At 34.3% G+C, this 52,387-nt stretch overlaps 1 protein-coding gene across 4 annotated transcripts; it reads left to right on the forward strand.

The window, feature by feature from the left end:
- Positions 1-15,388: 15,388 nt before the first annotated feature.
- On the forward strand, positions 15,389-52,027 carry LOC110105549 (E3 SUMO-protein ligase SIZ1). Of its 4 annotated transcripts, none has more exons than XM_028700966.1 (14): positions 15,389-15,431; positions 16,317-16,392; positions 16,618-16,777; positions 22,127-22,260; positions 24,083-24,151; positions 30,786-30,873; positions 32,372-32,447; positions 33,650-33,723; positions 33,853-33,960; positions 47,580-47,741; positions 49,126-49,230; positions 49,326-49,406; positions 49,494-50,659; positions 51,610-52,027. In XM_028700966.1, exons 1-14 carry the CDS (start codon positions 15,395-15,397, stop codon positions 51,629-51,631), a joined length of 2,358 nt encoding a protein of 785 aa, XP_028556799.1. In that variant the 5' UTR covers positions 15,389-15,394; the 3' UTR covers positions 51,632-52,027. The 4 variants fall into 4 exon arrangements, with proteins under 4 accessions (XP_028556799.1, XP_028556797.1, XP_028556798.1 ...); XM_028700964.1 differs by having other exon boundaries at positions 49,494-50,655; positions 51,352-52,027; XM_028700965.1 differs by having other exon boundaries at positions 49,494-50,655.
- The last annotated feature ends 360 nt before the right edge of the window (positions 52,028-52,387 follow it).

Genomic DNA, 52,387 nt, shown 5'->3' on the forward strand with positions numbered 1-52,387 from the left:
TTTCAGTGCAGAATTTTTTTCCCAACTATTTTACTTATTAAAATTTTAAATACAAATTTATAATAATTTAAAAATCATTAATTTGTTCCCCCACTAATAAAAATTTATGGCTCCCCCCCTTAGATCATATCTAAATCACATAAAATATCATTAATATTATTCATTTATCTAATATCAAATCTAACTTTTTATATATAAATTTTTGATATGATGTAGATATATAATATTATAAAATTAAATATAAATAATTAAATGAAATATATAGAAAAAATAAATAAATAATACGTAAGTACAGCTCCTTAAAAAACTCTTTATCAAACTTAGGGCCGTTTGGATGCACGACTTAGGCTATATTTATCGAAGATTTGAGCTAAATCCAGCAAAATGCCAAAAAATGCAAAATGAAATTGCACGATAAATCTTAGCTGTACTTCATATCGTTTTACCCAATTTTGCTATAAATCCTAAATTTATCAAAATTGAAAATTCTATGGGTGTCAATTTTTGACACGACCCGAAAACTCGACTCGAATCTGACATGAAAATTTCGGGTTCGGGCTAACCCGAACCTGATCGGTAGGGTTCGGAGTAAAGATTTTGACCCGTTTGAAAAAATGGATTTGGTCCGAGTAGACCTGGAAACTCGAAATCGACCTGTTATGACCCAGACCGGCTGTTTCCTGCTCCTTGTCCATCCTGTTGCGTCAGTCGCATGACCCATTTGAAGAGAGGCTGTGTCCGTCAGTCTCGTCCACCAGCCCAGCCATCCACATCACGACGTCAGTCGCTGCCTCGCCGTCACGGTGTCACTCGTCAGTGGCGTAATCGCGTCCGGCGTTCGGGAGCTCCGCAATCGGAAGTAATGACGGGAGCTCATAAGTAGTGGCGGGAGCTTCGTAGTCGGAAGTACGGAAGTAGTGCGGGAGCTCGGCTCGTTAGTGGCTCGCTATTGGAAGTAGCGACTGGAGTTTGACAACTTGCAAATTTGAAAAATCCCTAAATCCGTTTGAAAAAACAGTTCAGGTTCGGGTTGAAAAACCGACCCGTTTGCAAAAACTAATCGGGTTAGGGTTGATCCGAATAGTGTCAGATTAGTTCCAAATTCAACCCGAACCTGACCCGCAATCCGAAATTAACAGCCCTGAAAAATTCCACGTATCTAGCAAATCCGAAAGGATATTGGAGAAGAAGCATGCCAAAGGCTGAAAGATCGTTACCTTCGTGATAAGCTCCCATCAAGACTTCTTATTCGACGACATTCAAGTAGTAGAAGAAACTTTGGGGCTCTTTCAAAATGCTACTTCAGACATAACATGCAAAGATGAAGCAACAACGAAGAAATGGCGAGGAAAAGCAAACATTACAGACAAATACCAAAAAGGAGAAATCATGGAAATTGAAGGACAATGATGGAAAAGAATATAGTTCATGTTTTTTGATTTGATCAACACTTTTTTTTATTATTCTGACTTAATTTTTATTTAGAAGTTAGATGTTAAATATATTTTTTATGTTTCATTAATTTAATTTTTTAATTAATAATGAATTATAATATTAATATATAATCAATATGATTTAAGTAATTTAATTAAAGCTTATAATTTTTTTTTTAAAACTAGAATTGATAATATTCAATCATGTAAATTAGACGCAAATAAATTAATCTTAATATTAACCGTTCAATTTTTTTTAACTCTGCTTATATTTAATTATTATACTTAGGATTAAAAAAACAAATTAAAATTCATATTTTACTAATTTACTAGTCAATAATTAGTTAAGATATTAATTTGATTTGATTAATTTCATTGTAATTCTATAATATGTATTAATTTTATTATTAATAATTATTTTTCAAATATTATTTTTGCTAAAAGATTTTAAATATCAAATATCAAAATAAGTAGTGGAACAAAATATCAAAATTTAATAGGTTTTTTTTGGGGGGACTTTTGAGCCAATTATAAAAAACTTACACACATATCTGATATTCAAACTTCGAATCTAAGGCCTATTGGTTAGGAGCCAAAGTTCTCAACCAACATATTAAGGTGAGCTACGTATTTAATAGGACTTAATATTTATAATGTCAAATAATTTTTAAGATTTAGCGCCCCAGGATATAATAAATTAAAATTTATGGAATTTATGAGAACCTACTTGAATTAAATCCTACATCCTAAGAGGCCCTTAGGGTTTCGGTGCATTCTAGGAGTTTCCAAGAATTTCACACTTTATGCTGCTTATTTGATTTGTTGGTTGAGAATTATAGCTATCAATCAAGAGGTTTTGAGTTTGAAGCATGCATATGTAATATGTGTGTGAGTTTTTGACTTAGGAGCTGTTGAGTTGACTGAAAAATGACTGCAATGTAAAAAAGAATACTTTGACTTTGTTTGAATGATTGTAAAATGAATGTTTGATATTATTATTATTTTTGTTTGATTTGAAGTAAAGAGAATGCAATGTAAATTGTATAAAAGTTGTGTCCGGGTTGGTTGGCGGTGGCAGTGGTTGACGGCGGTGACGGTCGGCAATGTGCGGTGGCGATTACGACGGCCGGCGGTCGAAGGTGGACGGTGGTGGGTGATGGTCGACAACGAGGTGGAGGTGGAGACCATAACAGTCGGTGGTGGTCAAGCAAGTTTTGGAGAGACGTAAATGGTTCTCGCTCAAAATTAAGTGAGAAAAATTTATCTCAAAAAAGAATTAGAATGGAATACATTATATTAATTTTACTTTATTTTGATTTTTTTTTTCAAACAACCAAACACCAAACTTTTCAAAACATTACTTTCGCTTAACTTTACACCTATTTTTAGGGGCTATTTGGTTGCCTAAAAAAAGAATATAGTGTAAGAAGAATGCGTTGTAAAAGAAAAACTGTTGTGCTGTTTGATGATCGTTATGCGTAGTTAATGAAGCAATTGAGCGATATAAAACGTTCTCTTATAAATTGGACAAGAACGGTTTATTTAAAAAAAATGAACTAAAATAAAATGCACTATATTTATTTTATCTTAAATATTTTTTTCATCAAATCAAACATAAAAAAATAAAAAAAAATATTTTATTTTAATTCACTTTTCTTTCAATAAAATATTTCTTTAATTTTCCTAAAAATAAAAAATATATATTTTTCGCACTTGCTCTGCATTCGTAACTCGAATTTGACTTTTGGACCCATCTCCATTGAGGACCTTAAAGGTTATCATTGTGCTTGCCCTTAAAAAATTGAGTAAAAATAAAATAGGACCGGACGCAACAGCGGCAGCAAACCATATTTGAATATTGCATTATAAGTCCGTGGCAACTGCGGTTCTGAGCTCATGTAGCCGTTCCTGTTCCTAATCACGGATTGGTCCATCCTGCTGGGGGCCACCGCAAGATATAATGACCCCACTTCTAGACGAATATATTGTCGGCTATAGGAAAGGCCACAGAGAAATACAACTCACCTTCCAGCGAGAGAGTGAGGAGGGAAAGCCAGAATGATTCAGACCTCGCGGCCACGACGATCTCTGGGTCAAGAACTACAAAAAATCGCAATCTTCTCGCCGGTTAAAGAGAAAACAGAGGCTAAAAAAGAAGAGCGGAAGGACGCCGAGCAATCCGTGGGAGCGCTAGAGGCAGAATGGCCAAGAGCTTCCACTAGAATTCGTTTTTCCTGTAGGGTTTTTGCTAGCCGATCTGATTCTTAAGCTTTTGAGTTTTATGATTACAATTCGCCGAATTCTTCTGAGTTTCGATCTATACCGCGCTCGACACTTCTGATGCCCGTTAGAGAACGGTCCTATTCTGTGCTGGATTGGTTATTTGGTCAATCAAGACGGCTAGAGCTGATAATTTAATCATTGGAACGATGGATTTGGCCATCAGTTGTAAGGTATTTTAGTTTTGTGTTTCTATTGAAAGATTGAATGAATTGGTTGAATCTTTGGTGTTTTACCCTTTTTTATGTTTCATTTGGTTGGCCGAAGAAGAAAATTCGATTACGTATCTCGTCAGTTCTATGAGAGATGTGAGGCAAGTTTTTTTTTTTTTTATTAATTTTTTTTTATTTATGGACTTTCGCTATGTGGCATGCTGCTTACTCGAACCTCATTTTTGGAAGCACTATGCGGAACGCATTTTACAAGTGACAATCCTTGTTGGTAATCAATTTTATCCTTGTTTGTAAGCACTTTTTCGGGTGCCATTACATCATGCCTCACCCATGAAGAGGGTTTTTGGAATCATCACTTCCCCATTGCAACAATCCATTTCAGTCATGAACTTTTATATGTAACAATTCGTTGCCAGAAGTAGTTTTGATGGATGATGGGCCGTTCTTTATTTTTATTTTTGAAGGGGTTGAAACCCTTGACTTTTCTATTTGAGAGCAAGGGCTAACGCCTTCCAGACTTCCAGTACTTGTCTAGTGATACTCTAGGTTGCTATTAGTTTATATGGAGTCATAACAGTCTAAGTCTTCGGTTGGGACAGCTTTTTGAATGCTTTTGTGGCAGGAAAAGCAGTCAACAAAAAACAGTGTTTATTTTGATGATAGCTTTTTCACATTTAAAAAACTGTTTTTGGGATAGCATATTTGAAACCATTGTTGGGAAATGAGGTTCTTAAAGTTAAATCAGCAAAGTATAGGCCCCATGAAACAAAGCCTAAATTGGTGCATATAGTTTAAGCAGTTGCTCAAGTTAAACAAACAATAAATCTGTTTGTTGCTTTTGCTTATCAAAAGAGAGAAATTTATTGTTTCATCTGGTCTTAAAGAATTTTAGTTTGCGTTGAAGTGAAAGAAAAAGTTGTTTCACCATGATAAGCAGAAAGCTTGAAGAGGTGACACAATGAAATGCTGTGTTTAGGCTTCCAAACTGGGATATAACACCATTCACTTCCCAATTACAAAGAAATTAAAGTTTTGGAAGTAAGCAGCTTAACATTCTTCTTTCTGTCAAGATCGTTGCTTCTTTGGTGATAGCAGCTTATTCAACTTTTCATGTTTGTATATGTATAATAATAATTTACGGAGGACTAAACTTTGATTTCCACCAAAAGAGCAGATGGCAAATGACAAACTTGAGCTAGAAATTTCTTTGGATTCTTGAGTCTGTATCTTAGCAGTTTAGGAATACTTTATTGGAAAAATTTAGAGAGTAGGATTGTTGCAGCATTCTCATCCTTGGCCAAACTAATTGATTTTTTTTTAATTAATTTGGGGAAGAGGTTCTAGGTTAGATGATTTGTTTCCATTGTATGTAATGGTCTTTCATATTTGAAATTCTTGCTCATTTTTCTTGGGTTGATGGACTCAAATCTTGCTATTTGGAAATTAATATTTGTGGTTATCTTCCTAATTTGGCACATGACTTACTTTTTTTTACTCTCTGCCTGTTATAACCAGGCTCGAGTACTTGTAATTCCAAGTCGGGAACAAGTAGTCATACAATATTTAAATTTCTTTTAAGCCAGAGTTAAAATCAAATAAATTATCTTCCATATTTATGAAAGAGTCACTAATTATCCATCACAACCATATACCATTTAAGTCTACTCCAAATTTTTTGAAGTTATTGAACTGGAATTAGATGTATAGAGTCATTAAATACCTATTCATCTTTATTCTTCTTCTTCTGCATACAAAGAATTCCTTGTAGGCCATTTAATCTATATGATCCTTTCCTGAAATATCACATTTAATGGATTGAGTTTCAGACATCAAACACAATGGCTAATTTTAGTTCTATAATATATCAACTTAAAATAATTCAAAAATAATTATTATGTGAGTCATTAGGGGTGTCAATATTTGACACAACCCGAAAATCCGACTCAAACTTGTCCTAAAAATTTCGGGTTAGGGTCAACTTGGACCCGAAATGGGTCGGGTTCAGGTTCAACAAATCGGCTCGTTTCAAAATCGGGTATGGTTCAGTTTGACCTGGAAACCTGAAATTGACCTATTTTTTACCCGGAAACCTGAGATTGACCCATTTTGACCCGAAAATCAGAGATTGACCCGTTTTTTGACTCGAAAACTAACAAATTTTGGTCGGCCTCGGGTCATTCGGGTCGTGTCGGGTTGACCCAGACCTGAAGCGAGTCGGGTTCGTGTCTCTAAAAAACTGACCCATTTGCAAAAACGGGCCAGTTTCGGGTTGACTTGAATAGTGCTGAGTTAGTTTTGGGTTCGACCCGAACCCGACCCGTTACCCGAAGTTGATACCCATATGAGTTATCTTATGTAATCATTAAACCTTTTTTTTTTAATGTAAATTTTAAACATGCATGCTTAGTTAGATAAGAGCAACATCATTTTATAGAAGATAGCATTTTTTAATATATTTGTCAAATTATATATATTAATATAATACCTGTCTTAGAGCATTGTATACATTTTGCACCAATAAAGGCACAATCATTTTTGTTTTCATTTTTTTTTCTAACTTTTTTTATTTTATGTACACTGGTATATTGCATCCATAAGAGGGTGAACTTCTTTATTTAAAATGCACATAGATTTGCGTTCATCATGTTTCTTTCATGCATCTTTTTATATATTTGTTTTAGTTATACATGTATAATTTCCAAATAAATGTTTTCATCTTAATAATTATCTATAAGAGCATAATTATGCAAATGAAAGAAATAATTCTCTCGATTATTCTTAAGAATTACTATCATTATCAAATTTTTACACTAATGCCATATCAATCAATGCTTTAAATTATACAAGTTGTTTTTCTTCTTTAATCCTTAAACTCCACCTCTTGAACACCTATAATCATACATATATATAAAATATGTTCTTTTCAATTCGATTTGCTGAAAAATTAAACTTCAAATTTACTTTTGCTATTCCTCTCCTATTTTCACAAACACCATACTTTGATTTTCTCATTTCCTACGCTTCAAAGTTATGACACAATTGCTTCTTAATTAAAACATCAATTTGGAGCTTATACATATTGAAATATTTTTAAACTTAAAAATTTTATGTCATATGTAAATAAAATAAGCTGAATATATTGCCAACGCGTTACTCAACTTTTTTATGAAATTGTTGTATAATTCTTCACCTAAAATTGGTGTCAGTTCAATCATAATCAAAACTTTCACTTAATTTATCCACTTTAATTTCATGACATAAGTTTTTTCAATATTTTCAAAGTTAGGTTTTATAAAAGTATAATTGAAAACCTAAATAAGTCTTACATCTATGTTATAGAAAAAGTTTCTAATCTCCCTCTTAAAGTCCCTTTCAAAGTTGGCCTTGAAGATGCCCAATGTAGCATCGAAGATGTTGAACGACGTCGAATGCAATGTTTAAGGTGTCAAACATCATTAAAAATATCGGAAGTGAATGAATTCGCCTCTTCTACCATTTTTTTCTCTCTCTTCATCTTCGTCTCTCTTGCCTTCTCATCCAACTTTTTTTTTCTTTCACTTCGTTGGATAAAATCAAACATACCCCTTGTTCTTCTTCTTCCTCTTTGTTGAACGAATGCAACACTATTCTTTCTTTTTCTTCCTCTACGTCGAACAAGATCACATAGATCGACTCCCTTTTCTTCTTTTTCCTCTCTATTGAACTAAATCGCATGAATCTCCTTCTTCCCAAGCCCGCACTATCATGTTCATTCTCATGCTCGTTTTATCACATTCAACTTGGTAGGTATGAACCAACATTCTTTTAATTGAATGATCGACAAAATTTGAATCGGCATGATCTGTTTAGATTGACCATTACATTGCCTAGGATTTTATGATGCATGTAAGATTATGCAATTTTGTATGTAGAAAGGGACTTGATAACTGCTCAGGATCTTCTGAGCTTGAGTGACATAAATCCAAATAATCATTTGATAAATTATGTGCAAATGTGACATTCCTACTCAACCACATACAATAACAACAAAAACATCAAGCCTTTGTTCCACTACGTGGGGTTGAATCTTTTTTCTCCATTGTGTCATGTTAAAAGTCAAATTCTCATTTAAATCTAATAAAGAAAGATCATTTCTAATATTTTCTAACCAAGTCTTTTTAGGTCTATCTCTACCTTTGTTAACATAAGTCAAATCTAATACCTCTACTTTCCTAACCGGGTCATCGGAAGGCCGCCGTTTTATGTGACCAAACCATCTAAGGCAACTCTCTCTAATCTTATCTTCCACTGGCGCTACTCCAACCTTTTCACATATATGCTCATTTCGTAACCTATCTCTAAGGGTAAAGCCACTCATCCACCTGAGCATCCTCATCTCTGCAATGCTTAACTTAGTATTATGCTTTTCTTTTAATGGCCAATATTCGACACTATAAAGCATTGCAGGTCTCACCATCTTCTTATAGAATTTTCCCTTAAGGGAAAATACTTGGTCAAATCACCTTGTGTTTGAACACAAGTAATAGCTCATGCAAACATATCTTTGATGATTTGAATATAAGCGTTATTAACTCCTTTCTTTTCAAGAACTCTCCATAGCACTTCTCTTGAAACTTTATCATAAGCTTTATCTAAATCAATAAATATCATATGTAGATCCTCCTTATTCTCTCTATATTTCTCCATCAAACCTCTCAATAAATGTATGGCTTCCATACTAGACCTACCAGGCATGAATCCAAATTGATTTTGAGAAACATTAGTATCACGCTGCAACCTACGCTCCATAACTCGCTCCCATAGTTTTAAAGCATGACACATTAACTTAATTCCTCTATAATTTGCATAATCTTGTGCATCACTTTTATTCTTAAAAATAGGAATTAAGACACTCATTCTCCTACTCAACCACATAGCCCAACATTAATATGTTGTGATTTTGGTCGTCCACCTGTTTTCTCTTTTCTTTGTTAGTGTTATGCCGCAAGTGCCTATGTTTTTTGTAGGGCTTTATTTGGCATTTCCATGCTCTAGAAAATTCATTTGTACAACATCAACAACAACAACATCAAGCCTTTATCCCACTACGTGGGGTCCGCAAAATTCATTTGTACTATTATAAAAATTCAAATATAGCTAAGAAAGGCAATTTTTATGGTTATAAAATTATGAGAGGGTGCAAATGTGGGTTATCAATTTCCATTGTCTGTCGCACACCTTGAAATTGTGGAATGACATATTTTTGGAAATTAAAGCAAAATAAAATCTTTATCAAATGAGGCCTTAGATAGCTCAGTATTTTGATTGCCATCTTGCTCATTGTTTTAATACTTTTTCTTGATATTTCATGACTTTGGTAAGAAGGCCAAAACTTATTAAGCCCAAATTTGAGCTAACCCAAGTTGGATGCTCTTTGACATGCTCTAGCCTTTCATGTACTTGCTTGGGTGAACTTTGATTGAGCTAATCAACCTAATTCTTATGCTCTATTGCCTTTTTGAAACCAATTAAAGAATGTTTTTTTGCATGCCTCAAGAAGACTCTATGTTATATGATTTTGTAATCAGTCTAGTCTCAACCCCTTTGAACCACTTAATGATCAACCGTAGGGCCATGTTTAATGTATTTTAGTAACAATAGTCGTGTCATTATATTTATTTGTTATTGAGTGAAGTGGTCACTTATAATAATTAACTTTACTAAAACTATTGGATGTTTATGAATCATCATTCACTTAAAGAGGATTCATAAAGTGGACTAGTTGGGATTAGACATCAACTTTTGTCACAACCAATGAATGCCATTGCCTCCATACTGCTAACAAGAAGAAGAAGAAGAAGAAGAACAACAACAATGATGAAAAACAAAGGGTAGGTTGAACATGATATCTAATCTAATTAATTTTTTTATGGATTTTGAAATTATTCTTCTATTGAAAGCATTCATCATTGTTAAGAGATAAGAAGCACATTTATAGTAATATAGCTAATGTAAATATCACTCTGGTCTTTGATGTTTATAACTTACTTTACATAGGCCTACACTTCTAAAAACCCTTAAATTTTGTTCTCTGTTACTTTTCTAATTTACTAATTGGTTCATGAGGTTAAATGTCAACCTTCATAGATGTCCTTTTTTTTTTTCACGGAGTTAAATTTTTAGTTCATTTAGCGTATGTGATATTTTTTATCAATGTTGAATGATATAAAATTTTGGGACTAAGTTACATAGTTTCTAATTTGTTCTTAAGATGAAATATGAGTTCATATAGGCTTGGTGTTCCTAGTTTATTGTTTTTTCCTAGTGTATGGGTTTTTCTTGGACTAGCCATTTGATTGCTTTGAAGCTAGGGATAACAACAAGAAGCGATGCTCCTTGAGTGATGTTGTACAGTTAATGGATTTGAAGGTTCTCCTTATTGCTAGTTGTGATGAGCTTCCAAAGCGATATGAGCTTCAATGATCATCTTCTGAGTCTCACATTTCAGTGGATTTATTATACTTTTCTTTCAAGGGGTGGATTGACTTTGGATGGCTAGTGTGATGTGTGGAGGATCGATCTGGATTTTTTGGAGTGGTGGTTTAGGGTTTAAATGCTCGGAGAAGTTCTTCCTAAACTAGATTTAGGATAAGGAGAGCTGGCAGAGAGCTTCCTGGAGTCTGATCTTTTGTATGGATGTCTAGGCTTTTGAAATGATATTAAGGAGTAGTTAGGGATGTAGGAGATGATAATATTGTTAGAATAGACGTTGAGAAGGATCCAATGATAAACACGATGACTAGTTCCTTTCACCAAAGAAGAAGAACAAGGGTTGGCCATTGAGCCTAGAGCCAAGAAATAATTCTCAAATGTTTTTAACAATGCTAAAACTGCTTTCATTACTAAATCAACAATTATTTAAATCATTAAAAATGTTCCTACTCAATTGAAATTCAAATTCTAAAAGAGAGGGAGGGGAAGATCTATGATTCACAAAGAGGGAGTGCTTCAAACTACTTTAACCAACTTCATTTTAAGCATGTTCAAGTTTGATTTGAAGGGCGGTTTTCTGGCCATGCGAGTAGGAATTTATCATATCTAAAATTCTAAATCAAAGCAATTAACTTAAATTAAAGTTCAAATTCAAAATTTGAAATTTAATTTTTAAAATAAAAAATGAATTTGAAATTTAAATTTAAATCAGAATTTTTTTACAACATATCTAAATACTAATTTTTCAGTATCATGCTCCTCCTTTTGTTAGGCTCTAGCTTTCGATCTTATGAAGAGCCTTTGCCAATCATCATGATGTTATACAATAGATTCCTTAAAAGATATTGTGAAATAATCAAATAACCATAATTAGTGAATTATTTCTCTACCATTTTTATCATTTATTTACTGAATTTTCTTGGTTAATATATTGCTATCATATTGAAAATTTATCAACTTTTGTCCTATTGTTTTCATGTGTAGATAAAGTTGAACAATCTTGGACTGTTTGGGTGCTCCATGATTGAAAAATATTCATAACAAAATCTTTGATAAATGGGTTGAAGTACACATTGGTTAAGTAGCTATTGATGTGCATGTTGAATTTTTTAGTAAGAGAACTGGGAGATAGAAAGTTAGCATGAGAAAATATTAGGTTTGTTTGGGGTGGTTGTAGCTTTTGTTAAAGGTGCTTGTGAAGTTATTGTTGAAAAAATAACTTTTTTGAAAATTACTGTGGGTATTATAAATATGTTCTTTTTTGTAAAATCAGACAGTTTTTTTATGGCTCCCACTTATTGATAGATATGGTTGCAAAAAGTAACTACTCACCACAAAAAAAATTATGAAAAGGAAGTAGAAAATAGTAAGAAAGCAGCTGCCAACGAAAAGTGTGGTTGTGGTTTGAAAAACAAAGCAGTTAGAAAGTTGCCTCAAATAGGTCCATTAATAAGAAAGTAAAAAAGCTTTTGACCATGAAGGACGAACACGACATGACATGGACATTGTGACATATTGTAATTGTAAAAAGTTGGACATAAAAAAAAAAAAAGAAATTCTAGAACCAGGAGTGGAAGAACAGTCATAAAATAGACTATTCAAATCTCATTTGAATAGGCTATGATAGAGAGCCTTATCTATTATTGATCTTAGGTTAAGGTGCCTCAACTTCGACAAAGATTCGAGATTTATTCGTCTTCAGCTTTAGCGATGGTGGAGATGAAAGTTCAAAGAGTGGGATTGAGTTTTTGGCTTTGGCAAAGATGGAGGATTGAGACTTCGAGGGTGGAGAAGTGTGAATGTCTTTAGTTATGTTTATGGAGACATGAGTCTCGTGAGATGCAAAGAAGGGGAGATGATATGGCGCAACTTCTGTAAGAAATGTGAGTTTGAGTACCAAACCACATACTCATATGTCCCGCTTCATCAATGTGTCCCCTCCGTGTCTTGTACCGATAAGGGTTGGACCGTTGGAGTTTAATTTGACAATAAAAAAACTTCGACATAACGTTGATGAATGCATGGCTATTTTATGAAGTGTTGATTGGTTTACATTGCTGCAAACATCTCATGGCAACCGTACTCTTTCTTGTATGGTTTCTTGAAATAATTGAAATGATTTTTTTGTTGGATTCTTGATTTTGTTAAAACATTCAAAGGAAAGTTGAGTTTCATGGCAGTTAATATGATAAGAATGCCTTACGCATAAAGAATATGTTAATACTTATTTGTGGAACAATTTTTAAAAGTGCTAAGCACAAAAATGATGAAATTATTCATTTTTACTTCAATATGCAAAGTGCAAAATAAAGCGACATTTAACTAGACTACTCATGATTTATATATCATGTTTACATTTATGTGAATGCAATAATCATAATGAAACTTGAATCACTTTAAGTAACAATTTTACATTGCAACAAAGACTTGTTTAATTTTAAAATAAATCCAAAGAAACTACATATAAAAATTTTCAAACGATTTTATAGATCATCTAAATAGGATATTCACAAGGAATTTAGATTTTGAAAAATAAATAAAATTTAATGATTTAAAAATTGTGATAAGAATTGAGTCAATAAGGAATGACAAGTACCTAAGAATTATTGAAGACTATGTGAGAACAAGAGATGCTTTTGTGTGCCGAGGGTTGCATGAGGACTTCTGAGGTTGTTGCTGTCTACTCGCATGGAGGAGAAATTGAAAATGGATGAATGCATGAACACGGTCCTGAGGTGTGTGTTTGTGTCTGCTCTTGTGGAGGAGAAACTATAAATGAACAAGTGCATGAACGAGAAGGTTCCAAGCTTCATTTCTGATGTGTGCGTGCTCTAGGGATTCTTCTTTGAGTGAATTGATTCCTTCATTTTATCGGTTGGCCCAATTGGCCCTCAAGCCGAACTTAAAGTCATGTGCACTTATACACTTAAGCAATGTGCAACATATGCAACTTTTTTGTGAGTGTGAGAAAACTGTGATGCGTGAGTACTTTGATTGTACCTCTTCACAGTTTAAGCACACTTCAATGCACATTTTTAATAATAAACTTTTGGAATGATTGAGAAGCTTAACGCACTGAAGTATTTTGCTGGTCTTATTCATTTGCTTTCCTGCTTTTTTACAATTTATCGTTCTTTTAATTGCTTGAAGTCTAAGATGCGTTTAATTTTATTCTTGCCAGCATAAATAATTGTTGTTTGATCAAACTAAAATAAAAGGAAAATTTATTTCTTATTTTGGGATTGAATATTTGAAGGTTGCTTGGTAGTCTGCCATACTTAAATGCGGTCATTTTTATTTTTCTTCTTTTATGTTTTTATTAGTGTTTCTTGTGCCATGTTAGATCATTATGTTGACTTGTCGTTTTTAGTTACTTCATTTCAAGTCATAAAGCCCGGGTTATCTTGATTTTTTTCCAGACGACTCTTTGGTCATATCCTTTTGATCTGCCTGTTGCAAATATTTATTCTTGCATTATATAATATTCAAAGCTGTATTATACATGCTGCTTCTCTTCCATGGATACAAAAATTGGTGGTCTGCAAGGATAATTACTAACTGGAAGAGGATTGGATTATAGGAGAAATTCATTAACAAATTGTATCTAATTAGTTTCATCATCAAAATAAAAATATTTTTCTTGATATGTTTCTGATGTCTTTTTGTCAGACGGTTGCAAAAGCTTTATTTTTCTTATTGCCAGTATCTTGCCTTCATGCTTGGTTGGCAACATTGTTCATTTGCTGCAATATTTCTGTGCATCATTTAATTTTGCTGACTCGACTAGCCATATATTGGAAATATTGGTTAGGATACTTGTTAGAATTAATGTTGTAAGTCTTGAAACTGTACTTGGAACTGAAAAAACCTTTCAGAAGTTAAAAGTAGGACCAAAATGCACTTGCTAGTTTTTTAGCATCATATTGTTGATCCAATCCAATTTAATGGATTGAAATGAAGTCCTCTATTGGCATACATCAGATATGTGCTTGAGAATTAAGTTTAAAGATGCAGGCTGACTGATGTTTAACTACAACTTAAAGCAAGGTAATTTAGATGCATATTCTATATTTGCCATGTTCTGTTTCTTGTTCATGCTTTTATGATCTACTCAGCTTTTTGATGCACGTGGAGTGTGGCTTGGCCAGCCATGGGAGGAGAGGAAGGGTGGGCTTGCAGGTGAGTGGGAATGGATGAGAGGGGAGGTGGCTTGGCTGTATGGGGCAGTAGGGAATTTCGGTCAGCTGTTTGGAAGAGGGGGAAGGCTCGGTTGGATGATTTAAGAGGAAAGAAGGGATTGGCCGACAAGTTTGAAGGGGGTTGGAGGGCTCAGCAGCTAATGGAGGAAGATGGGTGAGGAGGGAGAGAAGATAGAGCCAAGAACCTTGCCATGGTGCCGGTTGTTGGGTGTTGCGTTGCCCTACTCCTAGGGACTTCACTCTTCTCTCAAGAAGACTCAAATACACAAAAATTAGAAAAAGTGAAGTTTAATTCATAATATTCATCATATTCCTACAATAGCCAAGGGTCTCAATATATAGGCCTCAAAACATCAAGGACTCAAAAGACTAAAATGCCCCCTGGGCTACAACACTCATTTAACTCAACATAAGGGTAAATTGGAAGAGGCTCTCAAAATAAAATACAATAATAAAGAAAATAGACTATAAATAAAGACTCCTAATCATGGCCGTCAATCTACGGCTCCTCCTATGGCAGACGGGCCAGGTTTTTCTGCCGATGTCCTCATCAAATTGCCCAGATAAACTTGATGGCGGACTTGGGGATGGGTGCATTGAAGGCAGTGAATTACTGATTGTATTTGTTGGCATCTTTTGCATCTGTCCATCATAAATCTATCTTGGCACCTTCAAAATCTCTGTTTTATTATTTTTGTTGAATTTGGTGGATGAGGAGCGATGATTTTGCCAAAATTTAATTTTTATTATGTACAAAGCAAGTTGCCATTCCTTTCTACCTGTCACTTGTCACTCGAACTAATTTAATTATTGTTTTTGTGTAATATTGCAGGATCTCATGGATAGAATATTATCAGTTCTTTCAGATGAACAAGGCAATGCTTATTTTCTTCTCTCCGAACTGCATCATTTTTTGTTGAACGGCTTTTTATTGGTCTTTACTATAGAGGAAGCATCCCCTTGGAATATCAAAAGGCATATAATTAGACGAGTATCTTTGGAAAAGAAAATGTTCTATGAAGATTTTCTCCAAATTTTTTCAATGTTCTAAAGAGGAAGATTTTGTTTTGCTTAATCTGCTTTTTCATATATTTTTCAATGTTCTCCACTCTAGTATTGTTATTAGAGTACTGATACATGTATTTTTAATTATGGCCAATTTCAGACATACTTTTCAAATCTCTTTAAATCTTACCTATTTACAAAATTAACACTCTTGTATCTCCATTTATCAAATCAACTCCTATTTATTGAAACACAACCCATATTTTTTGCTTACATCAAATTTCCAATAGTTTGATCATGGTCACACAAGTACATGGGCTTGCTAGTGCATTTTATTTTAATGGGCGGTGTTTTTGTAAATATGGTAGATTTAGGGTGCCACTTAGGAAGGATCAAAATGGGGAATAAAGATTCATAAAGCTGACCTCAAAGTAGTTGTAATAAGGCTAAGGTTTGATGAGACTTCTGTAATCGTCATCTTATTCGAGTTCATAGTCTCAAGATTTACTTTTCAAAACGCATACTATAGTAGAAGACAAAACAATTAAAAACCTTGTCCTGTTGAAATATGCGTTTTGAAGTCTTTTTTGAAGAAAAGACTTTTGAGCAAAAGCTGCAATACCAGCCCTTTGTTAATTATGAACTGTACTGCACAATGATATGTGCAAGTATTCTACCATATTTTTGCTATTGTTATTTTCTATGTGCAGTATGTGCTTTTGATTTGCTGAGGCTTAAAAATTCCTTTTCTGTAGTTGCAACACCTGGTGTAGCCAAGAAAGTTTCTATCGGAAAAGATAGAGTTGCAAAGATTGTCGATGATACCTACAGGTGAATTCAACACTTGTCATGCAGCTCGCTCTGTTATTTATCTTTTTTATTCTGTCTTCTATATACTCTGGCAAACTATCAGGCATAAAAGTAGTGTGTTTTACTACTTGATACCATAATAGACGTTCTTTTCGGGGCTTGCAATATAATTTTTGATGTTTTTTAATATAATGTTATACAAGTGTTATAAAGTTGCTTTGCTTTTCTCTTTCATTGCTGTTGCAGAAAAATGCAACTTGCTGGTGCTAATGATTTGGCATCAAAAAACCATATTCCAGATGTAAAAACTGCAAATCCTCCAGAGGAAAGGGATGAAACCAGTCGCCTGGATATGAAAGTTCGTTGCTTTTGTGGGGTTACTTATTACTCAGAGTCAATGATTCAGGTAATCATGCCTGCATCTTCACTAGGGTAATTGGCAGATGTTTCCCTTTTGTTTGCTGCTAGGAATGCATAGGTGCTGTTTTATTAGGTCTCTCTGATGTATACTAGTCCATATCTGTCAGAAACCATGTGTTTGCTGTTAATTTTCTCATTTTTTAGTTGGCATGTTAGAATATTTACAAGGTGCGCTAAGTGGGACAGTGCTTAGAGAGACAGAGAGTAGTGATGCCTTGTATGGGAAACACCTTATGGCTACCCGAACCCATGGCTGGTTGGGCTAGGGTGTGTGTGTGTTTGTGAGAGAGAGGTCACATGTCTTGATAAGGTAGGAGTCTAGAAGTGTTTTCTGAGGATCTTGTTGATTTATTTTATAAGATAGAATAAGCTTTAGATATCATGGTTTGCATTGATTGTCAGCATAAAGCGATCAATTTCCATGCATTATTGTGAGAGTTAGGGATGGACCTAGTTGCATACTTCTAAAAATGGATAGGCTGGATTTTTTTTTGTCACATGCCTTGATAAGGAAGGAGTCTAGTAGTGTTTTCTGAGGTTCTTGTTGATTGATTTTATTAGATGGGTTAAGCTTAGCTATAATTGTTTACATTGATTTTTAACATTTTATGATATGTTGGCATTTTGATGTGAAACTATCATGTGATGATATGAGAATTGCACTGGAAATTAAATAAGATCTTGAACCAAGCTTGTGACTAAAACTTTTATGCGTAATCAATTGACGTTCAAGAATTAAAATATGAATGTTTAGATAACAATAAGAAATTACAGTACGAGATTTGAAAGCTTTTCAAAATATCATCTAAAATATTTAGTATTGCAAATAGCTAAAATACCAAAGCCCCAAATTTAAAATTTAGACCCTTCACCTTAGGATCCGTCACTCAACTTGAGGTGGAGTTTAGCAGAAGAGAACTGTGAGCAGGCTTAGCGACGCCACTAGTAGACAGGTGACCTTGAGAGGACTTGTCGCAGGGTTTGAAGTCGGGTTCGAGGGAGCGGATGGACGGCCTTCGATGATCCACGTATAGACGGAGAAGTGATCGTCTATAGAATCCACGAGAGTTGGTAAGATCCGGTCCAAGTACTCCTCCTGGGTGTCGTCGAAGTCGAATCCCACGTCAAAGAAGGGTGAACGGAGAATGTCGACTCTTCCGTTGCGGTCGTACTCAAACAGGTCGGCTACATGAATCCTTTTTCTCCATTGTGTCATGCTAAACGTCAAATTCTCGTTTAAATCTAATAAAGAAAGATCATTTCTAATATTTTCTAATCAAATCTTTTTAGGTTTACCTCTACCTTTCTTAACATAAGTCAAATCTAATACCTCTACTTTCTTAACCGGTTCATTGGAAGGCTGTTATTTTATGTGACCAAACCATCTAAGGCGGCTCACTCTAATCTTATGTTCCATTGGAGCTACTCCAACCTTTTCACGTATATGTTTATTTCGTATCCCATCTCTAAGGGTAAAGCCACTCATCCACCAGTGTAACATTGCAGTTGCCAGATCCCAAGTCCTGGATGAGAAAAGTGAAGGGTTCGTTAGGTAGTCAACAACCTGCGTAAAACTTATCTAATAATCATGGCATAAATCCTTTAAAAAATTATGTTAATGAACTGGCTAGTTCCAGAAGAAAAAAAAAGAAGAAAGAAACCATAAGATCACAATGATATCTATAAGCTAAGCTCAAAAGCTCTTGTGTAACACCTCATAATATCCCTTAACAATATTGTAGAATGTTACACACACAAACATAACACTTTTCATCATCTGAATAAACATTCCAACAATTTCATAGAGATCCAATAATATCTACACAATTACTTCAGAGTGCAGAGCCACTTAAGAAATTTTAAATATTACACCACTGAACTGTCTACATACCTCAAATATAAACTCACAAACAGAGATAAACATTAACATATAAAATGAAGAATTTGAAGATTATTTTGTAACAACCTTTTCCTTTCCTTTTTATGCAACAAGAACCAGCATGAATTGAACTGGTGAGCTATGAGGCTCAATAAATTTTGCAAATTAAATAGCTGTTAAAATACAATAATCGTAATAAATCACAACATTAAAATCATCATTGAATAAACTTACCTTTAATTGTGAAACATCATAAAATCATATTTAACATTAGTCTTTACTTTCTCTGAAGTCTATACTGAATATCAAATTTAGTCTTTTAAAGATTTGTCTAACTTTCATAAGAATATTCTATGGAGCTCAGGTAAACCTAACATTATCGCGATTGAATTACATTGAAGTTCCTTTTACCTCTTTAGGGTTCTCTTTTGCTCCACATGCTATGCAAGTATCATATCTTTGGGGTCCATATGCCCCACTTACAATGTAGTGTAATATGTAGAGACTTTTTTGCCCCACCTGTAATTATAAGTTATACATCATATTATAGCCAAACTTCACGTTAAATTGATATTCACTACACTTCATATATTCAAAGTTCATATTTTTTACATAAAAAAAAAAGTTCATATTTTTCACATGCTTTCATCATGATATTTTTGTTTTACCGTTTGTATATAGAAATTGTGTATGTCATCTGTTAAGAATAAAATTTTATTCCAAGATATTTTCAACTAGAAAAATCTTTAAATACTCATATTACACTTTACCCTACATCTGATTCATTCAAATTTACCAGAGCTGTCTCATACATGAATTCTTGACTGTTATATGTATAATGTAAAATCATCAACTTTAACGAGTATCCTTCTACATTAGTGCACATGTCTACGACGATACTATATATTTTTTAATTAAAACTTTGGATTACTTCCTTGCTGAGGCGTTACCTATAAGTCATTTCTCTAATTCTATAAATACTAAAATTTATTACACATACAAATTGTATAAAACCAATCCATACATATAAAACCAATTACCTCGTAACTTCCTCCCTGCATATAATCAATGATAAATTTTTTTAACTTCTTTTCTCTGCTTCTTTAGTATTCTCCTTTATCTGGACTTCTTTACCAAAATTCCTGTTTACAAATCCTGCTGTAGAATTTAGCCATAGACCCAAACAATATTTTGCTAATCTTGTTATAAGTAATTACATATTTACTTACCCAAATCTGTAATATTATTTGATCTTCTACTTACATCTAGCACTTCCTTTTAAATTCTGTTTCACAGAATTTCTTCACAGCAGATTATTCAAAGAAAACTACTGCCAAACACTCTTTATGCCTAACTGATCTACAATGCCTGCAAGCGCTGTGCCGAAACCTTCTTGTGCGCTGCATTGTGCCGACTCCAGCTACAGTGATTTCTGGACACTGCCAAATTGGTGAACAGTGATTCCTGCATTGCGGAAACCTTCCAGTCCCTTATTCGCTTTTCATTGCTGGCATGCGTGAATCAAAGCAATTTTAATGGAAATGCGGCCCGCTTGTTAATTGCTCTTCACCGCCCTTGAAAGCATCTACTCATCCATTCATAATTAAATGATTATCTAATTTAATTTAGTATATTTCTTAATACAATTACCAATTTTTACTTGATATTAAATTATATACTTATAAAAAATATCACAATTCCACTAAAATAAATTTTATTTACCTTAGACATTAGATATTACATCTTGAACTAGAGATTTGAACTGAGGGTTGAAGGATATGATATGAGGAAACAACCAATGGTGCAAATTCTCACAAGAACCTTTGTAAGCAAAGATTGAAACACTCAAAAGGAAAAGAGAAGTTGCATGGAAAAGTTATTCTTCCTAAGACCCAAAGTTCTTAGCAGCCTTTATTTCAAAAATCACATCATAGAATTTTTACATAAGCATATTTATATGCTAGATTCATTAGAAATCCTAAAAAGACTATTTTTTAAACATGTCCGCTTGATAGTACAATCCGCTCCAATGATTGTACAACACAATTAGTACTATTAGCCTCAAACCCTAAAAAAATCTTCTTTGTTTGATTGAATTGCAAAAAAAATAACGAACCGATACAATGATCCTCTATTCGAGAGGAGGATCCACTCTCGCGACGCTCTCTAGATGAAAATCTAGAGCCCCACGACCTCCCCCAGTAGCAATTCTCAAGCACACAAGCAATAATCAAGATAAACCTAAAACCTAGGTTAATTCCCTCTTAATACAATCTAATTCAAAACAAAAGCAAAAGGACATCTCTACCCTTCATTCTCCCTCCCAAATCACTTAAATTTTGTTTGAATTGCTAGTGGACCCCACCCCCAAGCCCCCTGCTTCTTCCGCCGGCTGTGCGTCCCGCTTCCGCCTAGAGAAGACCCGGACCGGCTGGGCTGGTCCAGGTTGGACCGGCCTAACATACGATTAGTTCTAGAATTTTAATTTTGAATTTACTTTTAATTAATATGATTTTATATTTTGATTTTTTTCAGAGTTACCCAAAATCTCATGCATATTGCACAATATGATATAGATCATATCGTACGATTTACTTCAAATCAATTTATCTTAATTAATTATTATTATTTTTGAAGCCATTTATTAAAATATTCTTTATCTTAATTTAGCTCTTGGGTGTGTACTTAATTGTTACATAAATTGTATACTTGGTACTTCCGAGAAAAATCAACAAAATAAAAAAGTGTCAGTATATAAGTCTTTGGCGGACTTCTTTCTCCTTGATGGCTTTAGAAACTTTGTGAGTCTCTTAATTAAACTTTGGATGAGTGCACCAAGCTTATATAATTATATTATCAAGTGATTTCCATCCAAGTTATTTTTTTAGTATTGTATTGGTCTTTATATATTATCTCTGAAATGTTAGCATAATTAGAAAGCTTGGATGGACAAATTCACCAGTAAAGAATCAACACAACAGATAATATTTGTAATCATTAAAACTTTAATAAGCTTATCAAGCTTACAGGGTTTAACATTTTCAATTATATTTATTTTTTATTAGTTTAATATTAAATATCAAATTTTAATGTAGTAAGAAGATTTAATATATGTAAACTATAATATATTTGCTATACTTTTATACCCATTCAAGCTAATTTGGTTGTTCTTAGAGCACCGTGGGATTGTGTTGTCTGATCTAGTTTTGCCTGTTCGATTCCTGGTATTGCTATTTTCATTTCCCTTTGTATATCGAAATCATGATAGACATAATAAAACAGTTTTTTTAGTGATAACTTGTGTGCATGGTGCCTGCATGCAATTTATTGTTAAGTTTTTTATGAAACTTTTTTATATCAAATGCACATTTATTTGGTTTGTTCATTTGTTTTTTGAGTAAGTTGTGTTTGTTTTATGTCTTGGTTTTATGCACAATTATTATTTCCTGATTGTAGTGTGAAGATTCACGGTGCCATGTTTGGCAACATATTGGCTGTGTCCTTATACCAGAGGAACCTTTGGATGGTATCATGCCAGAAATCCCTACATCCTTCTATTGCGAGTTATGCCGGCTCAATAGGGCAGATCCGTATGTCTTATTCACTTTTCTATTTGTCTTATTTTTCTCATTTTTGCTATTGCATTTCTTTAGTATTTGTATTCTAATTATGATGTATTCATCCTTGTAATATTTTTCAGGCATGTATTGTTCCTCAGAATCATTTAAAATTCCTTGATATTTTTCGCTCTATTTAATGTTGGATATGCTCATTATAGCTATTTTACTTCTCTGTCAAAAACATGAAACTTATGTATAAACTAGCTAGTTCATTAAATTATTAATATACCTTTTTGATCTTTGTAAATTGAATGTAAGGTTTGATTTTCTTCACAGATACAAGTATAAACTGGAATGTAATACATATATAATTATCAGGATGCATTAAAGCTAAGCATTGAACAATATGATGGTTTTAGATTCCTCCAACCGTAACCAGATTGGGCATTGCCGGATAAATGGTAAAAAAAAGGTCATGAATTGTTGAAATGCTGTTTCCCCCCTAGGAATATTGCATTTTCCGTTCACATGGGCAATGTACTTGTAATATCCCGTGCCTAAGTATCTAAAATTAGAACTAGATGCTAACCTAACCAAGCGAAGTCATAAAAATAATAAGTAGATCATATAAAAAGCAAAATAACCATGGACAATGCACATATTAAATAATTTATGCATGTTTTATGCGAGAAGTTAAATAGTAATGCAAGCTTTCTTCAGAGTATTGTTGCGTAAAAGTAAAGCAAGATAGAGCAAACATACTTGTGATTTGCCAAAACCAAGGTGCTTAGATGCACATGGGATTGAAAAATCTCTGAGGTGTTTGTAAGAGGAATTTGTTCATATTAATCTTATTTAGCTTTGATATCAAGATTTCTTTAAGGTTATGAAAATCGGATCGGACATGAAATTGGAAGAAGCAGAGGTTAATGGTTCATTGGTTCAATTGCGGTTAGACTGGATGAAATAATAAATATTTAAATTATTTAAATATAATATAAATTGCATAGGTGGTAGGTATGTATTCTTGTTGAATTTGCTTGTATATATTTTATAAATAAATATTTAAAATAAAAAAATAATAAAACAAAAATATACTATTAAAATTTTTATTAAAATAAAATATAATATTTTGTAGAATCGGCCGGTTCAAAAAAATTGATCCAGTTCGATAGTTTTGGGTCAAATTAGTAGTTCAAATTAGTTTGACCAGATTTTAAGTGAATCCGGTTTTCACAATTAACCAAACAGGCAAATTAATCGGTTCACGGTTAAACCGGCCGATTCAGTTCGGTTTTCAAAACACTAGATTTCTTTGTAGTTTTTTTTTTCAGACTTTCTATGTATGCATGAGTCATATTTATTTGCAATCTCTATGGCCAGATCATATTCAATTAATTAGGTTTGCTGACTTTCTCTATAACTGGTTACCCGATTAGTGAAATTTATATCTTTCGTTATATAACTTCCTAAGTAAAAGGGTGTTGGGGATGGTTGTCATCCCTACCAATTTCCCATTTTTCCATTGTCGGAAGATTTTTGGAGTGGTATTTTTTTATCATGGTGGCAAGAAGCCTTTATTGCATAAGAACCATTTGATTTATATCATCCCATGGTGTGTAGATTTGTATCCCTTGTGAAGCACAAACTCCTGGTCTCACTGATTTGTTCATTTTAATTTATACCGTTTGGAGTGCATTGATTTCGTTGCAGGCACTGGTGCATTTAAAATTGTATTTCTTGGTTGCTCTAATCCGTCAAGTCAATAGATTAATACTCTTGTTTTTATCATATGTTAAGTGATTTTCCTGAATGATTAACTTTTTGATGTGATCGCGTTGATATTGCACAGGTTTTGGTCGACAGTAGCTAATCCTCTCCTTCCTGTCAAGCTAATTTCCCCTGGCACAGCACCTGATGGGTAAGTGATTTGTAGGGAATCAGCTCATGGTGTTACTCCTTAATGTTTACTAAATTGGATATATTTTGCTTCACTCATATGTATCGAGTTTACTAAATTGTGGTTTAATTTTCTGGGCTGTTTATTTACTTAATAGTTGCTGGGTATCATGGATATAAATACTTGTTCGATAAATTCTTCGGCTGAAGGGTTGTCCATATAAATACTTGCTGACAAGATTTTCGATATAAATACTTGCTGACAAGTTATTCAAAATTGTCATATTTACCCTGACCAGAAGGGTTGTACATTGCATTCCACAAGCTTAGCAGGTCATTTACAGTACAGGAAGTCTGAATTTAAGAAATGATTCTTTATATCATCGTTATCATTACTAGGCTAGTCCTAGCTATTTGGAGTTGCCTTTATTGAATTTTCTTCTCCATTCTGACCTACTTGTTTTTGTGTGGTGTCAATTCGAATTCACCCTAGTCATTTTTCACGATATCAAACATTAATTTACTTCTTTTACTTCCTATTTCCTTTCTCATTAGAAGGATAGCGCCATTTCGAAATATGTTGGAAGGTTTTTGTTATCATTTCTCATGGCAGAAGTCGAGGTGATTAAAGCTTTTGTTTGGAATGCTTGTTGTTGTTGTTTGAAAAGTCAGGTGACAAAATTGTTGTTGAAGTTATGGTGAAAAATTATTAAACTGTTGATTTTGGTTGGGAGGTCTACAGTTGGGCCGTTGTGCCCTACTCCAACTCTTTATTTGTACATAAAAATTCAAATGACCAAAATGTTAATAGGTCATTTTTTAAGCCATACAGTCTTTGATTAAGAAAATTATACAATCAATATTAACCAATACAGAAACATCTAGCCTTTATCCCGCTGCTTGGAGTTGGTTATATGAATCCTTTTCTCTATTGTATCATATTAGTAGTCAAATTCTCATTTAAATATAATAAAAAGTTATTTCTAATACTTTTTAACTGTCTTTTTAGGTCTACTTCAATATTTCTTAACATAGGCCGGATCTAATACATATCCTAGCCGGGTCATCGGAAGCCTAACGTTTTATGTGACTAAACCATCTAAGACGACTCTAGTTAATCTTATTTGCCAATGGAGCTACTCCAACCTTTGCTTGTATATATTTGTTTCGCATTTTGTCTCTAAATATAAAGCCACTCATTCACTTGAGCATCCTCATTTTTACAATTCTTAACTTAATTTTAGGCTTCTCTTTTAATGGCCAATATTCTACATCATAACACATTGCAAGTCTCATCACAATTTTATAATATTTTCTCTTAAGTTTGAGGGGTACTTTTCTATCACATAATTGGCCAGATGCATTCCTCCACTTCAACCATCAAACTTGAATTTTACTAATTATTTCCCAATCTATTTTACTATTGCTTTGAAAAATAAACCCGATATACCTCAAATGTGTACTCTTTTTAATAACTTGATCACCCAATATCACAATCTCACCACTAGATCTATTAGTACTAAAATTATACTCGCTATGTTTAATTTTAGATTTACTCAAACAAAAACCTTTAGACTCTTAGATTGACCTTCATAATTTAAGTCATATATATATATTATTAAAACTTACCTAGATCCTAACCTAAACCCCCGAACAAATCACGTCTTCATGCACTCCCGAGCCGTAATAGCATCCTGTCAACCACCTTGACCTCCAGCTTGCCGCCTTTGGTGCAGCCACCACCGCCAACGTTGTCGTTGGGGATCACTTCGAAGCCTCACACCACTATGACCTCTTTGTCTAAAAATTTTGGAGTATTACTCTCATCTTTAGGTTGATAACAAACATTCATGAAAGAGGTAGATGACTGAAATAAATGAAGAAATAGTTTGAGAGACATTGGACTTTACAAAGATGAGGTAGAGAAGAGACCAATTTGTTATGACGACAACTCAAATAAAAACCCTTTCAGTGAGTATAGTGTAGAAGATTTTTGAGTTGTTGCCAACTATTTTAGTTTTCTTTAGGAATTAAATATGGATAAGTAGTGAACTAGAAAAGTAAGAATTTTGAGTTGAACTTGATTTTATATGATACTTTTATGCAATTCTTATATTTATATTGTTTTTCTCTTGTGATATTTAGATTTCAATTTCCATTTCACGCAATGTATCACTTGTTATTTTATGACTTGTATAATTTTTATTTCATATGTATGTTAATTTGTAATTTTATAGTTCAATAGAAAGTTAATAGGGCATCTTTTAACATATTATTTGATTATTAATAAAAAATCACTTTTAACCTTTTTTTTTTTACTTTATGTATTTTTTGGATCTTGAGGCTAACGCCTTGCCTCATGAATGAAAATCGCCTCAATACTCGATTTTGTGCAATTTTAAACCTTGATTCAAGTTTTCCTTCAACTCACTCCCCAGTTTTTTTAGAAAAAACATAAATTAAGGGTACATCCTCTTACAAATGTCTTGCAATTGAAAGTTTTGAATATCATGAGTATCACGACCTAGCCACGAAACTCGACTTAACGAGGTTGGAACAAAAAGTCGGACGGTAGTAACAATTCAATTCATATCATAAACAATTTAACATACAACTTCTCAAAACAACTGAAGAGCCACTATTACAAAATTTTCTCAAATACTTAAGATTTGTATAAATCATAAATTACCTGCTTTCATTTTCACACTGTATTCTATAGACGCACTCCTCTCTTTCAGCCATTTTTAATTCTCTGGATACTTATATGAAATATTAGTTAGATAGGTTAACTTTACAAAGTAAACTTAGTGGGTAATCTTTATATAATATAACCTTTAAACTTGTACAAAATACAATGCATATTCTTTTTTTGATTTCGTATACAATATTATAATTTATATAAATAGTCATATAACGTTTAGTATATGCATCTCATTTTCCATTTCATTTATTCATTCCTTTATACAATTCATATACAATACATTTTTTTAAGTTTTCATTTATTCTTTTTCCAATCCAATTTATCATTTTCCAATTCAATTTGTATAGGAACATTGTCTAAATGTACCAATAAATGTACAACCATTTTCATTTGCTTTTCCATTTCCATTTAATGTGTCACAGCTAGTACATACGGGAGTGAACTCCTGTAATTTGCATGCATTTACTTTTCTCTTTTTCATTTATTCATTTATATTTAATAGTTTATATCATTTCTTTAACATTTATTTATTTGCATTATTATATGTATATGCATATCATATATATATATATATATGTATACTTTTCAACTTCACTTTCCATTTCTTTTACATGTATCTTCTTTGCATATATATATATTTTTTTCACATATTCATATACTTCATATTCTCATAATATTTTAATCATTTTTAGTTATAACAATTTCTATATCAATGTATGCATTAGAATTTCTATTGCCTCATTCTTGAGTCTCTAAAAAGAAGTAAAACAATTATATTAACTACTATTTTTCAGATTTGAAATGAAGATAAAATATTGAAATTTTGCACAACTATAATTACCCACTTTAGTTTCCTCTTTTAATCTTTGTCTTGTATTGAGAACCTTTAACTGTTCACAATAACATAATAATTTAATTAATATTAAATCCCAATTTAAATGAATTAACAAATATTTGATTTCTTCCATATAAAATTACCTCACAACTCCTTCCTTGCAAATTTCCTTCTTTCACTATTTGATTTGTTGTAATTCAATTCTTCCTACAACAATAATTTCTTCAATTTGAAAATGAGAATATAAGTTTTTATCTAAATCTAACTTAATTAATAGTTTACTTTACTCCACTTTTAGAAGTAAAGAATTTCTGAGTGCTTTCCTCTTTTCTCATAATCTTCTTTCCACTTCCAATCTCTTATTTTGCCTTCAATTAAATATTCCTCACTGATTAGATGAAGAAATAGGAAAAGACTTATACAAAAATGGAAAACATACCTTTTTTCCTTCTTTCTCTCTGTCGTTACTCTCATTCACTGTCGTCTCTTCCTATTCTTCACTTCCTTTAGCGATAGGAATAAGGAGTTAAGAGGAGTTGGTAAAAATTATCACTAAACACAATGGTTCGCTTAAAATAGTGAAACAAACCGTCCAGATTTGGTAAGGTCTTGCGTGGGTTCCGCCTGGGTCGCGGCTGTCTATTCTGCCCCCTTCTATTGAATTGGGATTTAATAGAAGCTGGCCGGTTCACTGAACCGGCCCAGCTAGACCGGTCTTTACAGGCTAAGACATATGGGAGCAACAAATCACATGAACCATTTAATCCCAACGAATCATCAACTTTAATTAATACTATTTTTTAGGGACTGTGTTTCGAAAAGGGTCCTAATTTGGGCTCAAGACATTATTGATCAATGTGTTTGTTAGCTAAAAAGTTTAAATCTATTGGTAGTTTATCATTTTATATTTGATTTGATACTTTTTTTATTGCATGACTATTGATTGAGTTTTTTTTTGGCTAAGTTTTTGTTTAGAATATTTTAGTTAATGAAAATTGAGTTCTTTAGAAATTTTTATGATCCTCGTCAATGCAATTGTTAGTTACTTTTGATTATTCATTTGTTTTAATAGATCTTGTATGCTTTATTTTTCAAAAATTCTTTCAACTTGCTTTTAGAAAAATATTTGAAAATTTCATTCTCGGCCAACCTAAAATAGTTGGCATTAGGCGATGATGATTCACAACTCCTTATTAATAGATTAGTTATTTACCAAAGTCATTCTTAGACTATTTAGATGTGTCTATTTTAATCTTAGACTTCTCTTAGCATCCAACTTAGTCCCACAATTTATCAAATTCTAGCCTTTTTGGTCCAATCATCTCGACCATGTGGAATTGACGGGAGCTAGAAAAGTCTATTTTCAAATAAATATTTTCCATTCTAAGTGAGAAATAACTCCATAAAACATGTTAGTGTGTAGTTTATTATTTTCATATTTGATTTGATACTTTTTTCTTGCATGACTATTGATTGAGTTTTTTATTTTGGGCTAAGATTTTGTTTAGAATATTTTAGATAATGAAAATTGAGTTCTTTGGAAATTTTTATACCCACTTCAATGCAATTGTTAGTTACTTTTGATTCATTTGTTTTAATAGATCTTGTCTGCTTTATTATTTTTCAAAAATTCTTTCAACTTGTATTTAGAAAAATCTTTGAAAATTTCATTCGCGGCCAACCTAAAATAGTTGGCATTAGGCGATGATGATTCACAACTCCTTATTAATAGATTAGTTATTTACCAAAGTCATTCCTAGACTATTTAGATGTGTCTATTTTAATCTTAGACTTCTCTTAGCATCCAACTTAGTCCCACAATTTATCAAATTCTAACCTTTTTGGTCCTATCATCTCGACCATGTGGAATTGATGGGAACTAGTTGGGGAAGCAAATGCTGGAGGTGTCATCGACCTTTATACTAGGGTAAGATGTTGTATGCGTAGGAAAATTTGTTTCTGAAGTTCACTGCATACTTATAAAACATGCTAGTTTTAATTAAACCTTTTTCCTCTCTTATGTTTTATGAGCTTAACTTCAAGCGAGTCTTGGAGCAATCAAACATTAAAAAAGAAGTTTCTGCTCCAATCATCCCCGGTTGGAATCCATTTCAAGTAAACTATCTCACCATTAGCACAAACCACAATGAAATACATATTCATGTCAACCAAAAACATCCAAGAATAAAAACAAAGATCAGTTTCTTCTACATGCAAACGTAGCATAAAATAAAAACATGTTTGAGGATATGCATACAATAAGTTCAAAACTTTGGCTAACATATGTAATAAAGACTACTTTAACCACTTCCACATCGTATCGAACCATTAATGAATCTAATTTTAATGATTGCATTGTCTGATTTGTGATGCTACTGCTTTTCAGAGTCCAGTTTAAATGAAAGCAATGCTCAACGAAACCGAAAACCTTGATAATAATAAGCAACACAGTAACTTGACTCAGCCATAAATTTCTAAAGAGAGATGGCAATAACATGATCACCACAGAAGCAGTTCAATCCAATTACCAAATTAAGCTTGATATATGAAAAATTCAGCTTGAAAGACTGAAATGCCCTCAGCTCTTGTTTTATAGTGCCAAATTCCGTCAATTCAACAAGGTTGATATGAAAAAAAGGATAAAAAAAGTTAGGATTTGATAGGTTGTGGGACTGAACTGGACGCTAAGAAAAGTCTTCAAGTAAAATAGACACATCTATATAATCTTGTGACTAATTTAATCATTTACTCCTAGTTCTGTGCTATGAAACTTCCCTAATAAAAATGGTCCTTTAAGGTTTTTTACTGAGTTGTGTGCATGAAACATTCTGTAGTTGTCTGGAATCCTTAGTATTTGCTATGAGCTTAGCACTTTGCCTTAGGAACCTATTATTTGGGCCAGCGGTGCTGTTTCTGACGGCTACATGAAATGTTGCAAAACTGCAGGGTTTTCTTAGATGTAACAACCATCATATGTTTTACATTGGTGTGATAAAGACATTTTCTTTGAACACTGGACTTATGGAAGACTGATTGAAAAAAATACGATCATAGCTCTTTTACCCTTAAAGCTATTTAGTGCATTTGGTTATGGTATTAATTGGTTGTCATGTTTTGCAGCTCAAACCTACTACAATCTGTGGACAAAACGTATCAGCTCTCTAGATCGGACAGAGAATTGTTACAGAGATCTGATTGTGATTTACAGGTTGAGTTTAGTTGCCTTTGGTTTACTTTCACTGTTGTAGTTTCATAAGAATGTTCTGTAGACGTATGAGTTTTTCCTAGGATTACCTTTTTGGGGTTTACCTTAATTTGATTTTTTGAACTCCTGCATTACACTGTGGTGCCTATCATCGTGCACTTCTCTTATTATGTTATTAAACATGGACCATATGTAGACACACATGATAAATGTTATAATGAGGGAGGGATACTGCAAACCCCAAATATTCGAATACAATTATAGCATTATGCGCATAGGTTGCACATGCATGCATACATATACATGTGCCAATCTATATCGAGTCTCTAAAATAACATATACATAAATGTGAAGTTTTGCATGCAGATGCAAATGCAATGTTTTCATTTACTCTTAAGAACACTCATCACCCAAAGGCTCACCTCATAAGTACGTACATAAAATGCATGACTGCATGTATGGGCATATTGGTAAGCACATAAATATTTTTAGCCAACTGCCTTGCAAGAGATATCTGAGATACCAGCATATCTAATTTGGCCAACTTCATGGATATTATGTTGTCTTTTTGTAAAGAGGGAAATTCTAATTTGTTCATGGATATTGTATCAGACTATTTTCTTTGTTGTTTTAAATAGGATAATTTTGATGGTTTGCATAGCTCATTTTATGATTATTATCTAAAGAATCCAAATAATATTGTATACTGATAAAATAACCCTTAAGAAGTTAGTTCACAACATTGTTAAATTGGATGGTGTTTATGGTATGTATGGTACATTATATGGCTATTATCTATGTATCCAAAATAGTATTGTGTACTTGATATTTTTTTAGGCCTAGCATGCACCATGAAGTTTTTTTTACCGTTAAGGGTTCAAATTTGTATTTTTCTTGAACACGTCTCATACCCTTGCCATCCTTCTGACCTTCCATATCCAGCCTAAACTTGTTGATCCTTAACTTACAATGGAGTTCCATCTATAATATGCTATGTTATTATTAGTTGGGCATGTTTCCAAGTGATTTATGCTAAAATATATTAAAATGAGATCATGGATGAAAAGTAGAATGGGAGGGAGGGTAAAGCATGCTAAGAGAAGCAGACTGAGAAAGGGAGTGTTCGTCAGCTGTAACTGGGAGAGGAAGGGAGTGAAGGATAAGTCAGAGTGGAGTAAATGGAGGCAGTGAGAATGGAAACCGAAGGATGGGGAAGAACAAGATGCCCATGAAAGGAAAAGGTTTTATCTGAACTATGGAAGTTCCACTATTTATCTCTGTGTTAGACCTTTGGATTTAAATCCATGCTAATGAGGGGGTCATATAACCTTGAGACAAAGGATTTTATTCTTGTGTTCCATGGATATTGTTATTCTGTGTGAGTCAGGATATGTAATAATTAGTTTGTTCCTTAGGAAGCTAAGGTGAGCACATCAATTACTAAATAGTGCACTTGCATTTGTTAGACTGTTTTTTCAATCAATCTTAGTTCTTCTTGCAGGTTTGGTGTATTCTACTGAATGATAAAGTTCAGTTTCGGATGCAATGGCCACAGCATCCAGATTTACAAGTAAATGGTATGCAAAGGCAACCGTATTTTCACCAATTTAGCAATAATAGTGGCAATTTTCTTTCTAGGGAAATTTTATAATCATAAATTCAATTTATCTTTATCTATCCTGAAAATTTTCGTTATCAGCTAGAAAATTGAGGCTTCTTTGCTGTTGTCAATTATTATAATTTGGCTACAATGTTGCCATAAATTATTTTGGAATTACATGTTTGCTGCTTCTGTTGTAAATTTAATAGTTAGGATTGCATCACAATTTTTGTATGGAAGTCAGCACCGTTACTGGCCATTTAATGTTTATAAATTGGGGCTGACCTTTCACTTTCTGTAGTTAGCATTGTATTAGCCCTTTTGGAAAGTTTACTCAACTGGGCTTGAGAAGTGACTTCAAGGCACTGGGATTCTTAGCTCTTAATTTAAACACTATTATACTTTATACTTCAATGCAGATAAGAGATATAAATATATGGAAAATACGTATAAAATGTAGGTAGGCGGATTTAATGAATGGTGAAAGAGAAAAAAAGATGGAAAGAAAGATAAATCAGTATACAAATGTTTAATCCATCTGCTTTTCTTCCATATCCCGAACTTTTTATCTCCATTATTGTTGTGGATAATTTTTTTTGTTGCTTCTGTCGCTTTGGCCATAATCTTCTGCTGTGCATTAGTTTCTTTGGGAAAAAAACATTCCTTAGAGACATGTATAGTGGGAAAGGTAAAGTGAGTGATTAATTAGCAAATTTGATTTAATCTGATTGAAAGCCTGGAGAAGTTTCAAAATTCATCATATGGACATCTTAGATGTGGATTAAAGTTTCCATATATGTGGCTATAAACAAGTGAAAATTGAAACCCTAGTAGAAAGTTTTATTTCTACACTCATAACCGAGCCATTAAATTGATTCAGCACCAAAAGACCACAGACAACCTTGAAACTTATTCATCCAATTTATTAACCTAATGGGTAGAACTCACTTCTTTTAGAGCTTGACTGATTTGTTATTCTTGTTTGAGAAACATGCTCAAAATTTTTTGCAGCGCCTGATGAAGTGAAGCATATTTGCAAGTTTTATTGCAGTATATTTTTCTCTTTTTTCATTTGTAATGCTATAATAGAGAGTTTAGGATAATTATCTTTTTTTTTCTTAATTTCATTGCCTATTTTCAGAAATTCAAGCGCATTCTTGCCATTTCTCTTATTTGCAGGTGTTCAGATTCGAACTATAAATAGGGTAAATTCACAGTTATTGGGGATAAGTGGTCGGGATGATGGCCCCGTAGTAAGTGAGATATGACATTTATTTGGAATATATTACAAGGATATTGTAAATTTAAATATCATAGAATAGAAATGATTTTCTTTTTTATCATCTTGCTAGTTCATCACTTCGTCTTGCTTCACTTCTTAGGTTACGACATGCAGTAGGGAAGGAAGTAACAAAATATGTTTATCCTTTCGTGATGCTCGTGTGTTCTGTTTTGGTGTCCGGATTGTGAAGCGACGCACTGTCCAACAGGTAGTTTATGTTGTGTTAATATGTTCAGTGCATCACCAATTTAGTGCCTTAACTGGTTTGCTATGCATGCTGGTCAAATGTCCTTAATGAGATGTATCATGCTTCGTGATAGATGTTGTTTTGCTCTAGTTGATGTTCATTTATTAGCTAAAAAGCTGTGTTTCCGTCAGTCATCATTGTTGCTTTATAAATTTTGCTAATAAATGCAACATTTTCCTGGGCTTCATGTAATATAGGCATCTCTACCATTCCTTTACTGTGCTAAGGTCACTAAAGGTGTTATTGATATGGCTTTCATTTGTGTCAGGCACTGTAGCTTGGTTGCAATGTGACCTTCGACTATTCAGTTTTATTGATTTTTTCAGTTGCATCTAAATGGCGCCAATTAAGAAAATGATCTTAGTTGTACTGTGTTACTGATACACTATGGTTGACATATTTTGCTAACCACATTTCTCAAGCAGCATAGTCACTTTGATCTTTGAAGTGGAGGTCTAAGATCCAAATCCATACAAAAAAAAATTCTTTGTTGAAAAATATGCTAATCCACCAACTTCATGATTCTGCTAAGTTTTGAGTTCATGTTAAAGGGGCCAGTTCTTGAAGCTCAACTCCTCTAGTTTCGTGTGTTTTGTGTAGCTAAACAGACCACTATGTTTCATTGATATTTATTGGGGTATTTGGATTCTTTACTTTTTCATCATTTGTATGCCATTTACATAACATGTCAAGAAAAATTGGCAAAATCATCAACAACTGTTTGACAAAAAACCAGGTTTTATGTAGTCATGGTGGGTTATTAATTGGCTTAGTGGATGTGCTGGGAACCTATTTGAGCATCTTGATCTTAACTGATATCACTTTTGGCTAAATTAAAAAGAATATGCAGAAGGCCTTAGGAGATCAGGGAATTTCTTTGCTTATTAACTTTTTCATATTATTTTGAAGACTAAAATAATGCTAAATGAGTAGAGGAGTGTGTTGGTTCATCTTTTAAGAATAAATGTGATGCACAAGAGTGTGAGAAATATAGAAGAATTAAGTTAATGTGTCATGCATTAAATAATGGGAGAGTAATTGAGGATATATTATGACATGATACTAATGTTTCTCAAATTAGTTTAGATTCATACTAAATAGGTCTATTATGGAAGGTATATATTTGTTGAGAGGTTTGATGGAGACGTATAGAAAGAGTAAGGAGGGTCTACATATGATATTTATTGATTTAGAGAAAGCATATAATAAAGTCTCAAGAGAAGTGCTATGGAGAGTTTTGGAAAAGAAATGAGTTAATATGCTTATATTCAAGTCATCAAGGATATGGATACAGGAGTTGTTACTTGTGTTCAAACACAAGTTTTGGTTCTTATTTCAGTTGGATTACCTCAAAGATCAGCTTTAAGCCTATATCTTTTTTGCTTTGGTCATGGATGTTCTTACTAGATATTTGCAAGAGGATGTACCTTAGTATATGTTGTTAGCTTATGATGTTCTTCTTGTTGATAAGATTAAGAGGGAGTTGATGAAAAATTGAATTATGGAGATCAACATTAAATCTAAAGGTTTTCACTTGAGTAAATCTAAAATAAAATATAAGAAGTGTAATTTTAGTAACAATTGATCTAGTGTGAGATTGTGGTATTGAGTGATGAAGTCATTAAAAAGAGTGCACATTTTAGGTATCTCAGCCTCTCAGGTCTATTGTTTAAAGTAATGGTGAAATAGGTGTGGATATTATTAGTAGAATTCAAGTTGGATGTTTGAAGTGGAGGAATTCATCGAGCTTATTGTATAATACCAAGTACCACGTAGACTTAGAGGGAAAACTTTATAAGATGGTGGTGAGACCTGCAATGCTTTATGGTGCAGATTGTTGGCCATTTAAAGATAAGCATAAAATTAAGTTAAGTCTCACAGAGATTAGGATGCTCAAGTGGATGAGTGGCTTTACACTTAGTGATAGAATGTAAAACAAATATATATGTGAAAAGGTTGGAGTAGCTCCAGTGGAAGGTAAGATTAAAGAGAGTCACCTTAGATGGTTTGGTCACATAATGCATCGGCCTTCCGATGATCATGTTAGGAGAGTATATGTATTAGATCTAACCTATGTTAATCAAGATAGATGTAGATCTAAAGAGAATTAGTTAAAAAAGTATTAAAAATTATATTTTTTATTAGAGTTAAATGAGAATTTGACTCTTAATAAGTCACAATGAAAAAAAAAGATTCATGTAGTTGACCCCAATAACACGCTGGTGGCTTCCGCAGGAAACGACAATTTGACCAAAGCCACTGTACATCTGCGTAAGCACTGCCAGAGCCAATAAAACCTGCCTGCCACTGTCAATCAAGTGGCCATCAAGAGAGTGCTGGAACGAAAGATCCTGCCCTCATCAGGAAAAATGAAGTAACACATCCATGTGGCTAGAAAAGCTACTAAAGATGTCTCCTATGAAATCCTCCTTAAGGTAACTATCTGCGTTCATGCTGTCAATCTAGGCTCGAACAACTCAGTTGAAAATGCTTGTTATATTAAAAAATATGCCAAAAGGGTTGTAGACTTGAGCAGTCTGCAACAAATACGCCTCCTGAATCAATAAACTCTTGATCATGACATCCAAATAAACAGTAGCCCCACGACAACGACTTCTCTGCCTGTGAAGACGACAGTAGTGAGCTAAACTCTGGTGAAATCTATCCGAATAAACAAACTCCGCTCACCTCAACCGACCAGTTGGCTGATGGCTGAACATGTCGTAGTTCGGAGGAATACACTCCTCAAAAGAAATGACCAAAATAGGCAGGCCATAAATCAATTGTAGCTCCCAAAGTGTGATCGCCATCTTGTTCGGCCCAATTCGACAGATGTTTGTGACACTGTCCTAGTGCTCATTTAGCCCCTGAAATCAAGAATATGACAACCGATTGTAATCAAACAATGAGGCGTAAACAACTTTGTAAATACCTGCTTGATTGAGCACCCCCTGATGTGCTCTCAAAATATGTTGGGCCCAGCAAACATAGCCCCTCAACATCCGGAGTGGGCTACCAAATGCGAAGTTATACTGTTGCTCCTCAGCCTCATGACGTGACAAACTATAACTCAATAATCTGATGATACTAATATGCTTGACGAGGTTTGCTATAGGCTGCAATACATCCTGTTCACCATAACTCAAGCCCTCAACAATACACTTCAGGGAACTACTGTCACTATGACGCAGTCCAAGGGTGATCACCTAATCTGCAGGGTCATGTCCTACGAGAAGTTTTGAATCATAATTAGACAGCCGATGAGAGCGAGTGAACAACCTAGCATATATGTCTCGGTCAATTACTATCTCCTAATGTCATGATATGGGATCACAAACCTATCGATTTTCCCTCGAATGTAGTCCTTAGAAGGATTAGTATTGGTTAGAGAGCAAAGCTGAACCTATGATGTACCGACATGGACACGGCGACACGACACGGACACGGGACACGACATTTTTTAAAAATAGGATACGGGTGCGACGTGGACAAGGCATAATAATTTTTTAATATAATATATAAAAATTAAGGTAACATTATATTAAAAATGACATGCAATAATAAATCAAATAATGATAACTTATTTAGCTTATAACATAAAAATGTTAGTACAAAATGTCTAGTACAACTACAAAAATATAAGCAAAAAATCATTTAGTACAACATGAAAGTCCAACTACTTAATAGAGGGAATGATAGAATTAGATTCAAATGTTGGTCTTTGGCCTTCAATATCATCATCATTGAATATCATTGCTTCCAACTATGGTTCATCTAGAGAAAGATTTGCGACCTCCAATAATCTCATATCATCAAGGCACTCAAATCCATCTCCAGCAACATCCCACATCTTGTTATCACCTGTCATCAAGGCTTTTAAAACCGGACCGGACCGGCCGATTCAACTGGTTGAACCGCGAACCGGCTGGCCGGCTGGTTACGGTTCGCCTGAGAACCGTTTTCGCGTCGAATCGGTCTCAGACCGTTCGAACCACCGGTTCGACCGTTGAACCGGAAAACCGGCTCCGATTTCTCATAACCGTTTTCGCGTCGAAGGGTTGGCTTCTTGATCGACGGCGGCTGTGCAGCATCTTCGCAGGATTCGACGGAGGTAGGGGCGGATGCAGCATGGGGGCACATACCCCCACTGACTTTATTAATAATTTTTAATTAAGTATATTTATGAGTCATTTATTATCTATTAAATCAAAATAGTTTTATTATATATCTATATTTCTTTTTTCGTCCCAAATCGTATAACGAGACCTGTTCATGAGCTTTAAAATAATTTGATCATAGTACTAGCCGTATACTCACAACCACCGGTCGGACCATACAACACATTTACTAACCTTGTCAAAATGTCTTATTATATAAAGCAAAATATTTTTGTCTTTCACGGTGTGGGACTAAAAAGTTTTTTTTTTTCTTATGAGTGGAAGACTTAGGCGGGAAGGGTTTACATAAGCGGCGGGACAAGGCTTTTTTTTTTCAGGCTTAATCTCCAGCAACATCCCACATCTTGTTATCACCTGTCATATAAAGTGGGGTTTTCCTTGATAGAAGACGAAGATTTGTATGAACATAAACTAAATCTTTAGCCCGTTGTGGAGTTATTTTATTCCTCTTCATTGATTAAATAAATGAGTATGTGCTCCAATTTCTCTCACAACAGGAAGAGGATGATACTTGATCAAGAAGTTTTATTGTTATGGTTTGAAGAAGCGGTGCTGAAGCTACATGAATCAACCACCATATTTTTGGATCCATCATCCATCTATCAACCAAAGATTCTTGATCGCCAAAATCCTCTAAATATCCAAAGAACTTTGCAAGTTCTATATTAATTCTTCTCTCCTCCTCATTTGAGAAATATCGTTTCAAGCATATCTTTCTCATATTTGACACTTCTAAATTTTTTTGTTGTGAGACACGTTGAGGGTCTTCTTGAAGCTATTCTTTACTTGAATACCTTCAAATAATACAAAACATATAAAATTATTTATTTATTTACCAAAAATTTAAAAAGAATTTTAAAGATGAATACAAATATATCTTGGATTTAATGAATGGGCCAAACAATGCATATATGTGTTACTTTTGGTCCACCTATCCTCAAGAATAGTATAGGCAATACTCCAAAAACTTGAATATTCATTATGCGACTCTCTTTAATGTCTGTATATAATATCTTTCACTTTTGTTAACATAGAGTCCCACATCTCATAAATCAAATGCAGGCATGATTTATCTGTGTGTCAGTTTCTCTCAACATATCATAAATCAGATCAGTGAAAACCAAAATGTAATATACATCATCACACCACAAATCATCTAAGACCTTTTCTTTCATATACCTTGCCTTCCCAACATCATCTTCTCGATAGCAAGACCACTTCTCGCTAATCACCATAGATTGAAGAGCATTTTTTATTTGTTTGAATCTTCTCAGCATGATTATTACAGAGGCAAAATGAGTTTCAGCAGCAGCTAACATTCTCAAATATGAGAAATCATTAAACATTGAAAGTCTCATTGAGTGGTTCATAATACATTTTTTGATCAAAACCACATCATCTGCAACTACTGTTATCCAATGACATTCAACATAGATTATTTCATTTGCTTCTGTATTCTTCGCTGCATAAATATTTTTTAGAGCAAGATTTAAAGTGTGCACAACACATTAAGTCTCTAAAGCACTACTAGCAACTCTTTTTTTTTTCTTTGAATCATATCCTTCACTTTTATATGATAATGAATGATCAACTCTAACATATGAGAAATAAGTGTGGGATGAACCATGGGTAGATGACAAATGTATCTCTTTAGGAAGTGCCCTTTTGATCCTAGATTCAGCTTCATCAACTTGTCTGTTCAATTCAATCAACTGTGACGTTGTAATCTTAGGACACATTTTAATTTCATGGCCAGAAATCTTAAGTAGATGTGCTTTCACCATAGAATAAGATCTTTTGTAGGTACCACCACAATAATTGCATTTGAATGACACATTCCCTCCTTCAAAAGTTTTTCCTAACCTTGTAACATGTATCCATAATGGCTTATTAGTTTCTACAGATGACTCTTTTGAACCACTCCCACCAGCATTAGAGCTCATTTTGCTTTTAAATTCACTGGTAAAGTAGAAGAAATAAAGACTTAATAAATATTGTCAAACAAAGTTAAAAAATAATTAAAGAACTATTGCATCATGCGTTATGCCGGCGGTCCAAGGGGGCGCTTCCCCCTGGCGGGGTTCGACCTACGGGGGTTTACGGGGGTAGCCCCCCTGTGAGGTTCAGGTCGCGGGGTCAAGGGGCAGCGCCCCTGCGGGGGTTTCTGGGGGCAGCGCCCTCGGAACAAAAATTTCATTGTAAGAGTAAAAGTGCAGAAAAAGCGCAGTAAAAGTGCAGTGAAAACACATTAAATAAATAAATTTTTTTGTAAGAGTAATTTTAATCCAAAGCAAATAAAATACTTTAAAAAATATGCTCTTCCGATCACAAATCTACAGAATTATTAATAAATGAAGAGAAATGGCGAATGGAGAAAAAAATGGAGAAATCAACTTACAGGTTTGAAAAATTTTCTGCTGTTTGGTGTCGACTTCCCTCGGTTGCACGTATAAACTAAGGAGGATGGCTTGTTGCTTACAGCCGGAAGGGAAGACCAAGGGTGCGATCTCCAATCGACCGCTGCTCGCCTCAATCACTCGAGAAGACCACGAATACGAATAGGAATACAGGATTAAGGCGAAGATGAAGACTCGAGCATGATCCGACTAATATGAAATAACAGGATTATGATTTTATTTATTTATTTATTTATACAATAGCAGGACACGCGTGTCCGGTTTAATTTTTCTTTTTTTAAAATGGGACACGCTAATGACGTGTCCGACACGTGTCCGTGTCTGACACTGCATACCCTCTTAAAACGAAGTGTCGGTGCATCATAGAGCCGAACCCAATAGAATGTCATGAGCTGGAAAAAGAAAGGAAATTGAACAAATCATAATATTCATGAATGTTGCGATGAATTTATCATGGAAAACACGACAAATTTGTTAGGAGTTAATTTGTTTGAATAAAATTAGAAAAAATGAAGTGGGGATAACAGAACTATGTTGTCCACGTCGTGGTCAAAGTAACTACTTGTGCATGTCGTATGAACAAACGAAAGAAACGAACATGAAAGTTATGCTAACTTACATTCTTTGGCAATCCAGTGAATCCTGATCCAACCTCCTCTTCGACAGCTGCAATCCTTTTGCATCCGTCCGACCGAGCGAATAACCCACTTCAGGCCGTTGCACGCAAGCCAACATAGCTCGATTCCTTCGTGCCTCAGTTTCGACTCTTGTGAATAAGACTAACAAAATCCCGAGTTGCCTACTTGCTCACCTGCGTTCGAACCCCCTACCTCCCAACAGCTTCGGCTGCATCAAACCCGGACCCATGTTTGATCGTGGCGCTCCTCTGCGCGTGACTTTGACCCAAATTCTCAATCCTCCTGCTCGTCTGCACTCCAAGGCCTCTCCAACGTACTCTTTTTTGTACACGCGAATGGCCAACCCTGTCACCGGCTATTCCCATCACGAGCAAGCCCACACCAAGGATCCTCCCAGCCGCACTCTTGTACATGTGAATGATCCGTTTGAGAGCCTCCCGTCTGATTTAGCTCACACAAATAAGACCCGAAGGCCTGCTCAGCTCCGCCCTCCTGTATTCTGACATGCTCGAGCTCGTCTGATTGCATACATAAGAACCTGGTTTCTTGAAGTTGTGAGTAAGGAGGAAACTATTCATATAATAATAATAATAATAATAATAATAATAATAATATAGAAAAGCAGAAAGCTTCACAATCACGCAATCAGAGGAGTCGAATACATTCCGGGATCGTTTGTTCCCATAGAGCCCTCAATTGTTGATTTTGATCCAATCGAGTGGACCTAAAAGGGTGAGTGCCCTCCACAGTTTCCCCTTTCGGGGAGAGGGTGTCAGAAGACTGCCAAAATGTCGGGGAAACACCAATTTACAAACAGGTGCTCGAAGATCGATATCAGAGTCGATTTGCTCCCTTGAAGCCCTTGATCGTTGATTTTAATTCAATCGAGCGGACTAGAAGAGATTGCCTGATATTCTTTCGAGAGTATTTGGATAAAATTAATAATTTAAATAACCAATTTAATAAATTTATTAAATTATCTCGTTCAAGCGGACATAAGGCATTTTATAGGTCCTTAAATACAAAACTTGCGCATTTTTCAAATGGTCATCACTTGTAAAACTAATTATAGTTGAATATTGTAGAAACCCCCTCATGCATTAAAATACGCATTGATATGTATTTCATAATATGCATACATTTGTAGGATGCAGAGAGTTTCATTCAAGCATGTCATTCGACATTGCAATTGAATTTTAAAATGACTTGCATGCATTTGTAGGATGCATATGGTTTCATTAAAGCATGTCATTTGGCATTACAATTGTATTTTAAATGACCTCTTGCATGCATTTATAAGATGTAGAGAGTTTCATTCAAGCATGTCATTCGACATTGCAATTATATCTTAAAATGACCTCCTGCATGTATTTGTAAGATGCAGAGAGTTTCATTCAAGCATGTCATTCGACATTGCAATTGCATTTTAAAATAACCTAATGTATGCATTTGTAGGATGCAGAGAGTTTCATTCAAGCATGTTATTCGACATTGTAATTGCATTTGAAAATGACCTCATGCATGCATTTGTAGGGTGCAGAGGGTTTCATTTAAGCATGTCATTTGACATTGAAATTTCATTTTAAGATGACCTCTTGCATGTATTTGTAGGATGAAGATAATTTCATTCAAGCATGTTATTCCATATTGCATTAATATGCAAATATGTCGTACTTGCGCAATCGAGTTTCCTCATGCATGTATTTAGAAGATGCAAATGGTTTCATTCAAGTAATATCATGCGATATTTCATTTACATGTAAAAAAAATACCGTACATTGCAACTACATAGTGTGCAAATGTAAAATGCAAAATACATAGGCTAATATACATGATACAAGTAGATGTGCGCATACATCCACTATATGCGTATAACAATCATCTAAATACATTATGCAAAATACATGCAACAACATATACTCGTATGGGCCCTAACAAGAGTGATGCGCGCACACAAGTGACGTCTGAGGATGTTGCGCGGGTCAAGAAATGAACTTAAGTTCATGCCCAATCCTTCTATGTGGGTAGATGGTATTGACACGGCTCAGACAATAAAAAAAATATACGGTCGCAGTATCGATCGGGGATATTTGTTTTCTTCCCTGGTTATAAAACCTACAAAGAACTCGATCCTCTGTTGGCAAGTAGACAGAGTTGACAAGGTTCAACTGATAAAGTAAAATTGCCCATAAGTACCCGATGATGGCCGTGTTGAGAAGTTATTATTATTTGAACCGGCCGGTTCTTAAGAACCGAGACCGATTCAATGATCGGTCCCGGCGGTTCAGACTTGTTCTGACTAGTTTGATGCTAGACTGGTTTTTCAGGAAGACCAATTTACGGTTGAACTAGTCGAATCGGCCTGTCCGATCCGGTTTTCAAAACCATGCAAAATACTCATCCACTCTCCTCAATAGTTTGTCGAGGTAGACAACATTGAAAATTACTTCAGCTCGTAAAGAACGAAGGCCTAATTTAGAATATATCTAGGATTCATTCTCAATTTCTATTGTTAGTAAGAACGTGACACATATCCTCTAGCTGGTGGTTCGCTTCCAAATGGCACCATTCTTATGGTTTCACCGCTAAATGTCACCACAAGTAAATGGTTATGGCTGAGACCCTCTAGCGGGGTTGTTTTGTTGCTAAATTACGTTCATGATTAAATTACGTTCATGATCAGAGCTTATATGTTCCCCAACAGCGTTAAATTATTGAGTAATGAATTAGTAAGATATGATCGATATGGCACAAAGCCCTTCATTAGCTAAGGCGGATTCAAATTTATTCCCTTTGACAAACATTCTCCCTAGGTTTACAAGGTATTCGTGTACGAAGCAACCCATGGCTGCCAACAAGGATCCTTCTATAAGGTTGGTTTGACTACCTCCTCTGACTAAGTAGACTAGGGACTATGATGATCTAGGACCACAGAACCATGAGATCTTGATTGAGTCTATAATCACTCCCCCCACCATCCTCTTTAAGTGCAAGGTGGTAAAATTTTAATTTTAAATATTAAATTTTCAATACCAAATCATGCTGCTACTGTAGGCCACATATTATGTATCTGTTTGACAACTAGCCTTAATAAAAAATTCTCTCCCACTATCGAGAGGCTATAGGGGCTTGTGTCATGAGCCCAGATGCTTGATCTAACAAGGCTGGAATAGAAGGTCGAACGACAGATTAAATTTGCATTTGCTAAATTTCTTCAATACACTAATAGAGTCATTAAAACTTCAAAAAAATAAATTGGTATAAAATGAATTTAATATGTTTCATTTGGTGCGTCACGTCTACTGTACACATTTTCTTCTCTTTTGTTAATTTAAATTATTTTAAATTATACCTGAAAATATTAGAGCAACTAAAAGTAAGCTAAATCTCAATGAGTGAAACATGCTTCTAAACTGCAGTAACTTAAGGCAATTGAAACAATATGTATTATCCTTTTTTTTTTCATTTCATATCATAAATAATTACATTTAATCATATCATTTCATCAAGACTTTCAATGTTATACATAAATCATATATGTTATATATATCATATTTGTATTTTTATTTTTCTCATTTAATCATATCATTTCTCATAAATAATCCAACCGTCATAAGAGACACCGTCTAATTTAGTACCAATGAAGGTACTCCTTTTTCATAACTTTTTTCATTAACTTACACGGGTACATTGCGTCCCCAGTCAGTACCATAAGGGGGTGTGTTTCATCAGTTAACATGCACATGCAAATATATTATAGAAATCATATCATTTACCTTCTCCATATCATTTCACATTGAATTATATAATAAACATCATGATAATATAAGATAAATTATATCTTTATGATATAAATTCATGTCTTTTAATTTAACATGATCAATTATCTTTAATAAAGAAAAGATCATGTAACATTAGCAGTGAGCAATTAGATAATAATAGTACTTGATCATCATGTGTAGGAGAAGCAAATATTATTACTGTAATTAAAAGACTTGAGTACTCATCTTGAATTTAGGAAATGCACTGCTTCACTTTTATTCCTTATTCCAATGACGATAGATTTAAAACCTATAAAAGATCACTTCACTTCATTAAATTTCTCTAACTTGTAATTTATAATTAATTATTGTAAATTTGAATTTTAAATTAATATCTCAAATATTATTGATTAGAACTTCTCTCACCCTCTTAATTAACTATTTATTAAATATATGCAATTAATGCTTGAATTTTAATTTAGCAATAAAATTATTCTCTTTCTCTTTATATTTATTTTTATATTTGATAAAATCTCTCTTTTTCTATGCAATTTATCTCATTCATTATTCTTTTCAATCAAGTTTATATAAAATTTGATTTATACATTTCCTAACATAAAAATATCATATTATCTTATATACATATCATAATTAATTAATTTCTAATATATAAATTTTAGAAAAAAATTCTTATCATCATCTTTTACTAAAAAAAAAAATCTTCCCTTCTTCCTTTACACGAGGGTCCTCGCATGCCCTACCCATCGAGTTAGCTTCCTTCTCTCTTTCTCTCAATCTCCCTTTAATATAACTTATATCTTTCTTAGGATTAACCACATAAGAAGAAAAACATACCAAAAGAAATGAATTTGAAAAACTTACTTCCTTCTTCTTCCTCTCAGCCTTTTCTCTTGACTGACACTCTCACGCGATTTGCTCCAAAAGGAATGAGCGGAAAAAAGTTATGACTCAGAAGGAGTAGCTATTTCTCACTTTTGCGCGCGATTAATCAGTTACGCCCTAAACCCTAAATGCGTCTGCTCCGTCGTTGCCCGTTTGATCCGTTCGTCTAATAAAGAAAACCAATTCATTTGAACTGGTAGTTGAACCGATTATTATAGCTTGTGCCTATAGGAAACCTGGATGACATATCTTGTCTCCTTAATAATGGCATCCATAACAATTGTTTTGCTAGTATCAACCAATCTAGCCTCTACGTTTCCATCTCTACTATTTTCCGATGATGTCTTTATCGTTGGCAAAATAGTTGCACAAAGTTGTCACGGTTGTGCTCCAAACCATTCTCATTGAATTTAGCCTCCATCAACCACCTTAAGAAATCTTTTTTTGCCCTTAGTGTCACCTGGCCCCTTAACTTGGTTGTCATCATTGACATTACTGTTGAATCCCTCCCAATTACTTACCTTTGCCTTCCCCTGGCCACCATTGGACTCAGTTACTTTTTTTATCAATCCCTTATTGACAAAACTAATGCTAGGCCCTTTGGCTGGAAAGCTCTCACCCTCTCTTGGAGTTGGTAGGTTTCAGCTTTTTAAAATCACATTTCTTACATGTTTCTCTTCTAGAGAGAAGCGTTCAATATCTCCAAGGAGGTCATCACAAAAACTCTACCATCTGCAATCTGCTCATTCTTTGTGTTAGTGAGACAAGAAACTCCATACTGTCTCATAGAGTGATACCTGTTTACAGGAAGCTTGGTGATTGCGGTCTCCCTAATTCCATTCTTATTGATATTATTTCTAGATTACAATTGGATTGGTTTATTATACCCTTGGATTTTTTGCAGGCTAATTGGATCCATATGCAATGTCTTAATCAATGTTCATTCAAGTCTTCTAATTGAAATTATGATTTTGTATCCTTGAAATCTACCTAAAAATTAGATCCATCCTCAAGCCAATATCTCACTTATGCTGCGTATAATGGCTGTAAGACCATTGGCTTATTGGTAGCAACCTTGTAGATATGTATGGTCAGTTTGTCATTCAAGATTTGGAGTTTAATGGCGGTATTTTTCTCGTAAGATGTACTTTTTGAGCTTTGAACACGTACAGACTTTCAGATTTCCATTACTAGGTATGTACTTTCATCAATCTTCTTTGGGCCAAATTCACGTCCTTGTGAAAAACGGCAATGATGAGGCCTATTTATCTTTTGATCTGTGAGTGAGTAGCTTCATTGGTATGCTGACGCTCATATTCAGGATGATGCTAATACCTTATCAGCATGGTTATCTAGAAATGCTGAAGGAGTTCATGATACGAACTGGCTGTTAATTTCATTAGCTGTTTCTTTCTGTTCAATTTTATTTAGAATTTAAGATTTTGCTTTGACACCTCTTGAATAATTGCAATTTTACTATGATCATTGTTTTCACTACTGCAAATTTTCCCGAAATTTCAAATTTCAAAACAAATCAACAATCAATCTGCATCAAGCATTAGTACTAATTATTTCCCTATCATAGTTCAACTCTCTGTTTGCCCTTATCCATTTGTTCCATCAACTTTGATGTCTCATGCATGAGCTATAAGTTTCCTTATTTGTTCTGCTTATTTTATCCAGGTCCTTAGTTTGGTGCCAAAGGAAGCTTATGGTGAGCGTTTTGAGGATGCTCTTGCCCGAGTTCGCCGCTGTCTTGGTGGTGGAGCTGCCACTGAGAATGCAGATAGTGACAGTGACTTGGAAGTGGTTGCTGACACAGTCTCTGTCAACCTTCGCTGTCCTGTAAGTGGTTATATTCTAGTGCGAAATATTTTGGTTGGGTTTGGAGAAGTGTGCTTTTATATATCCTTTGGAGTGGGCGACTGATGAATAGGTGATTTAGGGTCTTGGCTTAAAAACAATGGACTCATTTGGAAGCTAATTGAATGCCTTTAGATTTCACTATGTCTTGAATGGGTAGAACTAGAGTTAATAAGCTTCCACATGAACAAATGGATCTTGGCAGGAAAACCAAATTTCCAGTTTCCAGTCAGAGACCACTAGGAAAAAGTCTGGAATGGGCTCCATAGGTGGGTCGAGGCTGATTTAGAGCTGACTCAACCCGTGGTAGTCAGAGTCTAGAAAGCCAAGGGGTTGTTTGAGATAATTTTTTCTTGTTTTAAAAAAAACATTTTTGATTTGTACTTTTTTTTTAAACATCAAGCTATTTGTTAAAATTATTTTTAGATGTTTTTTTTGGTGTTTTTATTTTTTTTAAATGAAAATAAAATTGGCCACCGCTCATCTTTATTGTTTTATGGTCATCACAACTGTTGGTTGCCATTGTTGCTTGCCATCAGTTTTATGCAATATTCAATAAAAATAAAAGCAACACTTATTTAGGATACCAAATATGATTTTATTTTATATTAGAATATTAATAAAAGAGAAAAGGACAAAAATGGTTCCTCAACTCTTTGTGAGGTACCAATTTGGTACCCAACTTTTTTAGGGACCAATTTGATCACTCAACTCCTTTAAAAGGGGTCTTTTTAATCCTAACATTCCAAAATTACCCTTTTTTAAAGAGTTGAGGGTGAAATTTGCCCCTCAAAAGAGTTGGGGATCATTTTGGTCCCTTACAAAGAGTTGAGGGGTTATTTTAGTCATTTTCTCATAAATAAAACAAAAGAAAAAACATAAAAATAAAAACAGAAGGTGTTCTCAAATGACCCCCAATAGAGGATGAGTTACGTGATAGATCTGAAAATTTTATGGATGAGCTCAGAGTCGTATCCTCCAGCACTAAGAAATTCCTTAACTTTAAGAGGCATAGGGTTTGTATAAGATGGATGGTTTGTAAAAAGGGATCTCGTTTAACTGGTTGTCCCAGCAAAGGGAAGCTACACTATTTTAGATGGTCCACTTAATCATCTTCCGTGATGAATCTTACTTTGCACATAGCATTCCATATTGAGGGTCTAGCTTGAGCAATATTAATTAAGTTTTATGTCTACAGCTAGTTTATTATGTTTCCTGCGTGGGAACAACTGTTGAAATGTTTTATGTATGTGCTTGCTTTTTTGGATTATATGTTTGCTTCCATCCGGTTCATGATTTGTTACTATTTTCATATGAGATTGAAATTTAATTAAGCCTTTATGGCCACCTTTTTTTTCCTTCACAGATGAGTGGGTCTAGAATGAAGATAGCTGGTAGGTTTAAGCCTTGCATTCACATGGGCTGTTTTGATCTGGAAACTTTTGTGGAACTTAATCAGCGCTCTCGGAAGGTGCCTAATTTTTTGTCTATTGTTTGTAAACTTTTTTATGTCTAACTTGGATCTCTCACAATCTACTTTTTCGTTATCTTCTCCTTTGCTCGCAGTGGCAATGTCCAATTTGTCTTAAAAATTACTCTTTGGAAAATATGATTATAGATCCATATTTCAATCGTATAACATCTTTGGTAAGTTCATCACTGCACCAAGCTCAATTTAATTCATAACTATGAATTTGAATGGTGATCATGTCTGCATATTTATTGGTTTTCCAGATGCAAAATTGTGGGGAGGATGTCAATGAGATTGATGTAAAGCCTGATGGTTCTTGGCGTGCAAAAATCTCTGCTGATATCAAGGATCTTTTGCAATGGCATTTGCCTGATGGCACTCTCTCTGCTGCAACAGACGTTGATGTGAAACCTGACGTGGGGATCTATCCTCAGATTAAAAAAGAAGATATTTCTGAAGGAATCACTGGTTTGAAGTTAGGCATCAGGAGAAACAACAATGGAGATTGGGTGTTCAATAAACCTGGAGTTACAGAGCATCACTCTTCAGGAACTTTGGCATTAGAAAGATCTGGAGATTTCTGCCAAAACATAATCCCTACTAGCAGCAGTGCTACTGGAAGCTGCAGAGATGGTGAAGATCCAAGCGTTAACCAAGATGGTGGAGGCAGTTTTGATTTGCAGTTTAATAGCCATGAGCTTGATTCTATTTCTTTGGGCTTGTACAAAGTTGAGGACATATGTCCTCCAGTTCCTTTTGAAAATGCGAATGTAATCATCCTTAGTGACTCTGATGAAGATAACGTTACCATGATTTCTCCCGCAACAGTTCATGACACTATTCCTTCTGACTGTAATGTTGGTCCAGCTGATCATAGAGGGATTGCAGATGCCTACCCTGATGATTCTGGATTGAGGGCTGATGCGGTCTCATACCTTGGTTTCTGTGACAACAATGCTGATGATTTTGGAATGCCTCTTTGGCCATTACCGACATGCCCTCAGAATGGTCCGGGCCTTAAACTATTTGGTTCTGATACCGATGTTTCTGATGCTTTTGCTGGGCTAGGACCGGATGATTACAACCTGAGATCAAATGGTTTTGAGCAGGCTTGTCAGGCCCAAGATCTTCCATCTTGTCCTGACAATAGTTCTAATGGAAGCTTGATGAACAGCAATCATTTAACATATAGCTGTGGAGACCCTTCATTGCAAATCTTTCTACCTAGTCAACCCCTAGCCAGTGTTCCTTCTCAACCTGATTTGAGCGGCCATGCTGAGTTGGACAATGGTATTGGCCCTGATGATTGGATGTCTCTTAGCCTTGGTGTGGTTGAACCACATGTCAACTCTACTTCAGCAAATGGGCAGAGTTCAGAACATCATTTTGCACCTGAAGATAACAGAATGGAATCATTAGCTACTGGTTGGTAAAATTCTTCTATCTTCTATGTTTATTTGTTGTTTGATACCTATTAGTTTATTATTAAAATTCTCCTCGTTTATTGAGTTGACTTTTCTTAGTGCATTCATGATATTTATTTTTTATCTTAAGATTCACATGAGTCTAAGCATTCCTTTGCTAGCGTTGTATGCTGGCGTAAACATTCTAATACCTTCTGTCACAAGGAATTGCTAGGATGACAATTCCCGCTTGGGCATCAAACAGTTAGGCTTCAACCCCATTACAAAACTTCTTTGTATGTGGAGTATTTACTTCAAAACAGAAAACATAACTTAGGCTTTGTTTGTGACAGTTTTCTTGCTGCTTCTTAAGGCAGCTCTTTAGTACAAAAATTTTAAATTTTGTATTAGATAGCTGCTTTAAGAAGCATTAAGAAAGCCGTCCCAAACGAAACCTTAGTCCTGAAACTGGTAGAAGTCAGCCACATCCTCTTGCACTAGCCTACTGAATATACCTTGTTGAGCGCTATTCTTTACATTACCCTATGTTTCTGTAGAAAAAATAATCCGGAGAAAGCTTGTTTCTATCCAGAGTCTCATTTATTGAGGTCTATTTGGTTTCTCACAGATTTAACCAGTCAATATTTTCTTGTTGCATTGTAGTCTTAATTAGATCACATCATCAATTTGGAAAATGAAGAAACTTTTTTTTTTTCAGCCTCTTTGCTTCTTAGTATGAGTGGTGATAGAACCAGCAAGTCAAACTTCAATGGTGAAAAATCTAGTATTTCTTTCTCTCATCCCCGTCAGCCCCGGTCGGCTCGCAAGCGCCCCTTCCACTCAATAAATTTGGAATCAGATTCTGATTAGTTAATTAGATGTGACAATGGTCAAGTCTTATCTCTCAGCGAGGACTGTGTGCCTTGTAAGCTGCCTCCAATGATCCTGAGTGTTTTATGTTTCTCTGTTTTTGAAGGGATGGAAACAGTGAGAGCTAAAATGGATATATATAGAGAGAGAGAGAGTGAGGGAAAGGAGGAGCCAGCCCTCACAAGAGGTTTCAGCGGCCGTTTACAATGGGAATGGCATATTTGAAGCTTGAGCTGTGCTTGCCTGAAAAGAAATGTAGATTGCAATTCTGATATCAAATTTACAGTTCTTAATCAGGCTCCCACTAGAATCCTCCAATAGAAAGAGGTCTCTATGAAATTAGTTTTCTAATTTTTTTTTTTTGCTGCCACAGTATATTATATTCTTTTTATTATATTTAGATTCGTGTCCAGTCGCACTCCTAAGTGAAAGCAATTTGTATGATATGATTGCCTGCACTGCAAATGTAAATCATTGCTGATACTATGCTTTTTAACTGATATAGAAAAGAATTGTTTCTTTCATTGCATGCTCGTTCATCATATTGAGCGGACTGTGTTAAATAAATGTGCATGATTATGCGTTAGTGTATATTTTACTGTGTTATTATGCTTAAAATATTAGTTTTAAAGATAATGATGGCATAAGAAAAAAATATATTATTACACATATGTATACATTTCTCTATTTGCATGAGCAGTGTTCATCTAAGAATTGCGCTTGAAACACACGCACAGATGCATCAAAGGTGGACTAATTATTTTGTGTGAACACTTAACGGAAAGAACCGTCCGAATTTGGGCAAATTATTGTGTCCGGTGTTCGTATTTGTCCGGATACCAATAAAAATGCTCCACGTCAGTCAAAAATATCGGGGCGCAGTG

This window comes from Dendrobium catenatum, unplaced genomic scaffold (assembly GCF_001605985.2).
Source record: "Dendrobium catenatum unplaced genomic scaffold, ASM160598v2 fragScaff_scaffold_1608, whole genome shotgun sequence".
Classification (NCBI taxonomy): Eukaryota; Viridiplantae; Streptophyta; class Magnoliopsida; order Asparagales; family Orchidaceae; genus Dendrobium; species Dendrobium catenatum.

Excerpts from the sequence above, each read along its gene's own strand:
- LOC110105549 (XM_028700964.1), top strand. The coding sequence starts at position 15,395 with ATGGATAGAATATTATCAGTTCTTTCAGATGAACAAG. Across the intron at positions 32,448-33,649 it reads TCCAGATTTACAAGTAAATG|GTGTTCAGATTCGAACTATA; the intron begins GTATGCAAAGGC and ends TCTTATTTGCAG. Across the intron at positions 33,961-47,579 it reads AGCGACGCACTGTCCAACAG|GTCCTTAGTTTGGTGCCAAA; the intron begins GTAGTTTATGTT and ends TATTTTATCCAG.